The following is a 72,089-nucleotide window of genomic DNA, read 5'->3' on the forward strand; positions in this document are numbered from 1 at the left end:
AAAATTTATTTTAAACAGCGTTTGACATGCTTCTAAGTACGGTAATGGAATATTTTGAATTTTTTTGTCACGAAATGCACTCGCGCGTTACCTTTCGGTTAGTGACCTGAACGCACGAACAAAACGGAGGTATTTGGATATAACTATGGATTATTTGGAACCAAAACAACATTTGTTGTTGAAGTAGAAGTCCTGGGAGTGCATTCTGATGAAGAACAGCAAAGGTAATCCAATTTTTCTTATAATAATTCTGAGTTTAGGTGACCCCGAAGTTGGCGGATGTCAAAATACGAAGCTGTGAAGGGAACGGCACCTCCATACCTTCAGGCTCTGATCAGGCCCTACACCCAAACAAGGGCACTGCGTTCATCCACCTCTGGCCTGCTGGCCCCCCTACCTCTGAGGAAGCACAGTTCCCGCTCAGCCCAGTCAAAACTGTTCGCTGCTCTGGCACCCCAATGGTGGAACAAGCTCCCTCACGACGCCAGGACAGCGGAGTCAATCACCACCTTCCGGAGACACCTGAAACCCCACCTCTTTAAGGAATACCTAGGATAGGATAAAGTAATCCTTCTAATCCCCCCCCCTTAAAAGATTTAGATGCACTATTGTAAAGTGGTTGTTCCACTGGATATCATAAGGTGAATGCACCAATTTGTAAGTCGCTCTGGATAAGAGCGTCTGCTAAATGACTTAAATGTAAATGTAAAATAGCTAGCCGTGATGGCCGAGCTATGTACTCAGAATATTGCAAATTGTGCTTTTGCCAAAAAGCTATTTTAAAATCGGACATAGCGATTGCATAAAGGAGTTCTGTATCTATAATTCTTAAAATAATTGTTATGTTTTTTGTAAATGTTTATCGTGAGTAATTTAGTAAATTCACCGGAAGTATGCGGTGGGTATGCTAGTCCTGAACATCACATGCTAATGTAAAAAGCTGTTTTTTGATATAAATATGAACTTGATTGAACAAAACATGCATGTATTGTATAACATAATGTCCTAGGAGTGTCATCTGATGAAGATCATCAAAGGTTAGTGCTGCATTTAGCTGTGGTTTTGGTTTTTGTGACATATATGCTTGCTTTGAAAATTATATGCATATTCTAGTTTCTGGGCAGGAGTAATAACCAGATTAAATCGGGTACGTTTTTTATCCAGCCGTGAAAATACTGCCCCCTATCCTAAACAGGTTAATATGGCTAGGCCCCTTTTTTCTCCATTTCCGCCTGAATGACGTGCCCAAAGTTAACTGCCTGTAGCTCAGGCCCTGAAGCCAGGATATGCATATAATTGGTACCATTGGAAAGAAAACACAGTTTCTAGAAATGTTAAACGAATGTAGGGGAATATAACACAATAGATCCAAAGAAAAACAAACCAGATTCTTTTTTGAGAGACAATCCTCTTAGAAAGCCAAGTAAAAGGTCATATTGAAAACTATCTCACTGGATGCAATTCCTATGGCTTCCACAGGGTGTCAGCAGTCTATGTTCAAGGTTTCAGGCTTGTAACTTCAAAAACGAATAAGAAATATCAGTTTTAGTACAGGGACACAGTCTTGGAAATTCGTGTTTGCGCGCCATGAAGACCTGCTAAAATTGGTTTCCTATTGAACATACTTCTTTCCATAAGAAATATTATAGTTTGATTACATTTTAGGGTATCTGAGGAGTAAATAGAAACATATTTTGACTTGTTGAAACAAAGTTTAGGGATACATTTTTAGATTCCTTTCTCTGCATGTTGAACGAGTGATTTACTCAAATCGATGGCACCAACTAAACTGACTTTTTGGGATATAAAGAAGGATTTTATCTAACAAAACAACACTACATGTTACAGCTGGGACCCTTTGGATGACAAATCAGAGGAAGATTTTCAAAAAGTAAGTGAATATCTAATCGTTATTTGTGAATGTATGAAACCTGTGTCGGTGTAAAAATATTTTAATGTGGGGCATGGCATGTTTTCGCTGTAATAGCTACTGTAAATCAAACAGTGCAGTTAGATTAACAATAATTTAATCTTTCAGCTGATATAAGATACTTATATGTACCTAAATGTCCATAATATTTATGATTATTTATTTGAATTGGGCGCCCTCCAGTTTCACCGGAAGTTGTCCCGCTAATTTCTTAGGGATGCCTATCCCTAAGAAATTAATCGGGTGTGACTTTTATGGACGGATCCGGGTACCTTTACACTTTATAGAACTGAAGAATTTCACTAACTGCTCTCCCAAGGCAAGGGACTCTGGAAACATTTCAAATGGAGAGATAGGGATACCCCATCCTCTCCTAAAAGAGAAAATTAACATTTCATTCGTTTTCACTATGGTGAATCTCAATCAACCACAAAAAGGTTTTAATTACAGACAAACAAAACATGAAAACTTCTGTTCACAGGGATGCCACTGTCCCCCCTCCATTCTTTAATCGTTTGTTTTAATCCACCCCAACATTTACTGTAAAGTATATACTATTACCAATCTCCGTTGGATATTCACTATTTGCATCACACTCATTAATGTCTACTATTTTAAGATTAATGTGCACTGAATCGAGACACATCTACTTTTTTGGGCCATTGTAATCGAAGCAGTGATATGCAAAACCATATCTGTCACCTGCACTGTTCTCAGACTCAGCGGCTTTCCTCTCGCACCGAGTCTAACGATTTACTCCAGTACATGACTGGTCTCTCTTTTCCCCCATGACCATTCCGTTTCAGGTCGTCACACCAGGGACCTGTTATGTGAGCTGTGACAGGGCCTGCAGAGGAGATTTAACAGACCTAAACCAATACATCTGGATGTCCATATTAGAGGTCGACCGATTAATCGGAATGGCCGATTAATTAGGGCCGATTTCAAGTTTTCGTAACAATCGGTAATGGGTATTTTTGGCCACCGATTTGCCTATTTATTTATTTATTTATTTATTTATTAAACCTTTATTTAACTAGGCAAGTCAGTTAAAGAACACATTCTTATTTTCAATGACGGCCTAGGAACGGTGGGTTAACTGCCTTGTTCAGGGACAGAACGACAGATTTTTACCTTGTCAGCTTGGGGATGCAACCTTACGTTAACTAGCTCAACGCACTAACCACCTGCTTTACGTTGCCACGGTAAGTTGCTAGCTAGCATTAAACTTATCTTATAAAAAAACAATCAATCAATCATAAACACTAGTTAACTACACATGGTTGATGATATTACTAGTTTATCTAGACTGTCCTGCTTTGCATATAATTGATGTGGTGCGCATTCGCGAAAAAGGACTGTCTTTGCTCCGACGTGTACCTAACCATAAACATCCATGTCTTTCTTAAAATCAATACACAAGTATATATTTTTAAACCTGCATGTTTAGTTAATATTGCCTGCTAACATGAATTTCTTTTAACTAGGGAAAATGTGTCACTTCTCTTGCAAACAGAGTCAGGGTATATGCAGCAGTTTGGGCCGCCTGGCTTGTTGCGAACTGTGAAGACTATTTCTTCCTAACAAAGACAGCAGACTTCGCCAAACGGGGATGATTTAACAAAAGCGCATTTGCGAAAAAAAGCACAATCGTTGCACGACTGTACCTAACCATAAACATCAATGCCTTTCTTAAAATCAATACACAGAAGTATATATTTTTAAACCTGCATATTTAGCTTAAAGAAATCCAGGTTAGCAGGCAATATTAACCAGGTGAAATTGTGTCAGTTCTCTTGCGTTCGTTGCACGCAGAATCAGGGTATACAGAATCTGGCTCGTTGCGAACTAATTTGCCAGAATTTTACGGAACTTTGAAATAACATTGTAGGTTGTGCGATGTAACAGGAATATTTAGATTTATGGATGCCACCCGTTTAGATAAAATACGGAACGGTTCCGTATGTCACTGAAAGAATAATGTTTTCGAGATGATATTTTCCGGATTTGACCATATTAATGACCTAAGGTTTATTATATTATAGTTAAGTCTATGATTTGATATTTGATAAAGCAGTCTGACTGAGCGGTGGTAGGCAGCAGCAGGCTCATAATAGTCAAAGGTATATGGTTTAGAGAGAAATAGTCGACGCGTCATAATTCCTGTAATAACTTGTGGCTGAACATGAATGGGGTTCCTTCGTTATTTTACCGTTCATGTCTTCCATAGAGAATGTCTTGATCTACTTCAAATAAGGTCTGTGTTTTGTGCCGCCTCTGCGTTTTGATACCCGTGTAAATCTCACTAGGTAACGTTTGTCAACATATATTCATAAATCCACTCTACAAAAAAATGTATCTTCGCTTATATTGATCAGAGTTATATCCTATGGATATCTACACAGTTATAAAATTGGCAAGGTGGTGTAAGCCTAAACCAAACACAGACCTTATTTTAAGTTAATCGCAAAATATCCTATGGAATAAATGAAGGAACCGCTTTTCAGATTTTGCTAGAAGGTGTCATGGGAATTATGACTCGCACTTTGGTAGTCAATTCTTACCATGCCCATTATTAAAATAGGATTTCCTGCATATAGAAATAACTTTTTGTAGTTTTTGTTTTCAGCATTCATCACAGGTAACTTAAACTCTATTTTTATTATTCAAACAGTTGAAGGTATTTGTCTCCTAAGCAGACTCTTCAGTATCGTTGTCACTTCAGAGCTGTGTGTGTGTGTGTGTGTGTGTGTGTGTGTGTGTGTGTGTGTGTGTGTGTGTGTGTGTGTGTGTATATATACATATAAAAAAATCATAACAATAATCGGCCGATTAATCGGCAGCGGCTTTTTTTGGGGCCTCCAATAATCGGTATCGGCGTTTAAAAATCATAATCGGTCGACCACTAGTCCATATCCATTGGCAACCTACAGTCGCCCATGGCCTGCGAGTCTTCCACGCCCTTCTCTCGTCCACCACGGTCTACTATCCCCAAACCTATGTAACTCGGCCATGCCCCTCTCACGCCTGCTGAGAGACATCGGAGGTTGCGTGAAAACCTGTGCTTGTATTGTGGAGAGAGTAACCACCTACTCAATAGCTGTCCGATTTACCAACCATGAAGGGGTGACCACAACACCTCCACTTCTGCCCGGGTAAGCACCTCTATGTTTTTGAATATTACCAAAAGGCAGTTTGGTAAGTGGACTCGGGGGCCACAGGTAATTTAATTGATGAACAATTGGCACAACAGAGTCAAACTAATTCCTGTTAATCCTCCCTTTAGGAATAATGCGTTGGATGGATAACCTCTCGGAACTGGTCTTGTGACTCGCATGATCGAAAGTGTCACCCTTCAGATTGGCCTCCTTCATTCTGAGGTCATTCAGTTAATGGTGTTGTCTTCACCTAAAGATCCCCTCATCCTCAGTCACCCCTGGCTAAGCTTTCACGACCCTGCTATCTCCTGGCGGCAAGGGGAACTGCTGTCATGGTCTCCCACCTGTTTTAAGAACTGCTACAATCTACCCTGTCGAGCCACCTCCATAGAAGGATCAGAGTCTGCCATTCCAACCCACATCCCACCTGTATATGCCCAGTTTCAGAGTGTCTTCAGCAAGAAAAAGGCGTCCATTCTGCCCCCCTCATTGCCCGGAGGACAGCGCGATCGACCTCCATCCTGGGGCATCGCTCCCTAAGGGTCAGATCTACCCCTTGTCCATCCCAGCATGAGGCTATGGACACCTACAGTTGAAGTTGGAAGTTTACATACAACTTAGCCAACTACATTTCAACTCAGTTTTTCACAATTCCTGACATTTAATCCTAGTAAAAATTCCCTGTCTTAAGTCAGTTAGAAACACCACTTTATTTTAAGAATGTGAAATGTCAGAATAATAGTAGAGAGAATGATTTATTTCAGCTTTTATTTCTTTCATCACATTCCCAGTGGGTCAGAGGTTTACATACACTCAATTAGTATTTGGTAGCATTGCCTTTAAATTGTTTAACTTGGGTCAAACGTTTTGGGTAGCCTTCCACAAGCTTCCCACAATAAATTGGGTGAATTTTGGCCCATTCCTCCTGACAGAGCTGGTGTAACTGAGTCACGTTTTTAGGCCTCCTTGCTCACACACTTTTTTTCAGTTCTGCCCACAAATTTTCTACGGGATTGAGGTCAGGGCTTTGTGATGGCCACTCCAATACCTTGACTTTGTTGTCCTTAAGCCATTTTGCCACAACTTTGGCAATATGCTTGGGGTCATTGTCCATTTCGAAGACCTATTTGTGACCAAGCTTTAACTTCCTGACTGATGTCTTGAGATGTTGCCTCAATATATCCACATAATTTTCCTCTCTCGTGATGCCATCTATTTTGTGAAGTGCACCAGTCCCTCATGCAACAAAGCACCCCACAACATGATGCTGCCACCCCCATGCTTCAAAGTTGGGATGGTGTTCTTTGGCTTGCAAGCCTCCCCCTTTTTCCTCCAAACATAACAATGGTCATTATGGCCAAACAGTTCTATTTCTGTTCCATCAGACCAGAGGACATTCCTCAAAAAAGTACGATCTTTGTCCCCATGTGCAGTTGCAAACCGTAATCTGGCTTTTTTTATGGCAGTTTTGGAGCAGTGGATTCTTCTTTGCTGAGCGGCCTTTCAGGTTATGTCGATATAGGACTCGTTTTACTGTTGATATAGATACTTTTGTACCTGTTTCCTCCAGCATCTTCACAAGGTCCTTTGCTGTTGTTCTGGGATTGATTTGCACTTTTCGCACCAAAGTACGTTAATCTCTAGGAGACAGAACGCGGCTCCTTCCTGAGCGGTATGACAGTTGCGTGGTCCCATGGTGTTTATACTTGCGTACTGTTTGTACAGATGCACGTGGTACCTTCAGGGGTTTGGAAATTTCTCCCAAGGATGAACCAGACTTGTGGAGGTCTACAAATGTATTTTCTGTCACGTCCTGACCAGTATAGGGGTTATTGGTTATGGTAGTTTGGTCAGGATGTGGCAGAGGGTATTTGTTTTATATGGTTCGGGGGGTTATGTGTATGTAGACGGGTATTGTATTTATGTGTTCCCGGGGTGGTGTATGTTCTTGTTTTGGGTATCTAGGTTTTCTAGGTTTTGTATTTCTTTGTTGGCCTGGTGTGGCTCTCAATCAGGAACAGCTGTACATCATTGTTCCTGATTGGGAGTCATACTTAGGGAGCTTGTTTTCACCTGTCTCTTTGTGGGTAGTTGTATTTTGCACTGCTGTTATTATTAGCCTGTGAAACTGTCGGTCTGTCGTTCTTTGTTTATTGTTTTCGTGTTCACTTTAATATAAATAAAATAATGATGAGCACGCAACCCGCTGCGCCTTGGTCCCCTTCTCTCTTCAACAACGGCCGTTACATTTTCTGAGGTCTTGGCTGATTTCTTTTGATTTTCCCATGATGTCAAGCAAAGAGGCACTCACTTTGAAGGTAGGCCTTCAAATACATCCACAGGTACAGCTCCAATTGACTCAAATTGTCAATTAGCCTATCAGAAGCTTCTAAAGCCATGACATCATTTTCTGGAATTTTCCAAGCTGTTTAAAGGCACAGTCAACTTAGTGTATGTAAACCTCTGACCCACTGGAATTGTGATACAGTGAATTATAAGTGAAATAATCTGTCTGTAAACAATTGTTGGAAAAATGACTTGTGTCATGCACAAAGTAACCGACTTGCCAAAACTATAGTTTGTTAACCTGTTGGGGATAGGGATATTTCAAGATATGTCTTGTCCAGTATTTGCACGGCCGGATAAAAAAACGTACCCGATTTAATCTGGTTACTACTCCTGCCCAGTAACTAGAATATGCATATAATTGTTTGATTTGGATAGAAAACACCCTAAAGTTTCTAAAACTGTTTGAATGGTGTCTGTGAGTACTCATATGGCAGGCCAAAACCTGAGAAGATTCCAAACAGGAAGTGCCCTCTCTGACCATTTCTTGGCCTTCTTTGTCACCTCTATCCAAAACAGAGGATCTCTGCTGTAACGTGACACTTTCTAAGGCTCCCATAGGCTCTCAGAAGGCGCCAGAACGTTGAATGATGACTCTGCAGTTACTGGCTGAAAAACAGTAGCGCATTTGGTAAGTGGTCAATCTGAGAACAATGAGACGGGCGCACGCATGCACCTGAAGAGTCCATTTTACATTTTGAGTCTTTGAACGAAAACAACGACTCCCGGTCGGAATATTATCGCTATTTTACGAGAGAAATCACATAAAAATTGATTTTAAACAGCGTTTGACATGCTTCGAAGTACGGTAATGGAATATTTAGAATTTTTTTGTCACAATATGCGCCGGCGCGTCACCCTTCGGATAGTGTCTTGAACGCACGAACAAAACGCCGCTATGGATTATTTGGAACCAAACCAACATTTGTTGTTGAAGTAGAAGTCCTGGGAGTGCATTCTGATGAAGAACAGCAAAGGTAATCCAATTTTTCTTATAGTAAATCTGAGTTTGGTGAGTACCAAACTTGGTGGGTGTCAAAATAGCTAGCCATGATGGCCGGGCTATCTACTCAGAATATTGCAAAATGTGCTTTCACCGAAAAGCTATTTTAAAATCGGACACCGCGATTGCATAAAGGAGTTCTGTATCTATAATTCTTAAAATAATTGTTGTGTTTTTTGTGAACGTTTATCGTGAGTAATTTAGTAAATTCACCGGAAGTGTTCGGTGGGAATGCTAGTTCTGAACATCACATGCTAATGTAAAAAGCTGGTTTTTGATATAAATATGAACTTGATTGAACAAAACATGCATGTATTGTATAACATAATGTCCTAGGAGTGTCATCTGATGATGATCATCAAAGGACGCAAACGTCCCACCTAGCCCAGAGAGGTTAACAAGACATTTGTGAATTGGTTGAAAAACAAGTTTTAATGACTACACCCTAAGTGTATGTCAACTTCGTACTTTAACTGTATATTTCAAGATAGAATCCAACAGTTTATTCAACAAGTCCGTTTGGTGGAAACACCACTGATGGAAAAAATTAAAATTTTCTCTATGCAGACTTTCAAATATTCGCATGAATGTCGCCAATTGGATGGAAACCTAGCTATAGAATGAATGCAATGTCAATTCAATCTCTCACATGCATTGACGAAAACTAAGTTTAGAAACAGTTAAATTCAACAGGAGATGGTGAAGTAGAAATGCGAAGTGCATTAGAATGCCTTGACCAATTACATTTCCTTATGCTCAGAATGGTTAAAATAATAGCAATGAATTGTGTAGGACATTGGACTGGGTATGATGTTGAATGTTTCATTATGTTGCTTCAAATGTTCTATTTTATATGCTTTCAAGATTGAGCCATTCTGACGGGACATGTAGATGGCCGTGTCACACATCTTTTACAATGTCCTACACAGTTTGGAAGATGAAGGCTTGACCCGTCAAACAGCCTTCACCTATTCTGTGCGCACTATGTATTCCTCCCGTGCCTCCAAGCAGACATAGACACATTTACCAATGGATGGGATAATCATTACCTGCGCAATGAGCTAAATTTGACCCCCAACCAGCTATGGGAAATGGGACAAGCACAGAATCCTGTCACCTTCCCTGGCAATGTGGAGGTATAGATTTAAAGGAGCCACTATGAAAATGTAATTATTATCTGAAAAAAGGTGGTTGTAAAGTAACATGATTTTCCATGTTTAGGATTTAAACAACTTGGACGGGAACGATGCCTGTCTCCCAGAGAAGCATGGCCAGGAAATTGTGCACCCAACCTCACAATTTTGAGACAATGGACAAGATATTCATGCTTCTGTTTTGAACTATGTGCTGCTACTTACAGAATGATCCTTATGGCTGAATGATACTTATACCTCCGCTTGATACTGTCGCAAGGAATATCTGTCTTGTCCAGTAATTTTAAATTGCTACAATGCTATGAAATGTGGTCACAGCAAAATTAGACCAATTGGCTGATTTTGATTGGATCTAATTTCTCACAACATTAATAACCAAAGATTAAGGCAGAGACTATTTAATTGTATAAAAAAAATAAAAATAATTAACCAAGCAGCTGCAGGGGAGATCTTTCTCTGATTTCACAGGGAAGAACTCGAAGTGTAAATGGTTACATGTCCCTTATATAGTGGGAGGTGATAATACAATCATATTGTTTATACAACAGTTATTTTATACAAGAAACAGTTCCAGAACACAATGTTAAGGTGCAGACATACCAGGAGTCTATGAAAGGCATAACATCACAGTCCAACAAAGAACATATCCCTTGAGAAGTTCCAACAGATTCTGCCACCACACTATGAACCACAGAATCAGTGTTCATTTAAATGAGTAGGATGTAGTTTAAAATAGAAGAGTTTGAATACAAAAGAGCTGCAGTCATCATTCATTACATTTCTTTCTCAAAATGTGTTTTTATATATGAGAAAAAGTTATCATTTTGACAGAAAATAAACACTCAATGTCATGTGACACAATATGTAACGTAGAAACAAAACAAAAGTGATACAATTAAGCACATGGAGTACTGAGTAGGATTCTGTGTTCACATGCAAAAGTGATTACTTTTGATAAAAACGCTTTATCTGCCTTCCCAATGAAAACTAGTTTGAAAACCCCCCCCAAAATTGGAAAAGAGATTGTGAAGGAAAATGTTATGTTTGTGGAGAAGCCCACTTTAAACCAAGCGTACCTCGATTACCGAGAGGGCTAAGGTTTGAGTAGAGACCATGCATTCCTCGGTTGTTGAATTCCTAACCAAACCACATGGAACATTGGCTACACTGGTGGAAATGGTCAAACTCTGAGACTATCGATACCGACAGAACAAGAGCAAATCTTCGATACTAATTACTAGTCTGCAGCTAGAATTTATGTTGACGAAGACCGACAACCGCTGAAGACCGACAACCGCCGAAACATCTATTCTATAAGAACATTTCTGAATGTTACTCTGAAGTAACCATTCTAACCAAAGACTCCAGGGATGCAGAGAGAATCTCGAATGAACTTTCCAACAGAAAGACGGACGATTCCAACAGAGATCATGACGACACACTGAGCGTATTATCAACTGTGTAGTGTCTTTTGTCTTTCCCGGCCTTCTCAGCCACACCCACTTCCCCTTTTGTCCACCAAGCCGCCATATCGGTTTAGCCACTAGGGAACATTCCCTATCATTTCCTTGTAACCATACCTACTGTTTGTTTGTTTGTTATGCATTTCTGTGATTATTTAGTTAGTTAGTAAATAAATGATCAAGACAATTGATGTATGGATGATTCATAGCAAAGACTGAGTTTGTGCACATAACCAACAATTTACGATGTTTGGAATGAGACTAACGTGAGGTAAAGAATAATTCATTAATTAGAAGACTAATTGATCAGATATTAATATATCTGAAAAGTTATATTAGGTCAATTATAACTGTAATCTGAAAATTTTCCTTGGTGCCTCGACTTCCTAGTTAATTACATTTACATGATTAGTTTAATCACGTAATAATAATTACAGAGCACTGATTTGATAAAATAACAGTCTTCACTTTAATGATGCCAAAGACACGACCTTACTTCCTAAATGAGATAAGGGCACATAACAAAATTTCTCCTTTACTTTCCTGTCAAGCGGTGGGTGTAGCTGGTGCATGGAAGTCAGGCGCAGGAGAGCAGAGATGAGTGGACAAAGCACTTTACTGAGGCAATATTTAGAACAGAACGCAACCACGTCACAAAAACAAATGCCCAAAGAACAAGTGAGGCAGCACAAAGTAGAACAACCAAGTACAAAGTACCGGCTGCCACAAAGCATGGGTACAAAACAAAACCCGGCGCAAACCTGCCGGAAGCGTGCCAACCTTGACAATAAACAAAACCCCACACAGACATGGAGGGAACAGAGGGCTAAATACACATAGTAATTATGAGGAGATGTAAACCAGGTGTGCAGGAAAACAAGACAAAACAAATGGAAAATGAAAGGTGGAGCGGCGATGGCTAGAAGACCGGTGACGTCGACCGCCGAACGTCGCCCGAACAAGGAGAGGAACCAACTTCGACGGAAGTCGTGTCATTTCCAAACTCTCCAAAATGAACTGGAGGTTTCCTAACTTTTTGAGAGTGTCGCAATTCCCCTCTAGGTGAACCTTTGTTGGTTTCCTTAACAAGTGCATTGTCCGTTGGTGGCCGTGGAGTACCTGTGTCCTGTGGTAACTCCTCGCCTGCTGGACTGAGCTCTGTGTTGCAGAGCTCTGAGTCACTGGCTCTGCATAGTCCTGTTCCTGTCTGCTGTCCTCGTCTCTGTTGTCTGTCACTGGCTCTGCATAATCTGTTTCCTGTCTGCTGAACAGCTGATCAATGTACCTACGTCCTCCTCTACCATCCCCACTAGCACAGTGTACGACACGGGCCCTGTGATTTCTTGAACCAGCCCTGGTATCCATTTTAGGTCTATACCCAAAGTTCTTGGTATACACTGAGTCTCCGACTACAAAACTGCGAGCTTTTGCATGTTTGTCATGGTAAGTTTTCGGTCCTGTTTGCTTAGCCTGCACCTTACTCTTTAGGTCTGGGTGTAAAAAGTCTAACGGGCACCTCAACTTCCTCCCCATCATCATCTCAGCCGGTGAAAGTCTTTGCTCTTGACATGTGGTGCATGACTTTACCTTCCTTTCAATGTCAGAGTCCATATTAGTCCACCACATGTCGCTCCTGGCCAAGCCTTTCATTCTGGTCATACCAGGATGACTCTGATGTAGCTGCTCCGTCATTGCTGTATGTCCTCTCTCTGGAACGATGACACGGGCTCCCCACAGCACACAGCCGTCCTGGACATTGAGCTCGTTCTGTCTCTGTTTGTATGGAGCAAATTCTGGTCCCACATTGTGATCTGGCCACCTCCTCAGTGTGTACTCACGGACCCTCGACAGCACTGAATCTTTCGCTGTCCAGCTCTGGATTTGCTGGGAGGTCATCAGAGGGCTGTTCTCCTGGTCCAACATCAGCACTCGTTCCTCTGGAGGCGGACTGCTTGGCTCTGGGAGAGGGAGGCGGCTGAGAGCATCTGCATTACCATTGTCCTTGCCTGCTCTGCTCTGTAAGTAATAACATACTCATATGCTCGTAGTGTTACTGCCCATCTCACCATCTGTGGCACTGCTTTCATTTCATTCAACAGACTGATAAGAGACTTATGGTCTGTACAGATTTCAAACATTCTCCCATATAGATACTTATGAAACATCTGCACCCGAATATGATAGGTAACCCCTCCTTATCAAGTTGTGAATAGTTCTTCTCTGCTGGTGAGAGAGTGCATGATACAAACCCTATTGGCTCCCCCCCCCAATCTGGCATGCGATGAGACAATACCGCCCCTACCCCGTAGGGCGAGGCATCCCAGGAAAGTATCAGTTATTTTCCTTCATCATAATGCACTAACACTCTGCTTGACTGCAACAGTTCTTTTGACAGTTTGAAGGCCTTTTGTTGTTCTGATCCTCAACACCATGGCTCGTCCTTCCTCAGCAGCTTGTGCATAGGAGCCAATAGTGTCGCCAGATTCGGTAGGACACTCATATAGTAGTTTAATAGGCCCAGATATGATTTCAGTTCTGTGACTGTAGTAGGCATTGGTGCATCCTGCACTGCCTTTACTTTCGCTGGCACTGGATGCTGTCCAGTAGCATCCACTCTGTGTCCTAAAAATGTCACTTCCTTCTCCATGAAGCTGCACTTACTCCGTTTCAAGCGTAGCCCAGCCTCCTCCAGTCACTGTAACACTCTGTCCAGTGTTTGGATGTGGTCCTGATCATTTCTTCCTGTCAGGAGAATATCATTGAGATACACTGGGTAATCCCCTGTAGACTCTCCTCCCTAGTGCACTGGAAGATAGCGGGACTGGAGCTGATGCGGAAAGGTAACCTGGCATAGGTGAACAGTCCCTTGTGCGTGTTCACTGTGAAATATTTATTTGAATCTTCATCTAGCACAATCTGCTGGTAAGCATGACTCATGTCTAGTTTGCAGAATTTTTCTCCTCCAGCTAAGGACGTGAACATGTCCTCCATTTTAGGAATGGGGTACTGTTCTAGTGATGACACTGTTTACAGTTACTTTATAGTCACCACATAATCTCACTGGTTTTAACACTGGGACTAACAGTGCTGCCCAGTCTGGTTCCATGATTTTGTTGTCCTGGCAACGAGCTAACTCAGCCTCTATCTTGCAAACGGTACTGACCTTGTTTTGAAGAAACGGGGTGTGGCATCACTTGACACATATATCTTTGCTGTGAATCCTTTCAACGTGCCCAACTCATCATTGAACACTTCCTCATGTTTCTTTAACACTTCCTGTAGAGGTCGGCCCCCTTCGCTCAGGCAGTTCAAATCCTTCATGTTCTTGTTGGCTGCTTCAATGGCCTGCGCTTTACTTAGCGCTGTGTCAAATGTCAAAAACTCCTCAGATAAAAGGCTCCGCTGTATCTTATCATCATCTGCCCCACATACTAATCTGTCACGTAGCATCACCATGAGTGTGCCTCCATAGTTACAGTCCTGTGCTAGCTTCCTTAGCTCTGCCACATATTCAATAACAATTTCCTCTGGTTTCCTATGTCTTGAGTTGAATTTCCAACTTTGTACTATTTCACTCGGTTTAGGATTGAAATGTGTTTTCAGTAGACTCACCAAGTCCTCAAATAATTTCTCTCCTGGCTTTGCCGGGCTCAGTAAATTCCTCATCAAGATGTAGGCTTGCGTGCCTACACAGCTCAGTAGAATGGCCCATTTCTGTACCGCGTCGGTGATCTTATTTGCAACAAAAAAGGTTGAGAATTTCGCAATATTCTACCCACAACTGTGTCTTGTTGTCAAATGGTGCCGATCCTACTGTGCCTGCCATCCTGTCCGTCGTATAGTCACTGCTGCCAAAGAGAGGGCGAAGTATTTGCTAGTTTCCCCACGTCAATAGCTCTCACTTACTTAGCTTAGCCTTTCCTAGCTAACCAGCATGCTAATATTCACTCACGGTAGTTTCACCATTCATAACTCATAAAACTCAGTAGTCTCACCGAAAACTTCAGATTTTTCCTCGTCGCCAAATGTAGTATCTTGAATAGACCAACATATAATTGGAGGACACAGGATGTAATCTTTACTTGTCATTTATTAGGAACTGATTTACCACCACTATCTATCATGGAAACCAATACTCAACTAACTATCTCGATTGGTAACCGTTATGTGAACAATCTAGGACTGGTGATAGCGCCACCTATTGGTTAGATGGGCCAGCATGATTTATCACTCTATAACAACGTTAACGTTAGCTAAGTTAGCCAAGTTCTTCTTTGCAAATTGATGAGATAGCGGTAGCTTTTTAAAACTTCTAGAATATTGTAATATATTGTTAATTACTAGCTAGCAAGAAAACAAATTAAACACGCATTTTCTTGCTGTATTTAAAAATCCGGTAGCCAACTGTGTCTGTGGCGCAACAAAAAGTTCATAGTTAGAGGTATCCATTAGTCTCAAGACAAGGGTTTAGCTGTCCTAAAGATAAGTACATTTCCAAGAAGAAATCCTAAAACATTATTTTCAAGAATCTCCTTTCTTCTTAACTTTTTTCTTAGGAAGAAACATAGGGAAAAAATTAAGAACATTTCCAATAACTTTATTGAGGAATAGCAACTTTGCTTAACTTTCTTCATAAGTCTATAGTTAAGGAAAAAAATGGCAGTTAAGAAGAAATTTCCTCTTAAGAAGGTTTTGTGAATCCGGCCCCAGACCCTTACTGTGAGCTGGCCAGGAGGAGACACATCATCCACGAACATTTGAGGGACACGGCAACTGAATTTCAGTAAGTCAGTTTAAATGAATTTGTATACAAATTTAACTAAATAATACAACTAAACATAAAAAGGTACCACTAGTCTTAAGTCAAGTAATAGCACGAGGTATTATTGAGCATGAATGTTACGCGGAGTGGAACAGGGGAACCCAAGAGCAGACTCAGACTGGGATAAAGTAACCAAGGTATTTATTGAAACACAAGGGGGCAATAGAGTGCAGGTCAGGGGAAGCTCGGGTGTGTTACTGGAAACCAGGTGTGGAGGCTGAGGCTGGAGCGAGAGGGGTTGAGACAGGGTAAGCAGGTCCGGAGGGGAATCCAAGGGAGTAGTAGAGTGGGGAATCCAGGACAGAGCAGCAGGATGACGAGACGTGGGACTGGAGACAGAGACCAGAGTCAGAGCGGGCAGAACTGTAGCGGAGATAAAAACAGCGTCAGGCAAAGAAAACAGGCACAACAGGATCTGAATAGTAACAAACGGCTAGAAAAGTAGACTGACTGAGCAGAGATTACGATCTGGCAGTGTGGAAGTGGCAGGGCTGAGTATTTGTAGAGGTCTTGATTATGGAACAGGTTGCAGCTGGTGGGGATCTGCTCTGACTCCAGCACACTTGTCTCCGCCCACACAATCACGCACACACACACAGAGAGAGAGAGTACTGGGGGAGTGGCGGCAGTTCAAGGAGACACAGGATGAGCAGTAGAGGGGGTTGCAGGAGCAGATGTGACAATGAAATGGTATTCTATATGTATGCGGCAAGACTATACAGTCTATAGCATTTATGACTATATAAACTATTGAGACTATAGATGCTGAGGGACCATGGATGCTGAAGGGACTATGGATGCTATAGAGACTATATATACTATGGAGGCTCTAGTCTTATAGGGAAGATTAGAATGAGGGCAAGTAATGGTACCATGGGAAAGCCCCGCTGACAGCTGTCTGTAGGCATATATTTGAAGTGTCTATGTGGTCTGCAGCCACTACTAATAGCACGAGGTGTTTGTCACGGTTGTCGTAGGGTAAAGTGGACCAAGACGCAGTGGGGAAATGTGCACTCATCTTCTTTATATTAAATGGACAAGAAGGTGAACCAAAACAACACGTACACAAAAAAAAACACATCGACTAATAACAGGCCGGTAAGGCACAAAGCTATACACAGCACAATCTCCCACAAATACTAAAACAAACACATACCTATTTATAGAACCCTCAATCAGAGGCAAGGAGAAAACACCTGCCTCCACTAGACTAAACATAGAAATACATTAACATATAACAGTACCCAAAACCCCGGAATAATAAATGAAACACACCACTAAACACACAACCACCCCGAACCACATAAAACAAATAACCCCTATTACTGGTCAGGACGTGACAGTGTTATTGAGCATGTGGTGTTATTTTATAAGTATAGGAAGATACATATGGTGTATAGGAAGTAACAACAAAAGAATTGTTGAAGAATTGTTGCACTCGGAGTAATAAGGGAGATTAGTGACTGTATTTGGGAATAGTACTAAGTTAATGTGGATGTGAGAGTTGTGTGAATGTGGATAGGACTTAAGCTGATCAAAATTTGGATAATTAAAGGCTTGAAATTTGGATATTAAGCTGATTGAAATTTGGATAATAAGTGGTAAACTGAGTTCAGCAAAGGATTGAAATTTGGGATAATAAGAGGATAGAAATTGGGCTAATAATCTGATTGAAATGGGATAATAAGAGGATTGAAATGTATATAATAAGAGATATTATTACTATTAAGTAGTGAATGAATGAGAGCTGTCAGGGGACTAGCTCCGGTGTGAAAGAGGTGCGTGTCTGAATGAATACCCCAACCAGTTTATCGATCGATATACACTGCATTCGGAAAGTATTCAGAACCCTTCCCTATTTCCACATTTTGTTACGTTACAGCCTTATTCTAAAATTGATCAACTTAATTTTTTTCTCATCAATCTACACACAATACCCCATAATGATGAAGCAAAAACAGGTTTTTAGACATTTTTGCAAATGTATTAAAAATAAAAAACAGAAATGCCATATTTACATAAGTATTCAGACCCTTTGCTATGAGACTCGAAATTGAGCTCAGGTTTATCCTGTTTCATTGATCATCCTTGAGATCTTTCTACAACTTGATTGGAGTCCACCTGTGGTAAATTCAACTGATTTGACATGATTTGGAAAGGCACACACTTGTCTATATAAGTGCCACAGTTGACAGTGCATGTCAGAGCAAAAACCAAGCCATGAGGTAGAAGGAATTGTTCGCCGAGATCCGAGACAGTATTGTGTCGAGGCACCGATCTGGTGAAGGGTACCAAAACAATTCTGCAGCATTGAAGGTCCCCAAGAACCCAGTGGCCTCCATCACTCTTAAATGGAAGAAGTTTGGAACCACCAAGACTTCTCTTAGAGCTGGCCGCCCAGCCAAACTGAGCAATTGGGGGAAAAGGGCCTTGGTCAGGGAGATGACCAAGAACCCGATGGTCACTTTAACAGAGCTCCAGAGTTCTTCTGTGGAGATGGTAGAACCTTCCAGAAGGATAACCATCTCTGTAGCACTCCACCAATCAGGCCTTTAGTGTAGAGTGGCCAGACGGAAGCCACTCCTCAGTAGAATGCACATGATAGCCCGCTTGGAGTTCCCCAAAAAACAAGATTATCTGGTGAATGCCAAGTATCACATCTGGAGGAAACCTGGTACCATCCCTACGATGAAGCATGGTGGTGGCATCATGCTGTGGGGATGTTTTTCAGCGGCAGGGACTGGGAAACTTGTCTGGATCGAGTAAAAGATAAACGGAGCGAAGTACAGAGAGATCCTTGATGGTAACCTGTTCCAGAGCGCTCAGGACCTCAGACTGGGGCGAAGGTTCACCCTCCAACAAGACAACGACCCTAAGCACACAGCCAAGACAATGCAGGAGTTGTTTCGGGACAAGTCTCTGAATATCCTTGAGTGACTCAGCCGGAGCCCGGACTTGAACACCGATTGAACATCTCTAGAGAGATCTTAAAATAGCTGTGCAGCGATGCTCCCCATCTAACTTGACAGAGCTTGAGAGGATCTGCAGAGAGGAATGAGAGAAACTCCCCAAATACAGTTATGCCAAGCTTGTAGCGTCATACCTAAGAAGACTTGAGGCTGTAATTGCTTCAAGAAAGTACTGAGTAAAGGGTCTGAATACTTATGTAAATGTGATATTTGTGGTTTTTATTTTAATAACCTGTTGGGGACCCCTTCCCGTTCTTATCCCGTTAACGGGATTGATTTTGACAACAGCCAGTGGAAAATCAGAGAGCCAAATTCAAAACAGCTAAAATCTCATAATTCCATTTTCTCAAACAATCAACTATTTTACACCTTTTTAAAGATAAACTTCTCGTAAATCCAACCACATTGTCCGATTTCAAAAAGGCTTAAGGCGAAAGCAAAACATTAGATTATGTTAGGAGAGTACATAGACACAAATAATCACACAGCCATTTTCCAAGCAAAAACCCAAAACACAGCTAAATGATGCACTAACCTTTGACGATCTTCATCAGATGACACTCCTAGGACATTATGTTACACAATACATGTATGTTTTGCTCGATAAGGTTCACTATCCAAATCCACAACGCGCATGCTTACTTAGTCCAGACGAAAAGTCAAAAAAGTTATACTACAGTTTGTAGAAACATGTCAAACAATGCATAGAATCAATCTTTAGGTTGCTTTTATCATATATCTTGACTAAAATTCCAACCGGACCTATACGTTCTCTTTAGCAGTGAATATGAACTCAGCTCGCTCCCAAGTCATTGCGCGTGACTGAGCCCATGCCTTATAATGGGACACCTACTTTCTAGGGCTATAATTCCCATCAAATTCACCATAGAATCCTCAAACACCGTTCTAAAGACTGCTGACATCTAGTGGAAGCTTTAGGAAGTGCAAAATGAACCCTAACTCACAGCATACAGTCAAGGCAATCACTTGAAAAAACGACTTCCTGCTTGGAATTGTCTCAGGTTTTTGCCTGCCATATGAGTTCTGTTATACTCACAGACACCATTCAAACAGTTTTAGAAACTTCAGAGTGTTTTCTATCCAAATCTACTAATAATATGCATATTCTAGTTTCTGGGCCAGAGTAGTAACCTGTTGAAATTGGGTATGTTTTTCATCTGGCTGTGAAAATACTGCCCCCTAGCCTTAAATACAATTGCAAAAAATTCGAAAAATCAGTTTTTGCTTTGTCATTATGGGGTATTGTGTGTAGATAGATGAGGGGAAAAAACTATTTAATCCATTTTAGAATTAGGCTGGGGTCTGAATACTTTCCAAATGCACTGTATTTGTGGAGGAATGTAACTGTTTTTCTGGGTGATTTGTGATGTTTTATTTGTGCTTGCCCTGACTGTGTTTTCGTATTTTAATGTGTGTATTTATAGTACATATACTGCTAAAAAAAAATAAAGGGAACACTTAAACAACACATCCTAGATCTGAATGAAAGAAATAATCTTATTAAATACTTTTTTCTTTACATAGTTGAATGTGCTGACAACAAAATCACACAAAAATAATCAATGGAAATCCAATTTATCAACCCATGGAGGTCTGGATTTGGAGTCACACTCAAAATTAAAGTGGAAAACCGCACTACAGACTGATCCAACTTTGATGTAATGTCCTTAAAACAAGTCAAAATGAGGCTCAGTAGTGTGTGTGGCCTCCACGTGCCTGTATGACCTCCCTACAATGCCTGGGCATGCTCCTGATGAGGTGGCGGATGGTCTCCTGAGGGATCTCCTCCCAGACCTGGACTAAAGCATCCGCCAACTCCTGGGCAGTCTGTGGTGCAACGTGGCGTTGGTGGATGGAGCGAGACATGATGTCCCAGATGTGCTCAATTGGATTCAGGTCTGGGGAACGGGCGGGCCAGTCCATAGCATCAATGCCTTCCTCTTGCAGGAACTGCTGACACACTCCAGCCACATGAGGTATAGCATTGTCTTGCATTAGGAGGAACCCAGGGCCAACCGCACCAGCATATGGTCTCACAAGGGGTCTGAGGATCTCATCTCGGTACGTAATGGCAGTCAGGCTACCTCTGGCGAGCACATGGAGGGCTGTGCGGCCCCCCAAAGAAATGCCACCCTACACCATGACTGACCCACCGCCAAACCGGTCATGCTGGAGGATGTTGCAGGCAGCAGAACGTTCTCCACGGCGTCTCCAGACTCTGTCACGTCTGTCATGTGCTCAGTGTGAACCTGCTTTCATCTGTGAAGAGCACAGGGCGCCAGTGGCGAATTTGCCAATCTTGGTGTTCTCTGGCAAATGCCAAACGTTCTGCACGGTGTTGAGCTGTAAGCACAACCCCCACCTGTGGACGTCGGGCCCTCATACCACCCTCACGGAGTCTGTTTCTGACCTTTTGAGCAGACACATGCGCATTTGTGGCCTGCTGGAGGTCATTTTGCAGGGCTCTGGCAGTGCTTCTCCTGCTCCTCCTTGCACAAAGGCGGAGGTAGCGGTCCTGCTGCTGGGTTATTGCCCTCCTCCATGTCTCCTGATGTACTGGCCTGTCTCCTGGTAGCGCCTCCATGCTCTGGACACTACGCTGACAGACACAGCAAACCTTCTTGCCACAGCTCGCATTGATGTGCCATCCTGGATGAGCTGCACTACCTGAGCCACTTGTGTGGGTTGTAGACTCCGTCTCATGCTACCACTAGAGTGAAAGCACCGCCAGCATTCAAAAGTGACCAAAACATCAGCTAGGAAGCATAGGAACTGAGAAGTGGTCTGTGGTCCCCACCTGCAGAACCACTCCTTTATTGGGGGTGTCTTGCTAATTGCCTATAATTTCCACCTGTTGTCTATTCCATTTGCACAACAGCATGTGAAATTTATTGTCAATCAGTGTTGCTTCCTAAGTGGACAGTTTTATTTCACAGAAGTGTGATTGACATATATATATATATATAGTATTATACAGGGCTCAATATGTCTCCCCTGTTAAAATAAAGGGTAAATAAAAATGGCTAAGAGGCTAAGAACAAATTTCAATTCAATTTGGCGAATTGCAATATGATGCTCCCAATGACTTTATGTTTAAGGTACATATTTCTCAAGGCAATATGCATTGATTTGGCCAATGCTTTGTTATTTTACCGCTGTCCTGGAGTGGCCTAGCCAGTTTCCAGACCTTAATCCCATAGAAAATCTGTGGAGGGAGCTGAAGGTTCGAGTTGCCAAACGTCAGCCTCGAAACCTTAATGACTTGGAGAAGATCTGGAAAGAGGAGTGGGACAAAATCCCTCCTGAGATGTGTGCAAACCTGGTGGCCAACTACAAGAAACGTCTGACCTCTGTGATTGCCAACAAGGGTTTTGCCACCAAGTACTAAGTCATGTTTTGCAGAGGGGTCAAATACTTATTTCCCTCATTAAAATGTAAATCATTTTATAACATTTTTTACATGCGTTTTTCTGGATTTTTTTGTTGTTATTCTGTCTCTCACTGTTCAAATAAACCTACCATTAAAATTATAGACTGAACATTTCTTTGTCAGTGGACAAACGTACAAAATCAGCAGGGGATCAAATATTTTTCCCTCACTGTATGCAGAGCAAATAAAAATAATGTTTGAATTGGGACTTGTGAACTGCACTGCAGCTCTGCAGTAACATTTATTTGTAACTGCATTTGATTTATTGACTGCTATAATAGTTGTCTTCTTTGCATGTCCCAGGTCTGGAACTTAAAGACCACAGAATGCACCCACATATTCAAATTGCTGGTCAACAATGTGATTATACTTTACAAGAACCCTGAACACTGTGGTGTCCAACTGCTTCAACACTGTGGTCATCATGAACATGCAGGGTCAGGTGAGAACAGCATGGTGATCCTAAATCCTCTGATTATCTTTTTATTGGGGATACATTTATTTGGTTTTGCACTTGTAATATAACATTCTTTAGGCATTATTTACCCAAAAGTCAGTGTAAGTGTTCAAAAGAACATCAGTGTACATGTGTGTGTGAGAGGGAAAGAGGGGCGTAGTCTGCTATGCGGAGGCTTCTAGCAGCAGACATAACTTGGTGATGGGCCTGCAAAGTGTGGTGGTCTGGGTTCTCACCTGCACTTGCCTAACCAGCCCTCTGGAGTCTGGGGTGGTTTGTGTGACTTGCCCCATGACCCACGAGTCATCAATGATAAGAACTAGGTCCCCAGGGACAAAGATTTTTATTTTTCAGGAAGATACTCTTTGGTCCACCTCTTCCAGAACAAGTATGACATATTTTGCAACTGCTGCCATCTCTTTCTGGCATAACAATCATCCGGCTTAAGCACTTCCCGGGGGAATAGATGGTTTGGTGTTTAGAAGATAGGCTCAAAATCATTAGGGTCACTATATGTTTTAGTGATAGGCCTGTCATTGATGATTGATTCGGGTTGGCACCCCCTTTGGGTTGTGCCGTGGCGGAGATCTTTGTGGGCTATACTCGACCTTGTCTCAGGATGGTAAGTTGGTGGTTGAAGTTTTCCCTCTAGTGGTGTGGGGGCTGTGCTTTGGCAAAGTGGGTGGGGTTATATCCTGCCTGTTTTGCCCTGTCCGGGGGTATCGTCGGATGGGGCCATAGTGTCACCTGACCCCTCCTGTCTCAGCCTCCAGTATTTATGCTACAGTAGTTTATGTGTCGGGGGGCTAGGGTCAGTCTGTTATATCTGGAGTATTTATCCTGTCTTATCCGGTGTCCTGTGTGAATTTAACATTTACATTTTAGTCATTTAGAAGACGCTCTTATCCAGAGCGACTTACAGTAGTGAATGCATACATTTCAATTCCATACATTTTTTTTCTCTGTACTGGTCCCCGTGGGAATCGAACCCACAACCCTGGCGTTGCAAACACCATGCTCTACCAACTGAGCCACACGGGACTAATTCTCTCTCTCTCTCTCTCTCTCTCTCTCTCTCTCTCTCTCTCTCTCTCTCTCTCTCTCTCTCTCTCTCTCTCTCTCTCTCTCTCTCTCTCTCTCTCTCTCTCTCTCTCTCTCTCTCTCTCTCTCTCTCTCTCTCTCTCTCTCTCTCTCTCTCTCTCTCTCTCTCTCTCTCTCTCTCTCTCTCTCTCTCTCTCTCTCTCTCTCTCTCTCTCTCTCTCTCTCTCTCTCTCTCTCTCTCTCTCTCTCTCTCTCTCTCTCTCTCTCTCTCTCTCTCTCTCTCTCTCTCTCTCTCTCTCTCTCTCTCTCTCTCTCTCTCTGAGCCCTAGAACCATGCCTCAGGACTACCTGGGCTGATGACTCCTTACTGTCCACCTGGCCGTGCTGCTGCTCCAGTCTCAACTGCTCTGCCTGTGGCTATGGAACCTTGACCTGTTCACCGGACGTGCTACCTGTCCCAGACCTGCTGTTTTCAATTCTCTAGAGACAGAAGGAGTGGTAGAGATACTCTGAATGATCGGCTATGAAAAGCCAACTGACATTTACTCTTGAGGTGCTGACTTGTTGCACCCTCGACAACCACTGTGATTATTATTATTTGACCCTGCTGGTCATCTATAAACATTTGAACATGTTGGCCATGTTCTGTTATAATCTCCACCCGGCACAGCCAGAAGAGGACTGGCCACCCCTCATAACCTGGTTCCTCTCTAGGTTTCTTCCTAGGTTCTGGCCTTTCTAGGGAGTTTTTCCTGGGCCAATTGTGCGTCGCCTCATGGGTCTCTCCGGTCGCGGCCAGCTGCGACATATCCCGGGATCGAACCTGGATCTGTAGAGATGCCTTGAGAATGCTGCGCCACTCAGGAGGTCCCCCCTTCTGATAATGAGCTGTGTCACATGATTGCTTTTTGGCAGGATCGCTGGGTGCTTAGAGTGTGTTGGCATAGCTGACCTACTCAATCTGCCACCTACTCTCATAACACCATCTTGGAACACTGGAAACAGTTTGAAGATGTCTGTTCCTTTTTACCATTATTCAGAGCTACCATTTCATCTGAAAAAATTCTCTGACAAAAACAAACTATTTGCATTTCTGCATCCATCAGCTCTTCCACAGTGACCTTTTGATCAGTGTTCTTTTGTAGCCATTCAACTCCTTCTCCATCAGATTATTGTTTTCCTCATCTTTTTTTCCCGACCTTAGATTCTTTATTTTCTCACACACTTGCTTTAGTGCACGTTTAACCTTTAGGATCCACAAATACAACATTCACCATCATATCTCTCTTCACCTCCGGATCATCAACGACTAGAGTTTGATCTGGCATGTGTGGCCAATCCGACTCTAGCTGCATTAGGAAATCTGGTCCTGAAAATGCATCTCCTGACTTCGTAGTCTGACACCTGGTTCAGATCCATCAACCAACTACACCGTCTTAGAGACAGAACTTCAGGGACGCTATCGTCCCATCCAAGTTTCATCCTGCACAGCTCTTGCAAAATCTGTCTTGCAGGAAGAATGAGAGATGCAAGAATACAGAGTGGGTCGTAAACAGAGATCACCATAGAAAGAATGCCTCTTCTGGTAAGTGGTCTGTCCTGAATGGATATTTTGAACTTTAGTGAGTCTGGTTCCATGCACCATTGTACTCCAAGGGCTCTTTCTACTGGTAGTATGTCCTGATCCAAGTCCAGATCCTCTATCTCCTTTGCTCTCTCTTCTTCAAGAATATGGGCAATAACAACTCGACTGTTGCTGATCCATTTGTTCAGTCTAAAGCCTCCTTTAGCACACAAGGACATGAGGTCTGGAGCAGTCCTTAATTTGTAAATCAGGAGTTGCTGGAACAAACAGTGAGTATGAGAGGGGGGGTGACCTGGGGAGTTCTGAGATAACGGAATGCATGAAAAAAACAATACTTTATAATAAAGCATTGCATTCATATCATTGCATTTGCGTAGTGCCAAAGAGCAGTAGAGTAGATGCACTTACAGAAGTTGCACACATGGGGTACATTTTTAGTAGCATAACGTTCAGAAAATGTTGGCCTTTTATAAATGCATTTCATGCAATTCTATGTCATTTTACATGACTGGAGACTTTGGAAGAAACTTTGTCAATTCCACACAAATTATTGAAATGGCAGGCTACTTTGACACTGACAAACTGAGAATCAGAGATTGATAAACACGACCTTGTCTTGAATCCATCAATAGCCTAGGCCTAGGTGTGGAGACATATTGTAGGCTACAATATGAGGAAGAAATTATAGTCCTAAAAATGCCAGTTCCACTGACTCACCCATATTTGGAAGTTTATGAAATATTTTGGTAGCCTACAGCATAGAGACTAAATAAATGTTAAGTACAACGCTTGAGAGATGAGAGTTCATGCTCATGTCTATTGGAGCAGAGAGGGAGAGAGATCATAGAAAGTGAATCTCATTCTAGTTATGTGAGAGATACTGGCGCACTTCTCACGCAGCCACCTGCCACGCATTGGTCTCAAACATATACTATGCCCACATACTCTAACTTAACTGTGGGGCTTACAAGTCTGAATTTCTTATAGCCTAATTTTGAAGACATAAATGTACAGCAACATTTTTAGGCAACACTGCAGAACCCGTCGCCATGCATATGCACACATAGCTGTGGGGCTTACAAGACTCGAATTTCATATACTTTTCAAGACATCAATGTTGCAGTAGAACAAACATCACAATAATTTGATTTGATTTCAGAATATACTTCAAATAATATAAATCAATGTAGGCTGCAGCAGAACACATATAACATATAGTCCTCCTGCCTATGTGATAATAAGAAGCGCATATTCAGATTAACGTCACAGTACAGAACAAGTTTGTAAAGGAAAAAGATGTTCCTACCTTAATTTTCCAAAACCTCCCAGAACACAGCCATTTTCTCGTGCGTCTTCTCCTCCATATTTCTTGTTTTGCTCCTGGTGTCTGTGACACATCTGTGTCCTTTAGCAATCCATGACCTCACATAGAGGACTGGGTTGAATTTGGTCAGGGGTGGGCCAATAAGGTTCAGAAAGTGTAGCCATGATATGGTGGAGGTATGCAGAGAGGTGAAGGTTGAGGTGAAGATCAGATTCATTTGAGAAAATCCCTGCTCGCATTCTGCACTGGAGATGGGGATGGTGCTGACCGTCATTAACAGCTCTAAGTTCATCTGGAATGTCTCCTTTATCATTACCATTAGTGTCCCTGTACTGCCTGTAGGCCCGTATGAGTATGACCATACGTGGACTGTCAATGCCAAACCGCTGGTAGAGAGATTCTACCTGTTTCTCCATACAGGGCTCCTGCGTTCTCCGGCCAGTATGGCAGGCAAAGCACCTTCAGCTTCTCTATGAACTGGCTGTATCCTGTACTGTCCACTGCCCGTCCTTCTTGAGAGAACATTCTAGCCTCCATGTTCCTCGCCAAGCTCTTGAAAAATTCCCTCTGATTAAGGACTCTCGCTTGGTCTTCCACCATTCAGTTTGACGCCTTGGAAAGAGTTCTCCTGAATCCCTCTCTAGCTGAGTTGTGTGTGTCGGCCTGGCTGCTCTGCCATTGCACTGAATTCCCTCGCTTCCCTGGTGACTGCCCTGTGTGCAGTAATAATTGTTCAGTCTCTCTTTTGGAGCTCGAATGACAATTCAGATAGTTCTTGAAGTGCATCACACATAAGGCCTAGTGAAATTCTTTGGTTTTCTTGCTGGGGAATGTGTCACAGGAAAGCTGAAGATAAACTCTTCAGAGTAAGCTTAGCTCTTTTGCGATGTAGCATGTTAACTAGCTAAGCCAGGTTCTCTGTGATTGTGGTGTGGCACAAGCTGCTCCCAATACCCTTTAGTTTTCCTCTCCCTGTCTCCTTTTTCCATCATTACGTCTGATGGTAATGAGGCTCAGGGTGACAGACAAAGTTTTTGCTGCCCCTATTTGCTTAACTCTTGTCCTATCAGTGGTGAAGTAAAGTAAGCTCTTATAAGACTGAGAACGTCGGCTCAGTTCTATTTCCACAGTTTAATTATTATTATTTTGCTCAGAAAACTTGGGGGCCATCTGTCTGTTTATAAGTGTCCTTGTACACTTAAATACAGGACGAAATACATAACATAATATTAAGCAAGGTTACTCAACTGGCCGCCAGTTGAGTAACCTTGCTTAATATTATGTTATGTATTTCGTCCTGTATTTAAGTGTACAAGGACACTTATAAACAGACAGATGTGGTATGACTGCTATATATGTAAACTAATGAATAGAGATACAAGTACCTTGAAAAGTTGTGCCATCAGTGCTCACTACTACTCACCCCTGTTCAATTCGGTGTATTTGGGCATCAGTAACTTTAATTTGTACTTTCTTGATATTTCACAGCACTTTTGAGGTAGCCTGCAAGTAAGCATTTCATTGCATAGTTTACACCCTGTTGTAGCCTGTGTATACAATGAATACATTTTCCTATAATGGCTCTAAGGCCTTTGGAAATTAAGTTGTTACATGCTTCAACTACACCAAAAAGCTCACCAGTAACACTTGAGAAACATCCTTGCATTTAATTATAAATATGACCATAGACAAACATGGGGAATTATTGGATCAGTTGAATTAGGACCAGACAAGACTTAACGTACTGAATAATTATTTTCTCTTCCATATTCACAATCTTGTTCTTCCAGTCCCAACAGTTGTCATAGATAGTAAGGCCTAGATTAAATCTGGACCGTGCAAGATCCGCATTATAATGCGATTGACATGTAAAGGTCATGCCCGACTGATGACGGTGCATTTGGAAAGTATTCAGACCCTTTACCTTTTTCCAGTTACAGCCTTATTCAAAAATGGATTAAATACATTTCTCAATCTACACACAACACCCCATAATGACAAAGGAAAAGAAGAGTTTTCAGAAATGTTTGCAAATGTATTGAAAACAAAAAATACCTTAAGTATTCAGACCCTTTGCTATGAAACTCGAAATTGAGCTCAGGTGCCTCGTTTCCATTGATCATCCTTGATGTTTCTACAACCTGGAGTCCACCTGTGGTAAATTCAATTGATTGGATCTGATTTGGAAAGGCACACACCTGTCTATGTAAAAGGTCCCACAGTTGACAGTGTATGTCAGAACAAAAACCAAGCCATGAGGTCAAAATAATTATCTGTAGACCTACGAGACAGGATTGTGTCGAGGCACAGATCTGGGGAAGGGTACCAAAAATGTCTGCAGCATTGAATATCCTGAATAACATAGTGGCCTCCATTCTTAAATGGAGGAAGTTTCGAACCACCAAGACTCTTCCTAGAGCTGGCCGCCTGGCCAAACTGAGCAATCGGGGGAGATGGGCCTTGGTAAGGGAGGTGATCAAGAATCCAATGGTCACTCTGACAGAGCTCCAGAGTTTGAGAAGGACAACCATCTCTGCAGCACTCCACCAATCAGGCCTTTATGGTAGCGGCAAGACGGAAGCCACTCCTCAGTAAAAGGCACACGCCAGCCCATAAGGAGTTTGCCAAAAGGCACCTAAAGGACTGACCATGAGAAACAAGGTTGAAACCAAGATTGAACTCTTTCGCATGAATGCTAAGCGTCACATCTGGAACCATCCCTACGGTGAAGCATGGTAGTAACAGCATCATGTTGTGGGGATGTTTTTCAGCGGCAGGGACTGGGAGACTAGTCAGGATCGAGGGAAAGATGAACGGAGCAAAGTACTGAGAGATCCTTGATGAAAACCTGCTCAAGAGCGCTCAGGACCTCAGACTAGGATGAAGGTTCACCTTCCAACAGGACGACCCTAAGCACACAGCCAAGACAATGCAGGAGTGACATTGGGACAAGTCTCTGAATGCCCTTGAGTGGCCCAGCCAGAGCCCGGACTTGAACCTAACTTCTCTGGAGAGACCTGAAATGACCCGCGCAGAAACGCTCTCCAGCCAACCAGACAGAGCTTGAGAGGATCTGCAATGAGGAATGGGAGAAACTCTCCAAACACAGGTGTGCCAAGCTTGTAGCGTCATACCCAAGAAGGCTCAAGGCTGTAATCGCTGCCAAAGGTGCTTCAGTACTGAGTAAAAGGGTCTGAATACTTATGCAAATGTGATATTTCCAAATGTTTTGTCTAAACCTGTTTTTGCTTTGTCATTATGGGCTATTGTGTGTAGATTGATGAATAAAAAATATATATATATTTCAAAATAAGGCTGTAACGTAACAAAATGTGGAAAAAAACTCAAAAAGGGTCTGAATACTTTCCAAATGCACTGTATGCAGCGTTTACTGTGATGTTTCTCCAAACGCTGGAACATTGCGCCCTTTGGCTTCACAACAAGCACACCATTCACTGAGGTAAAAGTTATGAGACTTCAAGAGTTTAATAATTTCAATTTGGCAGTAGAAGACTAGCCATTAAGTTTATTTTAATCCCAAAACAATTACGACAGTCACAGCACATAGATACCAGTAGCAGAACTTCTTGAGGTCTATTGAAAGTTTATTTACAGTTTGACTAATTCCCATGAAGAATGGAGGAATTAAACAGACACCTCTTGATATTAAAAATGGGGTAAATAACCTTTTCATCAGTTGAACATAGCGAAGTATACCATACTACAGCAGATAGGATTCAATTGAATCCTACAGATGAACTATCACAAAAGGTCAATATGCATTTTATGAAATGTAGATAACATGCATCATTACATCATTATTAAAAATGAATTAAACAAAAATGTTGGTGTAATAATTGGCAAGTATCTTCCAACTACGCTGATGTGGTATACAAAAACATTAAATTATTCAAAAATGGAACAATATGGAAATAGGCCTATATGGTTCATCGCTGTGAGGATTCAATTAGGCAACATGAATTATAGCTTCCAACTATTTTCTTTCTCGTGACCTTTGGACACCACAAAATCACCAACGGTACTAACCGTGACACCAAAGCAGACAGAGGGTGCTCAAAACCTGCTAATTTACAAATCAAACACCATAAAAATCTAACTTTATATATATATATAAAAAAAAAGAAAAAAAAAAGTCAGTGACAGCATCCATAGCGCTTCCAAAAACTCAGAATCTTCATTTCTGGTCCTCTAAGGAACTTAACCAGAAATCAATTTCCTCCACTCAGGCACACGATCCAACAAAGACAGCCGAGTCACCTTGGAACGTAGATCCAGGTATCCAGCCTAAAGGACCGCTTCGGCACCACAGTTAGCATTGTAAGTTAAGAGAATAAAATGTAAGATGCGGTTTGTGCACGTTTCCAGAGGGGGCTGGACCATGGAGTTTTGGGGTTGGAGTGATGTGACGGGGTCTTACGAGGTCTGGCACTGGACCCCGCCAGCGGACGGGTAGTCATCCTCTTCCATGTAATGGTATTGGCTGCGTCTTACTCTGGCCGGGTCGCAGTCCTCCAGGTCGGCGTATATGTAGAGGTCGTCGTCCATGCTCTCGGGCTGCTCTGCCTCCCTCTTGGCAGGAAGGTAGTGCTCTAGCTCCTTCAGCTTGTGCTTGGGGAGGAAGTTGGCCTCGGGGAATACCACCTTTGGCAAAAAGAAAATGGGTATCATTTCTAGGCCGTAACTTTTTCTTTAAAAAGTCATGAAATTAAGAACCAACTGAAACAGTAAAGCAAACACGTTACGAGTTACACAGTGCAGACTTTAGTGTCAATTACATAATCACAATAAAAGTGCTACTACAAAATGGCCACTGGTCATAAGGTTGTTATGGTTGACTTTAAGTCTCCAGTGGTTTAATAAAGCAGCAGTAGTTAATCAATCAATTTAATACATTTTAACTGAGGGAATGAATGAGACCATTTACTTTTTTTATATATTTTTTTTTAGCTTAAGGCACCTGGTATTCCCAGATGGTCTCCCATCTCCGTACTAACCAGACCCTGTTTTCTCCCTAAATTAGGTCCCTCTGCTTATCCCTCAATGGGCTTGGGAGAAGTGAAGGTCGAGTCATGCGTCCTCCGAAATATGTCCCACCTGTCCACCTACTTATCACACCGTTTGCTTGACCCAAATGTCAGCCACACCAATGTGTCGGAGGAAACACTGTTCGACTGACGACCGACCAGAGTCAGCTTGCAGGCGCAAGGAGTCGCTAGGACACGATGAGCCAAGGCAAGCCCCACCGTCCAAACCCTCCCCCGGACGGCGCTGGGCCAATTGTGCGCCGTCCTGTGGGGGTCACGGCCGAATTAGGACACTATTTCCCAATATATATATATACACACACACACACCACAAAAATATGAACCCAACAAGCAACAATTTCAAAGATTTTACTGAGTTACATTTCATAAGGAAATCAGTCCATAGATTTCACATGACTAAATACAGATACCTTAAAAAAAATAAGTTTAAGTAGGGGCGTGGATTAGAATCAGTCAGTATCTGGTGTGACCACCACTTGCCTCATGCCGCATGACATCTTCGCATACAGTTGATCAGGCTATTGATTGTGGCCAGTGGAATGCAGTCCCACTCCTCTTCAATGGCTGTGTGAAGTTGCTGGATGTTGGCGGGAACTGGAACGCGCTGTCGTAAACGTTGATCCGGCGCATTCAAATGTGCTCAATGTGTGACATGTCCGGTGAGTATGCAGGCCATGGAAGAACGGACATTTTCAGCTTCCAGGAATTGTGTACAAATTCTTGCAACATGGGGCCATGCATTAACGTGCTGAAACATGAGGTGATGGCGGCAGATGAATGGCGGACAATGGGCCTCAGGATCTCGTCACAGTATCTCTGTGCATTCAAATTGTGAGCGATAAAATGCAATTGTGTTCGTTGTATGTAGCTTATGACTTCCCATACCATAACCCTACCGCCACCATGTGGCACTATGTTCACAACATTGACATCAGCAAACCGCTTACCCACACAACACAAACACACTGTGCCATCTGCCCAGTACAGTTGAAACCGGGATTCATCTGTGAAGAGCACATATCTCCAGCGTGCCAGTGGTGATTGATGGTGAACATTTGCCCACTGAAGTCAGTTACGAGACATCGGTGAGGATGACGAGCACATAAAGGATGAGCTTCCCCGAGACGGCTTCTGACAGTGTGTGCAGAAATTCTTCAGCTGTGCAAACCCAGTTTCATCAGCTGTCCGGGTGGCTGGTATCAGATGATCCCGCATGTGAAGAAGCCAGATGAGGTGGTCCTGGGCTGGCGTGGTTACACCTGGTCTGCGGTTGTGAGGCCAGTCGGAAGTACTGCCACACTCTACGACGACGTTGGAGGTGGCTTATGGTAGAGAAAATAACTTTCAATTCTCTGGCAACAGCTTTGGTGGACATTCCTGCAGTCACCATGCCAATCTGTGGCATTGTGTTGTGACAAAACTGCATATTTTAGTGGCCTTATATTGTCCCCAGAACAAGGTGCACCTGTGTAATGATCAGGCTTCTTGATATGTCACACCTGTCAGGATGGATGGATTATCATGGCAAAGGAGAAATGCTCACTAACAGGAATGTAAACAAATTTGTGCACATGTGAGAGAATCAAGCTTTTGTGCATTAGGAACATTTCTGAGAACTTTTATTTCAGCTCATGAAACATGGGACCAACACTTTATATGTTATGTTTATATTTTTCAGAATAAATACAAAGATAGATATTGAACTACAGTATCAAGTCCTGAATGGTGGAACACATTGAAAGGTGTGTGTTTTACAGAACATACCGAAAAGAGGATAATGAGGCGTCCCTTTTCAAACGGCTGGCGGTGCATGGGCATCCCCTCATTCAGGACACACTTCTTGTCGCCAGGTTTGATCAATTCCCCTGTGAAGGTAAATATTTTAAGAAGCTATCAACTAGTGCTGTCATGATACCAACATTTTACTAAGCCAAGTATCATAGACGGCTATGAATATAGATGAGAACTCTTGGTAGAAAGTGTGGTCTACCGCCTATCATGAGGTACCCTACCTCAGGAAAGTAATACCTCTCGAGACTTCTTTAATACTAAGACCACGTGCACCAGCTGTTATTGACAAATATACACAACCTCACCCCTCGTCTTACCAGACGTAGCTGCTCGGTCCTGCCGATGCACGGAAAACCCAGCCAGCTCTACATTATCCGTGTTGTCGTTCAGCCACAACTCGGTGAAACATAAGATTTTACAGTTAATGTCCCGTTGATAGGATGGTCTCGACCGTAGATCATCAAGTTTGTTTTCCAGCGATTGTACGTTGGCAATGACGATTTACTCACTCGCCTACGAATCCTTATGAGGCACCCCAACCTTCTCCCTCTGTATCTCTGCCTTTTCACGCAAATGACAGGGATTTGGGCCTGGTCTGCGGAGAGCAGTATATCCTTTGTGTCGACCTCTTCGTCCAGTACAAGGTGAGTATTCGCTGTGCTGATGTCCAGAAGATATTTTCAGTCATAAGAGGCGGTAGCAGCAACTTTATGTACAAAACAAGTTACAAAAATGCAGGAAAAAAACGAAATAGCACAGTTGGTTAGGAGCCCATAAAAATGGCAGCCATCCCCTCCGGCACCATTACAATGTCATTGTGGGGAAAACACTGCATGAAATCTTTACGCTTCAGTTAACTATCTCTCCCTCCAGATCTCTCTCTCAAACACACACCTTTCCCCCAAAACACATACGCACACTACTCCCAACTTTAAAAACATTAGGCAACAAACAGAATTTAAGATGTAGGTCCCCTAAACAGGGGACTTTACGTGGTTCTGGTACCGACAGACATTTTCGTTGAAATCGATCGGTGGACACCATAGATCGAAATGGCAAGCATTAAGTGTTCTTACGGACACAGGAAGGGGTATGTCTGTTGCCTGTGTGAATCAGGATGTGAAATCTGACACCACTTGAACCTGGGACGTCCCTCCTATGATTTAATTCGCTCTTCAGACTGTCCATCAACTCATGGCTGAACCCTACGTCAGTGTTTAACGTTGTTAGTGGCTAACACCCTATGCCTAAAATCGTAACACAGCAGGAGAATGGTTTCATTGCTGTAGCACATTCAGAGCGATTTATAGCCAGTAATCTAAAATAATTGCGTGACCGGGAGATTAAACAAAAAACAGACGGACAAGATTAATATGAGATGAAAGGCGAGTTCCTAGCCAGATGTTCACAGCAATGAGGGTGGACATTTTGATCAAGAAAGACCTTTCCATATTTTCTACATTCTAACACTACATATACAAATGTGTATTTTTTATTTATTTAACTAGGCAAGTCAGTTAACCTCACCAGGGTAGGCAGCATTCAGAATTTTGGATCAAAAGCGTGCCCAAAGTAAACTGCCTGCTACTCAGGTCCAGAAGATAGGATATGCATATAATTGGTAGATTTGGATAGAAAACAAAAGTTTTCAAAACTGTTAAAATAATGTCTGAGTGTAACAGAACTGATATGGCAGGCGAAAACCTGAGGAAAATCCATCCAGGAAGTGCTATTATTTTGAAATGACCATACATATACTTATGACCCAGTTCACGATCCCTATTGCTTCCACTACAGGTGGCCAGTCTTTAGGCATTGTTTAAGGTTTTTACTCTGAAAAATGAGGGAGAAACACCACTTTCAATGAGAGGACAGTGGAAATTTCCAGACATGAGTCCTGCGCGTGACCGGGAGCATGCCTTTCTTGTTTTTCCTTTTCTATTGACGAAGCTATTGTCCGGTTGAAATATGATTGATTATTTATGACAAAAACAACCTGAGGATTGATTATAAACATCATTTGACATGTTTCTACAAACTTTTATGGTACTTTTGATTTTTCGTCTGTTGTGACCACGCTTTGTTCCAATGGATTACTGAACAAAACACACCAACAAAACTGAGGTTTTTGAATATATAGAGGGACTTTATCGAACAAAACAAACATTTGTGGAGTCTTGGGAGTGCAACCATATGAAGACTTTAATCGCTATTTCTGACTTTTGTTACTCGTCTACTTGGCTGGCTACTGTTTGTAATGATTTGTCTGCTGGGCGCTGTTCTCAGATAATCACATGGTTTGCTTTTGTAGTAAAGTCTTTTTGAAATCTGACACCGTGGTTGGATTAACTTAAGGTATAGGGGGCAGTATTTTCATTTTTGGATGAAAAGCGTGCCCAGAGTAAACTGCCTAATACTCGGGCCCAGAGTCAAATATTTGCATATTATTAGTAGATTTGTATAGAAAACACTGAAGTTTCTAAAACTGTTTGAATGATGTCTGAGTATAACAGAACTCATATGGCAGGCAAAAACCTGAGAAAAATCCAACCAGGAAGTGGGAAATCTGATGTTTGTAGTCTTTTCAAGTCATTGCCTAACAGTGACTTAGGGTTCATTTTGCACTTCCTAAGGCTTCCACTAGATGTCAAAAGTGTTTAGAACCTTGTTGCAGGCTTTTGCAGTAAACAGAGAGCGAACAAGAAGGCCGGGAAGTTGGTGACTCAGAAAATTACATGAGTTTTGTGGCGCGCGTTTACGTGATGAGGTAGCTGTGTTCCATAACATTTTTCAAGACATTGGAATCGTCCGGTTGGAATATTATTGAAGTTTTATGTTAAAAAGGCCCTAAAGATTGATGCTATACAACGTTTGACATGTTTCTACAAACGTAAATATAACTTTTTTTGACTTGGTCGTGAAATTTTCGGCGCACTTCCTACATTTGGAGTAGCTTACTGAATGCGCAAACAACAAGGAGGTATTTGGACATAAATTATGGACTTTATCGAACAAAACAACATTTATTGTGGACCTGGGATTCCTGAGTGCATTCTGATGAAGAGCAAAGGTACGTGAATATTTATAATGCCATTTATGATTTTAGATGACTCCAAAATGGCAGGTATCTGTATTGCTGGTTTGGTTTTCTGAGCGCAGTACTCAGATTATTGCAAAGTGTGCTTTCACCATGAAGCTTTTTTAAAATCTGACACAGCGGTTGCATTAACCTCTATGGGCTAGGTGGGACGCTAGCGTGCCACCCGTGGTGCACTCCATCAACAGCAGGTGCATTTCAAGAGCGGCAAATTTGAATCCAAATAAATGTCAAAATTCAAATTTTTCAAAAATACAACTATGTTACACCATTTGAAAGATAAACATCTCCTTAATCTAACCACGTTTTACGATTTCAAAAAGGTTTTACGGCGAAAGCATAAATTTAGAGTATGTTAGGACAGTACATTTACAAGAGTTGTGTGTAATGTTTTGTCAAGTCAAAGACAGGGTCACCAAAACCATAAAACCAGCTAAAATGATGCACTAACCTTTTACAATCTCCATCAGATGACACTCCTAGGACATTATGTTAGACAATGCATGCATTTTTAGTTCTATCAAGTTCATATTTATATCCAAAAACAGCGTTTTACTATGGCATTGATGTTGAGGAAATCGTTTCCCTCCAATAACCGGCAGTCAAGTCAGCGTCACAAATTAAATCATTAAAATTAGAAAACATTGGTAAAATATTATATTGTCATTTAAAGAATTATAGATTTACATCTCTTGAACGCAATCAACTTGCCAGATTTAAAAATAACCTTACTGGGAAATCACACTTTGCAATAATCTGAGCACTGCGCCCAGAAAAATACGCGTTGCGATACAGACTAGACGTCATGTTGGGGAGATCTAAAATCGAAAATACTATGTAAATAATCCATTACCTTTGATTCTCTTCATCAGATGTCACTTCCAGGTATCACAGGTCCATAACGAATGTAGTTTTGTTCAAAAAAGCTCATCATTTATGTCCAAAAATCTCCGTCTTGTTAGCACATGATCTAAGCCAGCCGGACTTCTCGTCATGAACGAGGGGAAAAAATATATTTCCGTTCGTTCAAACATGTCAAACGTTGTATAGCATAAATCATTAGGGCCTTTTTAACCAGAACATGAATAATATTCAAGGTGGACGAATGCATACTCTTTTATAACGTATTGGAACGAGGGTACCCAACATGAACTCGCGCGCCAGGTGTCTAATGGGACATCATCGTTCCATGGCTCTTGTTCGGTCAGATCTCCCTCCAGAAGACTCAAAACACTTTGTAAAGGCTGGTGACATCTAGTGGAAGCAATAGGAAGTGCCAAAATATTCCTCAGCCCCTGTGTTTTTCAATGGGATAGGTTTAAAGTCGATACAACACATCAGGTATCCACTTCCTGTCAGAAAATGTCTCAGGGTTTTGCCTGCCAAATGAGTTCTGTTATACTCACAGACACCATTCAAACAGTTTTAGAAACTTTAGAGTGTTTTCTATCCATATATAATAAGTATATGCATATTCTAGTTACTGGGTAGGATTAGTAACCAGATTAAATCGGGTACATTTTTTTTTATCCAGACGTGCAAATGCTGCCCCCTAGCCCAAAACATACATGTAACATGAAGTCCTATGAGTGCCATCTGATGAAGATCATTAGTTAGTGATTAATTTTCTCTCTATTTCTTTTTTGTGAATCCTCACTTTGGCTTGGAAAATGGCTGTGTTTTTTTTGTGACTAGGTGTTGACCTAACATAATCATGAAAGGTGCTTTCGCCGTAAAGCCTTTTTGAAATCGGACACTGTGGTTGGATTAACCTCTCTGGGGTAGCTGGGACACACTATTCAACAGCCAGTGAAATAGCAGGGCGGCAAATTCAAAACAACACAAATCTCATAATTCAAATTTCTCAAACATACAACTATTATACACCATTTTAAAGATAAAATTCTCCTTAATCCAACCACAGTGTCCGATTTCAAAAAGGCTTTACGGCGAAAGCATAATATTAGATTGTTAGGACAGCACGTAAACAAGAAAACCCACACAGCCATTTTCCAAGCAAGGAAAGGCATCACAAAAAACAGAAATACAGCTAAAATGAATCACTAACCTTTGATCTTCATCAGATGGCACTAATAGGACTTCATGTTACACAATACATGCATGTTTTGCTCGATAAAGCTCATATTTATATCCAAAAACCCCATTTTACATTGGCGTGTAATGTTCAGAAATGTTTTGCCTCCCAAAACTTCCGGTGAATGAGCACATCAATTTACAGAGTTTTGAGTATGCAGCATTACTAGTTATTGTTTATGGCCCTCATGATAAAGAATTACTTTTGGGGATTACGTATATTACATTTACTTACATTGGAGGTTAATGGAGCACCATTAAGGCTTAAATTAGGCCTATATGAATCCTACCTTTGAAGCACATCTCATGAGTAGCAAAGCATTTTCCATTCTTCCTGTGACAAGCAAATTTGCTTAGACCTACAGTGGTTCCTCCTTTAAAAGTTGTCATACTGCGGCACACCTTGGGGCTGCAGTTTACTGCTAGTTTGACCACCAGAGGGCATCATTGAGAAACATTTGATAGTCTTCTGTATTGGCACCAACAGAGAATTTAAAACCTTTTTTGTAATAACATTGTACACTGCTTTTTTCTTTACATAGTTGAATGTGCTGACAAAATCACACAAAAATAATCAATGGAAATCCAATTTATCAACCCATGGAGGTCTGGATTTGGAATCACACTCAAAATTAAAGTGGAAAACCACACTACAGGCTGATCCAACTTTGATGTAATGTCCTTAAAACAAGTCAAAATGAGGCTCAGTAGTGTGTGTGGCCTCCACGTGCCTGTATGACCTCCCTACAACGCCTGGGCATGCCCCTGATGAGGTGGCGGATGGTCTCCTGAGGGATCTCCTCCCAGACCTGGACTAAAGCATCCGCCAACTCCTGGACAGTCTGTGGTGCAATGTGGCGTTGGTGGATGGAGCGAGACATGATGTCCCAGATGTGCTCAATTGGATTCAGGTCTGGGGAACGGGCGGGCCAGTCCATAGCATCAATGCCTTCCTCTTGCAGGAACTGGAACACACTCCAGCCACATGAGGTCTAGCATTGTCTTGCATTAGGAGGAACCCAGAGCCAACTGCACCAGCATATGGTCTCACAAGGGGTCTGAGGATCTCATCTCGGTACCTAATGGCAGTCAGGCTACCTCTGGCGAGCACATGGAGGGCTGTGCGGCCCCCCAAAGAAATGCCACCCTACACCATGACTGACCCACCGCCAAACCGGTCATGCTGGAGGATGTTGCAGGCAGCAGAACGTTCTCCACGGCGTCTCCAGACTCTGTCACGTGCTCAGTGTGAACCTGCTTTCATCTGTGAAGAGCACAGGGAGCCAGTGGCGAATTTGCCAATCTTGGTGTTCTCTGGCAAATGCCAACCGTCCTGCACGGTGTTGGGCTGTAAGCACAACCCCCACCTGTGGACGTCGGGCCCTCATACCACCCTCACGGAGTCTGTTTCTGACCGTTTGAGCAGACACATGCGCATTTGTGGCCTGCTGGAGGTCATTTTGCAGGGCTCTGGCAGTGCTTCTCCTGCTCCTCCTTGCACAAAGGCGGAGGTAGCGGTCCTGCTGCTGGGTTGTTGCCCTCCTACGGCCTCCTCCACATCTCCTGATGTACTGGCCTGTCTCCTGGTAGCTCCCCCATGCTCTGGACACTACGCTGACAGACACAGCAAACCTTCTTGCCACAGCTCGCATTGATGTGCCATCCTGGATGAGCTGCACTACCTAAGCCACTTGTGTGGGTTGTAGACTCCGTCTCATGCTACCACTAGAGTGAAAGCACCGCCAGCATTCAAAAGTGACCAAAACATCAGCCAGGAAGCGTAGGAACTGAGAAGTGGTCTGTGGTCCCCACCTGCAGAACCACTCCTTTATTGGGGGTGTCTTGCTAATTGCCTATAATTTCCACTTGTTGTCTATTCCATTTGCACAACAGCACGTGAAATTTGTCAATCAGTGTTGCTTCCTAAGTGGACAGTTTGATTTCACAGAAGTGTGATTGACTTGGAGTTACATTGTGTTGTTTAAGTGTTCCCTTTATTTTTTTGAGCAGTGTATATTGATGAAGAAATTTGACTTAATTTGATTAATATTATGGCGTTTCTATTCAGAAAAAAACGAAAGACTCAGGGTTTCCGTTAGGATGGAATGGAAAATATTGTGCTATACAACAGGAGGAAGGAGCAGGCTGTCCTTGTAAATAAGAATTTGTTAACTGATTTGCCTAGTTAAATAAAAGGTTTACACTAAGAGCATAACATTTCTGCACCCTAAAATCTCTAATTATTGTCTAACCAATACCCAAACGGAGATTAAATGAAAATAAAAATCTCATTGATTTATCAAGACCAGTCCCCATGCTTGCCTGCTAAAATAGTTCTAGGCTTTAGCTTCTAACTTCAATATGCTCTTCAAATAAGACGTACACAATTTAACAGCACATTACTCAACACTAGTGAAACTCATTTCAGGCTTACAGCATATCGGAAAATATTATTTTCAATGACGTGACTCTCCGCCAATAATTACATTTAGAGGATTGGAGGACTAAATTAATATCCAAGGGGCATTTTCCGTTAGATATTCTCACAGATCCTACGGAGCTTTTATATCATTCTAAATTAATAAATAATAATTGCTTTGTTTAAAAAGTAACAATATTTTGGAGATTCTGTTTTCATTTAACCTAGAGTGAGCGAGAAAAAGGCAATTCTTGAACATGGGGTGAGACATTCTCACTAATTTGTAAATAAAGCCAGGACATCACTTGCTTATATTCATGAAGATGATGCGCAATCGGCAAAGGCAAACTAATCTGCTGGCATCATGGCACGCTATCAACATCGCTCTAATTACAGTCAGACAGTTGAAGAAACTTGCGTGGACTTATGGAAAGGCTCGGTAAGAAATGTTTAATATATTTAAATCGGGTACGATTTTTATCCGGCCGTGCAAATACTGCCCCCTAGCCCCAACAGGTTAACTTAATACAATACATCAATAAAATTAATTTAGTCTCAAATAAATAATGAAACATGTTTAAATAATGCAAAAACAAAGTGTTGGAGAATAAAGTAAAAGTGCAATATGTGCCATGTAAAAAAGCTAACGTTTAACCTGTTGGGGGTAGGGGGCAGTATTTACACGGCCGGATAAAAAACGTACCCGATTTAATCTGGTTATTACTACTGCCCAGAAACTAGAATATGCATATAATTATTGGCTTTGGATAGAAAACACCCTAAAGTTTCTAAAACTGTTTGAATGGTGTCTGTGAGTATAACAGAACTCATATGGCAGGCAAAAACCTGAGAAGATTCTGTACAGGAAGTGCCCTCTCTGACCATTCCTTGTTCTTCTTGGCTCTGTTTATTGAAAACTGAGGATCTTTGCTGTAACGTGACACTTCCTACGGCTCCCATAGGCTCTCAGAACCCGGGAAAAAGCTGAATGATATCGAGGCAGCCCCTGGCTGAAACACATTATCGCCTTTGGCAAGTGGCCGATCAGAGGACAATGGGCTTAGGCGCGTGCATGAGTCGACCCCATGCTTTATTTTCTTTCGTCTTTTTACCTAAACGCAGATTCCCGGTCGGAATATTATCGCTTTTTTTAACGAGAAAAATGGCACAAAAATTGATTTTAAACAGCGGTTGACATGCTTCGAAGTACGGTAATGGAATATTTAGAAATGTTTTGTCACGAAATGCGTCGTGCTCGTCACCCTTCTTTACCATTCGGATAGTGTCTTGAACGCACGAACAAAACAGAGGATATTTGGATATAACTATGGATTATTTTGAACCAAACCAACATTTGTTATTGAAGTAGAAGTCCTGGGAGTGCATTCTGATGAAGAACACCAAAGGTAATAACATTTTTCTTATAGTAAATCGGACTTTGGTGAGTGTTAAACTTGGTGGGTGTCTAAATAGCTAGCCCCGTGATGCCGGGCTATCTACTGAGAATATTGCAAAATGTGCTTTCACCGAAAAGCTATTTTAAAATCGGACATATCGAGTGCATAGAGGAGTTCTGTATCTATAATTCTTAAAATAATTGTTATGCTTTTTGTGAACGTTTATCGTGAGTAATTTAGTAAATGTTTAGTAAATTCACCGGAAGTTTGCGGGGGGTATGCTAGTTCTGAACGTCACATGCTAATGTAAAAAGCTGGTTTTTGATATAAATATGAACTTGATTGTTATACAATACATGCATGTTTTGTTCAATGTTCTAGGGTTGTCATCTGATGAAGATCAAAGGTTAGTGCTGCATTTAGCTGTCTTCTGGGTTTATGTGACATTATATGCTAGCTTGAAAAATGGGTGTCTGATTATTTCTGGCTGGGTACTCTGCTGACATAATCTAATGTTTTGCTTTCGTTGTAAAGCCTTTTTGAAATCGGACAGTGTGGTTAGATTAACGAGAGTCTTGTCTTTAAAATGGTGTAAAATAGTCATATGTTTGAGAAATTGAAGTAATTGCATTTCTAAGGTATTTGAATAACGCGCCACAGGATTCCACTGGCTGTTACGTAGGTGGGACGATTTCGTCCCGCCGACCCTAGAGAGGTTAAGTTCCTTGCTCAGAACATGAGAACATATGAAAGCTGGTGGTTCCTTTTAACCTGTCTGGGAACGTGGGACGCTTGCGTCCCACCCTAGACAACAGCCAGTGGAATCGCGTCGCGCGAAATACAAAACCTCAAATGCTATAACTTCAATTTCTCAAACATATGACTATTTTACACCATTTTATAGATACACCTCTCCTGAATGGAACCACGTTGTCCGATTTCAAAAAGGCTTTACAGCAAAAGCAAAACATTAGATTATGTTAGGAGAGTACCCTGCCAAAAAAAAATCTCACTGCCATTTTCAAAGCAACTAGCATGCATCACAAATACCCAAAACACAGCTAAATGCAGCACTAACCTTTGACAATCTTCATCAGATGACACTCCTAGGACATCATGTTACACAATACATGCATTTTTTGTTCGATAAAGTTCATATTTATATATAAAAACAGCATTTTACATCGGCGCGTGACGTTCCGAAAATATTTTCCCTCAAATGCTTCCGGTGAAACAGCGCTACAATTTACAAAATTACTATTCGAAAACATTGTTAAAATGTAATATTGTCATTCAAAGAATTATAGATTAACATCTCGTGAATGCAACCGCATTGCCAGATTTAAAAATATCTTTACTGGGAAATCACACTTTGCAATAATCGACGTGGTATGCTCAGAAAAATAGGCTAGGCGATACATGTTAGCGCCATCTTGGAAACATCTAAAATCAAATATACTATTGTAAATATTCCCTTACCTTTGATTATCTTCATCAGAAGGCACTTCCAGGAATTGTTTGAAAAACGTAATAATTTATGTCCCAATAGTTCCTTCTTGTTAGCGCGTTCCGAAGGCTACTCATAATGTACTGAAGCGCGCGGGACTTGTCGTCACGAATGTGCAAAAAATATATATTTACGTTCGTTCAAACGTGTCAAACATTGTATAACATAAATCTTTAGGGCCTTTTTCAACCAGAGCTTCAATAATATTCAAGGCGGACGATTGCATTGTCTTACTAAACGTTTCGGAACAAAAGGGTTCCCATGGGCGCCCGCGTAATAGTAGTAATGGCCCTCCCCCTGTGACCAACTTCCCAAGCCTCTCTTTGGGTCAGTTTCTACCATAGAAGACTCAAACCACTTTGTAAAGACTGTTGACATCTAGTGGAAGCCTTAGGAAGTGCTAAATGATTAATAAGTCCCTGTGTGTTTCCATGGCAAAGGCTTTGAAGTGATTCCACACATCAGATTTCCACTTCCTGTTAGGATTTGTCTCAGGGTTTTGACTGCCATATGAGTTCTGTTATACTCACAGACACCATTCAAACAGTTTTAGAAACTTTAGTGTTTTCTATCCAAATCTACTATTTATATGCATATTCTAGTTACTGGGCAGGAGTAGTAACCAGATTAAATCGGGTACGTTTTCTATTGGTAGCATCATATGAAACGGTACTACGGTATTCTAAAATGATGGTATAATATCATGACGTTTTGGTACCGTTATAATACGATGGTATCAGTATACCGTGCAACACCACAATAAAAAATTTCTTTTTTAAATGCATTAAAAAAAATGTACAGTGTTGTACAAGGGTTCTGTTAAGTGAAATAATCTAGGAAGTGTACCTGGGTGGCAGGTGATGAGGAGGCTTCGGTTGTCCAGAGTTTGACAAGGCTTCTGGAAACCACACAGGGCCTCCACCAGCTGCAGCTCCATAGTCATGATCAGATTTTCCCCTTGCCTGTAGAATAGAGCACAGTTAATACCAACCAAAGCCAACCAGGCTGCGATCAATTGCATTTCAATTCAGGAACTGAAAAGTGATTGCCTCTCAAATGGGGATTTTTTTGTTGAAAATGAATTTCCATTCAGTTCAGAAATTGGCCAAATTTTCGTTTTGCTACATGCCTTAGATATATAGACCTTTTTCCAGTACACAGTAACATACAACTTTTATTACCTTTGGGTTCTCATACGTTTACAATGATATTTTGATTCTTGCCTGAACAGTTGCTAAGATTATATTTGGTTTTGATTTTCACTAAATAACTGATGCAGCAGTTGTTAGCTAGAATGCTAACGCTCATTGATATAGGCTGTACCAAAAACTAGCCAAAGAGCCATTTTACTGGTTGAAATGTTTAAGTATAATGCTGTTGATTTGCATTAAGTAGGACATTCATACGAGCCTTAAAACCCAATTATAATCCAAAAGTAGTGTGAAAAAGCACTCATAAGCAACATGTAAAGAGCAATTTTTTTTTGCTGGCCTTCTATAAGAACTTCCCCACCAACTTCCGTGCGTCGCCCTCAAAAGCAATGTTTGCAAACACAGAAAGGAGTCTATAGGCTAGTACAGAATACAGACCAATCCAATACTGAATAGAAAAGGTCTCATGTGGAACATTGGAACTGCCACATATGTGCACAAACACATTTGTTGGTCCAATCAGACAATGTGACATAGACATAGGGTAGAGGTAGGTAGTGAATAAGAACAGGCATGAGAGGTTTCATCTTTTACCTGGTGAAGACGGGATGGACTCTCTGATCCAGGACAATGATGATGTCACCAGGCTCTAGTCCTGGCTCCTGATCTCCCTCCCCGTGGAAAACTAGCTTCTGCCCATCCTTCATACCTGCAACAATTTAGGATTCATTTAACTCAACTGGTCCATATTAAACTGCATTAAGAAAAGACTGATCAGAATTCTGGTAACGGCGTTCACACGCAACCATGCCTTAGGGAACATTTAGGGCATTTTCACATATCCCTAGATTATTTGGATCCTAGAGCATTCGGTAACCAGATCCACACTATCCTGGTCGAGAGATAATGCAGTAGTACTAGTCACATGAAATTTAGTTACAGAAATTATATCCAGAATCTGTTAATTTCCATTCTTGTCAAAGCAAACCTTATTTTCTAGAATTCAAGAAAACGCTCCAGGGTACCAAATTCATAAACTCTGTCTTTCAAAGATAATTGGTAAAAATCCAAATAACTTCAGATCTTCATTGTAAAGTGTTTAAACACTGTTTCCCATGCTTGTTCAATGAACCATAAACATGCACCTGTGGAACAGTCGTTAAGACTAACAGCTTACAGATGGTAGGCAATTAAGGTCACAGTTATGAAAAGTAAGGATACTAGAGGCCTTTCTACTGACTCTGAAAAACACCAAAAGAAAGACATCCAGGGTCCCTGCTCAGCTGCCTTAGGCATGCTGCAAGGAGGCATAAGGACTGCAGATGTGGCCAGGGCAATAAATCGCAATGTCCATACTGTGAGACGCCTAAAACAGAGCTACAGGGAGACAGGACAGACAGCTGATCATCCTTGCAGTGGCAGACCACGTGTAACAACACCTGCACAGGATCCGTACCTCACACCTGCGGGACAGGTACAGGATGGCAACAACAACTGCCCAAGTTACACCAGGAACGCACAATCCCTCCAGTTATCAGACTGTCCGCAATAGGCTGAGAGAGGCTGGACTGAGGGCTTGTAGGCCTGTTGTAAGGCAGGTCCTCACCAGACAAGGACCTGCCTCACCGCACAAACCCACCGTCGCTGGACCAGACAAGACTGGCAAAAAGTGCTCTTCACTGACGAGTCACGGTTTTGTCTCACCAGGGGTGATGGTCGGATTCGCGTCTATCGTCGAAAGAATGAGCGTTACACCGAGGCCTGTACTCTGGAGTGGGATCGATTTGGAGGTGGAGGGTCCGTCATGGACTGGGGCGGTGTGTCACAGCATCATCGACTGAGCTAGTTGTCATTGCAGGCAATCTCAACACTGTGCGTTACAGGGAAGACATCCTCCTCCCTCATGTGGTACCCTTCCTGCAGGCGCATCCTGACATGACCCTCCAGCATGACAGTTCCACCAGCCATACTGCTCGTTCCGTGCGCGATTTCCTGCAAAACAGGAATGTCAGTGTTCTGCCATGGCCAGCAAAGAGCCTGGATCTCAATCCCATTAAGCACATCTGGGACCTGTTGGATCGGAGAGCGAGGGCTAGGGCCATTCCCCCCAGAAATGTCCGGGAACTTGCAGGTGCCTTGGTGGAAGAGTGGGGTAACATCTCACAGCAAGAACTGCCAAATCTGGTGCAGTCCATGAGGAGGAGATGCACTGCAGTACTTAATGCAGCTAGTGGCTACACCAGATACTGGCTGTTACTTTTGATTTTGACCCCCCCTTTGTTCAGGGACACATTATTCCATTTCTGTTAGTCACATGTCTGTGGAACTTGTTCAGTTTGTGTCTCAGTTGTTGAATCTTAACCTGTTGGGGGTAGGGGGCAGTATTTGCACGGCCGGATAAAAAAAACGTACCCGATTTAATCTGGTTATTACTACTGCCCAGAAACTAGAATATGCATATAATTATTGGCTTTGGATAGAAAACACTCTAAAGTTTCTAAAACTGTTTGAATGGTGTCTGAGTATAACAGAACTCATATGGCAGGCAAAAACCTGAGAAGATTCCTTACAGGAAGTGGCCCGTCTGACAATTTCTTGGGCTTCTTGACACTCTTTATTGAAAACTTAGGATCTCTGCTGTAACGTGACACTTCCTACGGCTCCCATAGGCTCTCAGAAGGCAGGAAAAAGCTGAATGATGTCTTTGCAGCCCCTGGCTGAAAAACATTAGCGCCTTTGGTAAGTGGTCTATCAGAGGACAATGAGACTGAGGCGTGTGCACGAGGCGACCCCCATGTTTTTATTTTCTCTCTCTTTGAACTAAAACAGGGTTTCCCGGTCGGAATATTATCGCTTTTTTACGAGAAAAATGGCATAAACATTTATTTTAAACAGCGGTTGACATGCTTCGAAGTACGGTAATGGAATATTTAGAATTTTTTTGTCACGAAACGCACCCTTCTTTACCCTTCGGATAGTGTCTTGAACGCACGAACAAAACAGAGGATATTTGAACATAACTATGGATTATTTTGAACCAAACCAACATTTGTTATTGAAGTAGAAGTCCTGGGAGTGCATTCTGACGAAGAACAGCAAAGGTAATCACATTTTTCTTATAGTAAATCTGACTTTGGTGAGGGCTAAACTTGGTGGGTGTCTAAATAGCTAGCCCGTGATGGCTGGGCTATCTACTCAGAATATTGCAAAATGTGCTTTCACCGAAAAGCTATTTTAAAATCGGACATAGCGAGTGCATAGAGGAGTTCTGTATCTATAATTCATAAAATAATTATGTTTTTTGTGAACGTTTATCGTGAGTAATTTAGTAAATTCACCGGAAGTTTGCGGGGGGTATGCTAGTTCTGAACGTCACATGCTAATGTAAAAAGCTGTTTTTTGATATAAATATGAACTTGATTGAACAAAACATGCATGCATTGTATAACATAATGTCTTAGGATTGTCATCTGATGAAGATCATCAAAGGTTAGTGCTGCATTTAGCTGTGGTTTGGGTTTATGTGACATTATATGCTAGCTTGAAAAATGGGTGTCTGATTATTTCTGGCTGGGTACTCTGCTGACATAATCTAATGTTTTGCTTTCGTTGTAAAGCCTTTTTGAAATCGGACAGTGTGGTTAGATTAACGAGAGTCTTGTCTTTAAAATGGTGCGTCCCACCTACCCTAGAGGTTAAGGTCATACAAATATTTACACATTAACAGGCTGACTACACCGCTCGCGTGCGTTGCAAAATAAATTTAGAAATCTATATTAATAAATTATTGCACGCACGCCAACAAGCGTCTGGTTGCCAAGGACCAAAATAGAAGTCAGTTCTATATGTGACGCAGATCGTGCTGCAAGTCCTGCCTCTCCCATCTCCTCATTGGTTTATAGAAGCAGGTACCCACGTGCCATCTCCTCATTGGTTATACCCACGTGGGTGACTGAAAAACGAACGAGGTCGGTGGCGGTAATGCACCTAATTTATGAAAGTTGCCAATCGCAATATAAAGTCAAGAGAAGTAAAAGCCTGGAAGGAAGAGAGATGACTAGAAACGATTTGGTTGACCATTTTGTGTGTGTGGATTAATTGGCGGAGGACCCTGTGCATTTCAGGTAAAATAACTCAATGTTTATATCCCAGGACAAATTAGCTAGCTAACTAGGACAAATTAGCTAGCAAGTGCAAGCTAACTAGCTAAATTGCCATAAAATGTTTAAAGCTTTTCGACCTGTCCCCAAATTAATATAATTGGTTCAGATTGTTTTGATATTTTAACCTGCGCGTCGTGATCGCGTTTGCGTGTGGGGGGACAAAATACATTTATGCACGATGGTGCACATGCGCAGCGAGTTTGGGTTCCGTGTAAGTATGCTGAAAATAAATGCAGTTGACAGTGAGAAGACCTCTCTTTTTTGCTGAGTTTCTGTGAAAAAGCCCTGTGAGTTGGACCAAACCAACTTTCCCTGACTGTTGCCTTGGACAACCAGCGCCAAAAGAGTAGGGTATAAACCAACCACAGAACTCACAGTACACACACACTACCATTTGCTTCAGTATAGAAACTTGTAAGTTTTGAAAATCAATGTTTGTATTACTTGTAATCCTTCCTGCAATGTCACAGAAGCATTTTTTTTTTTCTTTTACTTCTATATTTTTAACTAGAGATCATAGGAAGGCACCATTTTCACACAACTACCAAAAGAATTCAATGTTTTTTTAAAGAGCCGCCAGAACAGCTTCAACGCACCTTGGCATAGATTCTACAAGTGTCTGGAACTCTTTTGGAGAGCTAGAGTTCCAGACCATTCTTCCATAATTTGGTGTTTTGTTAATGGTGGCGGCAACGCCGTCTCAGGCACCGCTCCAGAATCTCCAAATGCTCCATTGTATTGAGATCTGATGATTGACACATTTTCAATCCCCCTATGCTCCTTTGAGACCCATCTTTTAAAAAGTCAGATCTTTGCTAGCCATGGCAGGCAAAATATTGTGCAAATGGGAATTTTTATACTGACCCTAAGCATGATGGGATGTTTTAATTTCAATACACAATCCCTCATTTACTCTTGTGTTTCCCTTTATTCTGGCAGTTACCTGTTGGTAGACACTGATATGGTGCTGGAGAAAAATGGTTGAAAAGGTTGAAAAGTGGCAGAACTGCCATTTTAGCTGTGTGTGTGTACGTACAGTGCATTCGGAAAGTATTCAGACCTCGACTCTACCCATTTTGTTACGTTACAGCCTTATTCTAAAATGTATTACATTGAGGAAACAAAACTACACTATCCCATAATGACAAAGCAAAAACAGGTTTAGAAATCTTTGTATATGTATTAAAAAATAAAAATAACATTTACATACAGTTGAAGTTTGCATACACCTTAGCCAAATACATTTAAACTGAGTTCACAATTCCTGACATTTAAAATCCTAGTAAAAATTCCGTTTTAGGTCAGTTAGGATCACCACTTTATTTTAAGAATGTGAAATGTCAGTTTTTTTCAGCTTTTAATTCTTTCATCACATTCCCAGTGGGTCAGAAGTTGACACACTCAATTAGTATTTGGTAGCATTGCCTTTAAATTATTTAACTTGGGTCAAATGTTTTTGGCCCATTCCTCCTGACAGAGCTGGTGTAACTCAGTCAGGTTTGTAGGCTTCCTTGCTCGCACACGCTTTTTCAGTTCTGCCCACAAATGTTCTATAGGATTGAGATCAAGGCCTTGAGATGGCCACTCCAATACCTTGACTTTGTTGTCCTTAAGCCATTTTGCCACAACTTTAGAAGTATGCTTGGGGTCATTGTCCATTTGGAAGACCCATTTGCAACCAAGCTTTAACTTCCTGATTGTCTTGATGTTGCTTCAATATATCCTAGATTTCCATCCTCATGATGCCATCTATTTTGTGAAGTGCACCAGTCCCTTCTGCAGCAAAGCACCCCTACAACATGATGCTGCCACCCCCGTGCTTCACAGTTGGGATGGTGTTCTTCGGCTTGCAAGCCTCCCCCTTTTTCCTCCAAACATAACGATGGTAATTATGGCTAAACAGTTCCATTTTTGTTTCATCAGACCAGAGGACATTTCTCCAAAAAGTATGATCTTTGTCCCCATGTACAGTTGCAAACCGTAGTCTGGCTTTTTTATGGCGGTTTTGGAGCAGTGGCTTCTTCCTTGCTGAGCGGCCTTTCAGGTTATGTCGATATAGGACTCATTTTACTGTGGATATAGATACTTTCCTCCAGCATCTTCACAAGGTCCTTTGCGGTTGTTCTGGGATTGATTTGCACTTTTCGCACCAAAACACATTAATCTCTAGGAGACAGAATGCGTCTCCTTCCTGAGTGGTATGACAGCTGCGTGGTCCAATGGTGTTTATACATGCGTACTATTGTTTGTACAGATGAACGTGGTACCTTCAGGCGTTTGGAAATTGCTCCCAAGGATGAACCAGACTTGGAGGTCCACAATTTTTTGGCTGATTTATTTTGATTTTCCCATGAGGTCAAGCAAAGTTGAAAGTTAGGCCTTGAAATACATCTACACCTCCAATTGACGCAAATGATGTCATTTAGCCTATCAAAAGCTTCTAAAGGCATGACAATTTTCTGGAATTTTCCAAGCTGTTTAAAGGCAGTGTCAACTTAGTGTATGTAAACTTCTGACCCATTGGAATTGTGATACAGTGAATTATAAAGTGAAATTAATCTGTCTGTTAACAATTATTGGAAAAACTATAGTTTGTTAAGACATGTGGAGTGGTTGAAAAAATATTTTTAATGACTCCAACTTATGTGTATGTAAACTTCCGACTTCAACTGTAATTAATCAGACCTTTAACACAGTACTTTGTTGAAGCACCTTTGGCAGCGATTACAGCCTTGTGTCTTCTTGGGTATGACGTTACAAGTTAGGAAGTGTCTTGGTGGATCCAAACTTCATCCATTTAAAAATGACGGAGGCCACTGTGTTCTTGGGGACCTTCAATGCTGCAGACATTTGTTGGTACCCTTCCCCAGATCAGTGCCTCGACACAATCCTGTCTCAGAGTTCTACAGACAATTCCGTCGACCTCATGGCTTGGTTTTTGCTCTGACATGCACTGTCAACTGTAGGAACTTATATAGACAGGTGTGTGCCTTTCCAAATCATGTCCAATCAATCAAATTTACCAGAGATGGACTCCAATCAAGTTGTCGAAACATCAAGGATGATCAACGGAAACAGGGTGTACCCGAGTTCAAAGTCTCATAGCAAAGATTCTGAATAGTTAGGTAAATAAAGTATTTTTATTTTTAATACATTTGGGAAAAAAATAAAAAAATGTGTATCTGCTTTGTCATTATGTGGTATTGTGTGTAGATTTAGGAAAATGTTTAATTTAATCCATTTTAGAATAAGGCTGTAACGTAACAAAATGTGGACAGTCAAGGGGTCTGAACACTTTCCGAATGACTGCATGCACGCACACTCACACAGTGGACAAAACAGTCTACATTTCCGTAACAGACTGACCAGGTGAAAGTTATGATCCCTTATTGATGTCAGATGTTAAATCCACATCAAATCAGTATAGAGGACAGGTTTAAGAAGGATTTTTAAGCATTGAGACATGTATTGTGTGTGCCATTCAGAGGTTGAAAAGGCAAGAAAAAAGATTTAAGTGGTTTTGAACGGGGTATGCCAGGCACACCAGTTTGATTGTGTCAAGAACTGCAACACTGCTGGGTTTTTCATGTGTATCAAGAATGAGCCACCACCTAAAGGACATCCAGCCAACTTGACAACTGTGGGAAGCATTGGAGTCAACATGGTCCAGCATCCCCTAAGGTTGGCCCTTAGACACCTTGTAGAGTCCATGTCCCGACAAATTGAGGCTGTTCTGAGGGCAAAGGGGGTGCAACTCACTATTAGGAAGGTGTTCCTAATGTTTGGTACACAAGTTGATATGTAGCCGGCTTTTTGTCAATTGACTGCCATTCTACACAATAGGCTCAAACGGAGCTGTAGTGGGCTGGCCTAGTTACGGATCCACCACAGATCCTGGAAATGTTTTGGAAAGGACAATGTGAAAAGGACATATTTGAGCCAGCACACTGTTTTGGTTGGCCCTGTAATAATGTGAATCAGGCACTGATATGTCACTCACTATGCCATCTTATATCACAATACTCTTCATTCCTGGTCCCAGAAGACTGCAGTGTGTTGCGTGCCTTAGTCTCTGCCCAGCTCTAGAAATACTGATCCAACTAATCAAGATTGTGACTACATGAATCAGATGTATTAGCCGTGTAGCTCTCCAGGACCAGAAGTGAAGAAAATGTAGGTTATATCACATAACAGACATCCAAAACTCTGGTTAAATGGACAAACATCTAAAACCTCCTATATCCTCAAAATGGAGAAAGAAAATCTTCACACTTTTACCTGTTAAATTGGCAGTCACTCTGCTAGCATTCCCATCCACAGGCAGCTTGGTCTGTCAGGTAACGGTGTCAACAGGGCCCAGGGACATGGCGCATCCCGTGTCAACATGCTTAACCCACCCCCAACCCCCCACGTCATTACACAAACATAGTGAACAATTTAGGCAGAGTCTATGCTCTTGAAAATTTGTACTCCACACAAATCAAACGAGTCAAACTGTTGGACCTCATAGCAAAAAAATAACATTCAGGGTAGAACATTTTAATTTATTGTATATATTAACTATGAATAAATTAATATCAATTGTGAGCTGTGGAAAGACTTCAATTGATGGACAACTAATCAACCGCCTCACCTTTGTCAATGTGGACCTCTAGGATCTTCTTCTGCCGCAGAATCTTCCGTCCACTGCAGGCCTTGCAGCGGTCCTTGTGGCTGATACGCTGGCCCTGGCCCTGGCAACCCCCGCACACGGTGGACACCTGCTGCACCATGCCTGGCCCCAGCTGGTGGAGGCGCACCTGCATGCCCGTGCCGCGACAGGACATGCACATCTCCACCGCACCCTTCCTTCCCCCGCGACCTACCCCAAACCATAGCCATGTCAGTCCACATCACCCCAGTCGTTTGCAGCAGTAACTCATTACATCACCGTTAAACAGAACGCCACATGCTGCATTTGACAGGGCGGTAAATGCTAGTCAAGAGATAGCGATTCGGTGGCTTAATGATCCGCTGTATAAATGTACTTGGAGTAAGCAAGAACATCTATGTACGCATTTTATAGTCAGAGCAACAAAAATGGAACCAAACAATACAGTTTGGGCATTGTACGATATCTCAAAAATGTTTTACCCTAGCCGAGGGTAAATTGTTCATAATGTGATACGGTTTTAAAAAAAACAAAAATTACATCCAATCCATGCATGAACACACAGGGCTATTCAACCTGATGACTTTAGGGTTACCACACTGGTCATTTTCATCCGTCCCTTTTAATAAGGGACTGATCAAGACCAATGTTAACCAACAATGTAACATGTGTAGTAATGTAGCACCTTCACATCGCTCGCAAATAACATTCTTCTGGACAGCAAGTTTCCTCGTGGCGCCATTGAAGAGGTCTTCCAAAGAGACTGTGAGCTGATGAACCACATTCTTTCCTAGGTTGAGAGCACATTGGGGCAAAGCATTAGCTATAGAGAAGTTAAGAAGAACCACAGAAAACCAAAGGCCAGATGTTGAAGTCTTCTGTGGAAGGTAATATTTGTCTCTGTACTTCATTTTGTTTTACCTCTCCTCTCCCGGTGCAGTCGGCCACCTCCTCCAAAGAACATGTCAAAGATGTCCATGGGGGATCCAAAACCCCCGCCACCTCCGCTGCCCCCTCCTTTTATTGCCTTCTCCCCTCCCCGGTCATACACCTCTCTCTTCTGGGAGTCTGACAGCACCTCATATGCCTGAGATATCTGCTTAAACTGGGAAGAAAAAAACTGAATGAAAGGGGGATAGTCAGTTGTACAACTGAAATGTGTCTTCCGCATTTAACCCAACCCATCTGAATCAGAGAGGTGCGGGGGGCTGCCTTAATCGACATCGTCGGCGGCCAGGAAACAGTGGGTTAACTGACTTGCTCAGGGGCAGAATGACAGATTTTTACCTTGTCAGCTCGGGGATTCAATCCAGCAACCTTTCGGTTACTGGCCCAACGCGATCAATTCTCAGAGTGCAAAAACAACTACTTGTAGAAATCTCAACTAGCACTCAAATATTAAACTTACTAGAATTTTCTGACAGAACTGTAGAAACAATTGATGTATTTTCCATATTCATCTCTTAAAAATAACCTGGCATAACCGGCATCAATGTGCTGGATTAGCATACATCGCTCCCCCTGAACTTGCCTCTGACTGGGCTTGAACCAGAGTCCTCTACCTTGCCAACACACGTGACCACCCGCTCGATAATGTGAAAAAACATTTGAGCTATACAAAAGGAACCAATTGTATAGATCCATCTACGAAATTTCAAGCTAGCTGGGGAATGAGCTTACTGTACCTCTTAACTCCAGTACACTGGCATAAATAACCTATCTCCACTCAACCACTGGTCATAAATCAGAACCTATTCATAGGAGTTTTACATTGTTTATAACATACACAGCTCAGAAAGATAAAGGTGGTACAACAAAAATAAACTCTGACCATCATGGACGCAAAGTGGTTTCCTGAATACTTCCACTCACTTTCTCCCCCTCAGTAGGGTTCTTGTCAGGGTGGTATTTCAAGGCCAGCTTACGATAAGCCTTTTTCAGCTCATCTGGTGTGGCATTGGGCTTAACACCCAACATGTCATAAAAGCCGGTTTCCTTCACCATTGTTGTTGGTTACAGTCTGCAGAAGAAAGAAAATGCTGTTCACACAAGTGTCAGTTTCTCGTCCTATATGACATATAGTGCGGAGCGATGTGCTTTGAGGTCGGTTCAGTAATAGTTTCATTATACAAAAAATAAAAACATTGATAGATTTTTTTTTTTGGGGGGGGGGCGCTATACCGTCTTACAAAAATCATTATTTTAGTAGTTCTTCAAAATAAATATAGCATACTTTACGACTGCTGAACACCAACTATCAAATCTTAGATTATGTATTTTCAGGTAGAGATACCACACGAAGCAACTGCTCTATCCCTCTCCGTCTCTGACAGGACAAGTAGGCGCCCAATGGCCTGTTGGGAACAGTTCGCGCTTGATCTGATCTAAAAGAAACTGAGCATTGCACTCAGAAAAAAAATGAATGAAATGGAAATCAAATAATTGAACCGAAGTTGGTCAATAGTTGTTAATCGCTCAGCACTAATGACATTCTATTTGCATTTGAAACAACTTATTGGTATGACAAGTTACCCACCACTGCAACTTCATGATATAAATATCCCAATCAGATAGCATTAGAAACAACAAAGTTGGTGAATAGCAACATATTTTCAACATGAGGGGTTAGGTCTTAACATCTGACTTTCTGAACCCAGAAGCTCAACATCGTGAGACTTCTGAGAACACATGCTAAACAGACCAGAGGGGTGTCCTACTACAAAGCAAGCTATATCTACGTATTAGTTAAAGTATCTTTCATGTTAGGTTTAAAGGGCTCTGGAAGCCAAAACAACCAAATAAACGTGAATCGATTCTCAATTGCGTTACGGTTCTAGAAATATAAATCCCTGTACTTTCATATCAACCTCACAAATGCTAAATACACAATTACTGTAAACTGTTTTAACCGGGTTTAACAGTTGCAGAGGATAGTATTCTGACACATTTGTGGCGTTTGTCTTCAGTTTACACTGAAGGTGTAGGTGTTCACTCAGACGCAGATAGCTAACATTAATTAGCACAGATAACGTTAGTCCACTGTCTTCTGTCTGTAAACAAGCGCTGTAACATGGATATATATGGGCTTGTGGGAACCCTATAGAATGGTGTGTATCAATTTAACATTTTACTATTAGCGTTATTTTTCTGATATGAAATATAAAGTCCTCATGGTTCCACGTTAACGTTACGGTCTTTGCCAATACTAGAAGCGCTAGCTAACGTCGAACGTCAGCTACGTCTTTAACGCTGGCTAGCTAACGTTACATTATTACTAAACGCTTAAAGGACAACAGAGACCCATCTAGCTAGTTACCCGTATCCAACATGACAACGTTAAGTTAGCTAGCCAGCTAGGTAACTTACCCAGGTTTGGTAGCTAGCTAGGCTAACGTTAGCTGGCCAGCTATCCACGACCTAGCTAACTGATAGTAGTAGCTTAGCTAGTAGTTTATTACTATACCAATTAGGAACATTACTTTTTTTGCAGAATGAAAACACCATTAAATTGTGGTTAGCTACCTGTTACAATAGACGGCCGTTGAGAGAAAGGACCTTGTTTAACTTATAACAACCCCTCGTCCTGGCGATGAACTTCCAGAACCTTCTACTACTTGCACCGCCTACTTTAACAGTGCTTTCAAGACAACTCGGAAAAAACGAGGTCAAACCATGACGTCGGTGATTTTCAGGTCGGGAAGTCGGGGCTATAGAAAGATGCCCGAGTTTCCGACTTGGGATTCCGAGTTTGATGGATGCTCAAACGATTTTTTTTAGTCAGAACTCGATTTTTTTCTCCAGAGTTCCCAGTTGCCTGGAACGCACTGAAGTCAGAGATTTCCCAATTCAGAATTCGAGTTGTTTTGAACGTGGCATTATTGACAGTGGCGTGTATTCATGGTTGCCAAGGGAAGCCATGCCTCCCCCAAGAATGACCAAGAAAAAAAATATACAATTATATTTATCTTTTGTCTCTCCGGGTTTCATAATTTTCCTTACATTCACAAGAGCACCTCTGTATGTGTAGGCCATCTATCTGATGCTGTCTGGTCCAAAAGACTATGACATTGTTGCCACCCCTAGCATTGCATGTAATGGAAGCCAGCAAACATTTGGCCTTTCTTTTTTTTTAAAACAGGTAATAGCCAATCAGTCTCGAGCTGAACTGAACGAGCTCAAATGTGAATGGTCCTGGCACACCAAAAAAAAAGTGTTCAAGGGGGAAGCCATTTCGGATTTGTCCTCACTCCAATCAAATTGCATTGAGAGCATACTTCATTGACAGAAACAACTTGACTTGTTGCATCTTGTGTTGTTGTCCTCAGGTGGATGGCTAGCTAAAGTTGTCCCTTTCCTAAATTAGCCATGGATGAAGTTGGAAAAACAATACATCATGTAACTAGTTGCATAAACAGGCATCTTGGTGCATTTGGCATGTCAACACTTCTTACAAAAACAAGTAGTGATGAAGTCAATCTCTATTTTATTAGGACCCCCATTCAGATACTCTTCCTAAGGTCCACACAAAACATGAAACATGACATAATACAGAACATTTATAAACAAGAACAGCTTGAGGACAGAACTACATAATTTTTTTTAATGGCACACATACTGAAGCCTACAAATCAATACGTACAAACAAAATATCTAGGTCAAATAGGGGAGAGGCGTTGTGCCTTGAGATGTTACGTCATTTATTTTTTTTAACCAGGTTTGCTGTTCATTTGAGGAATATGAGATAGAAGGCAGTTCCATGCAATAATGGCTCTATATAATACTGTACGCTTTCTTGAATTTGTTCTGGATTTGGGAACTCTGAAAAAAACCCTGGTGGCATGTCTGGTGGGGTAAGTGTGCATGTCAAAGCTGTGTGTAAGTTGACTATGCAAACAATTTGGAATTTTCAACACATTCATTTTTCTTATAAAAATATGTGATGCAGTCAGTCTCTCCTCAACTCTTAGCCAAGAGAGACTAGCATTCATAGTATTTAAAATATCCCTCTGATTACAATGAAGAGCAACATGTGCTGCTCTGTTCTGGGCCAGCTGCAGCTTAACTAGGTTTTTCTTTGCAGCACTTGACCACATGGCTGGGCAATAATCAAGAGAAGACAAAACTAGAGCCTACATGACTTGCTTTTTGGAGTGTGGTGTCAAAAATCAGAGCATCTCTTTATTATGGACATTTATTACGGACAGACCTCTCCCCATCTGTACAACCATTGAATCTATATGTTTTGACCATAACAGTTTAGAATCAAGTAATTTAGTCTCCTCAACTTGTTCAACACCACACCATGCATTACCAGATCCAGGTGAGGTCTAGAACTTAGGGAATGATTTGTACCAAATACAATGCTCTTAGTTTTAGACATGTTCAGGGTCAGTTTATTACTGGCCACCCATTCCAAAACTCTCTGCAACTCCTTGCATGGCCACGCAGTCATGGCTGAACACAGAGTACAGGAGGGGGCTGAGCACGCACCCCTGTGGGGCCCCCGTGTTGAAGTTCAGCGTGACGGAGGTGTGTGTTGTTGCCTACCTTCACCACTTGGGGTAATCCCGTCAGGAAGTCCAGAAACCAGTTGCACAGGGAGGGGTTCAGACCCAGGGCACTGAGCTTAGTGATGAGCTTGGAGGGCACTATGCTGTTGAAGGCTGAGCTGTAGTCGATGTACAGCATTCTTACATAGGTATTTATCTTGTTTAGGTGGGATAGGGCAGTGTGCAGTGCAATGGCTGTGGATTATGTCGTCCGTGGATCTGTTGGGGCGATATACAAATTGTAATGTGTCTAGGGTGTCAGGTAAGATGGAGGTAATATGATCCTTAACTAACCTCTTAAAGCACTTCATGATGACAGAAGTGAGTGCTATGGGGCTAGCATTCATAGTATTCATAGTATAGAGACTAGCATTCATAGTATTTAAAATATCCCTCTGATTACAATGAAGAGCAACATGTGCTGCTCTGTTCTGGGCCAGCTGCAGCTTAACTAGGTTTTTCTTTGCAGCACTTGACCACATGGCTGGGCAATAATCAAGAGAAGACAAAACTAGAGCCTACATGATTTATACCGATACAGAAATATAAACGCTACCTGCAACCATTTCAAATATTTGACTGAGTTACAGTTCATATAAGCAAATCAGTCAATTAAAATACATTCATTAGGCCCTAAATCTATGGAGTTCACATGAGTGGAAATACAGATATAAATCTATAGGTCACAGATACTGTACCTTAAAAAAAACAGGGGTGTGGATCAGAAAACCAGTCAGTATCTGGTGTGACCACCACATGCAGAGTGACACATCTCCATCGCATAGAGTTGATCAGACTGTTGATTGTGGCCTGTGGAATGTTGTCCCACTACTCTTCAATGGCTGTATGAAGTTGCTGGATGTTGGCGGAAACTGGAACACTCTGTTGTACATGTCGATCCAGAGCATCCCAAACATGCTCAATGGGGGACATGTCTGGTGCGTATGAAGGCCATGGTAGAACTGGGACATTTTCTGCTTGCAGGAATTGTGTACAGATCCTTGCAACATGGGGCAATGCAACATGTAACATGCATTATCATGCTGACACATGAGGTGATGGCGGCGGAGGAATGGCACGACAATGGGCCTCAGGATCTTGTCCCGGTATCTCTGTGCATTCAAATTGCCATCGATAAAATGCAATTCTGTTCATTGTCCGTAGCTTATGCCTGCCCATACCATAACCCCACCGCCACCATGGGGCAATCTGTTCACAAGGTTGACAACAGCAAACCTCTCACCCAGACAACACCATGCATGTGGTCTGCAGTTGTGAGGAGTTGTGAGGTGCAGTTGTGAGGTGCGCATAATGATGAGTGCCAGGTGTGCGTAATGATGAATCCCAGGACCTGTGGTGTCAGTTCTGATGGTATGGAGTAGCACAGGATGAGGGTCAAGGATCAGTAACACATCTGTAAAAGGTATTCTTAATGTCTCCTCTGGTCTATACCGAATTAGGTAAATCCGCTTTTAGTTTCAATGCACCTCATTGCTGGAACCAACTGCAAAATACACTGCAATTGGACGCTCTGATGCCACTTGGGCAATTTAAAATGGTGCTATGTTTAGGTCTCAATTATAATTGTATTTGTTTTACCTTTATTTAAACAGGAAGTCACCATTTAGACCAGAAGTCACCATTTAGACCAGGGTCTCTTTTGCAAGGGACCCCTGCACATACAATTCATAGACAAATCAAAAATACAGCACAATCAAGAAAAACAGCCACATTCCTTAGCAAACAGATACTGCAAATGCCTTAGATGAAATAAAGACAATAACACAATATTTTTGTTCTCAGAGTTTATTATGATTTTAGTGGCAAAGCAGAATTAAACAAATCCAAATATGAGGTAAACTCCAATGGATATATCCTCTGGCGTGTTTTGTATTTGTATTTATTATGGATCCCCATTACTCTTCCTGGGGTCCAGAAAAATTAAGGCAGTTTATACAATTTTAAAACATTACAATACATTACAACACAGATTTCACAATACACTGTGTGCCCTCAGGCACCTACTCCACCACTACCACATATATACAGTATTAAATCCATGTGTATGTATAGTGCGTATGTTATCATATATATGTGTGAGTGAGTGAGTGAGTGAGTGTGTGTGTGTGTGTGTGTGCGCCAATGTTTGTGTTGCTTCACAGTCCCCTCTGTGCATTCCACAAGGTGGTTTTTTAATATATTTTTTAAATCTAATTTTACTGCTTACTTGATGTGGAATAGAGTTCCATGTAGTCATGGCTCTATGTAGTACTGTGCACCTCCCATAGTCTGTTCTGGACTTGGGGACTGTGAAGAGACCTCTTGTGGCATGTCTTGTGGGGTATGCATGGGTGTCCGAGCTGTGTGCCAGTAGTTTAAACAAACAGCTTGGTACATTCAGCTTGTCAACACTTCTTACAAAAACAAGTAGTGATAAAGTCAATCTCTCATCCACTTTGAGCCATGAGAGATTGACATGCATATTATTAATATTAGCTCTCTGCAGACATACCCAAAAGTAGGCAGTTCAGTCATCTGCACCCAATACAGCTAGCCTTCAACACATTCTTATAGCCTACATATTCTTACCTGTTTGTTTATTGATATCCATTGAATTGTGTCTATTATATTGTGTTTTAGAAAGATTTGTACAAATATGAAAAGATAGATGGTATCAGCATAAAACAATATCAATTTAGATAATACAAGGGACAAACCTTACCTTAAATTGAGGATATCTTTACATTTTTCAGTTAATTGCCTGCACCTGCTGTCCTTTCAAATTCAAATCCAAATGTTTCAGTTGGGCAGTTAGGTTCCTGCAAGAACTAAGGTTTTTTAATTAAAAAAAAAACTTTATTTAACTAGGAAAGTCAGTTCCTTGATGAACCCCACTTCCTATGGGGTTCATGGAATAACCTTTTGGGGACCATTTTCAGTGCCAAGAACCCTAAGGTTCTTTGAAGAACTTTTAGGATCTTAGAAGAACCCTTGTTGAACCCTAATTTTTTGAGTGTATATGCATATAGCAGCATCTACACTTAAACCACTAGATTCTGTTGTGCCTTTAGGTTTATTAGTGGTAATGGTTATATAACTCACCGTGCCTGTAGATTGCTTCTAATGAAAATGTGGTGAAGGTGAGTTGGACTGATTTGATTGACTTAAAATCAATGTCCTGCCTGGGCAATTCCATGCAAGATTGCCCAAATATATTTATAGCCTTTCACCTTGGAGTTGTGTGCACATTTTTGTTGTGATGTGTCAACCCGCCCAGCTATTAAAGTGACAGGGTTGATTGTAACAGGGTTGATGATTTAATCTTAAAAGGCAACTGCACTTCCTGATAATGCCTCGGTTTAGATTTGGTTCATTAAGAAATGCCAGCGGCTATTACTGAATTCAGATGTGAATTTGTTTCGGGGTGTAGTTTGATGTGGGAGTTTTTTATTTTTGTATTTTTTTTTCACCTTTATTTAACCAGGTAGGCTAGTTGAGAACAAGTTCTCATTTACAACTGCGACCTGGCCAAGATAAAGCAAAGCAGTGCGACAGAAACAACAACACAGAGTTACATGGAATAAACAAGCAGTCAATAGGAAAAAAAGAAAGTCTATATACAGTGTGTGCAAATGGCATGAGGAGGTATGGCAATAAATAGGCCATAGTAGCAAAGTAATTACAATTTAGCAGATTAACACTGGAGTGATAGATGAGCAGATGATGATGAGCAGATGATGGTGTGTAAGTAGTGATACTGGTGTGCAAAAGAGCAGCAAAGTAAATAAAGAAAATATGGGGATGAGGTAGGTAGATTGGGTGGGCTATTTACAGATGGACTATGTACAGCTGCAGCGATCGGTTAGCTGCTCAGATAGCTGATGTTTAAAGTTAGTGAGGGAAATGTAAGTCTCCAGATTCAGCGATTTTTGCAATTTGTTCCAGTCACTGGCTGCAGAGAACTGGAAGGAAAGGCGGCCGAAGGAGGTGTTGGCTTTGGGGATGACCAGTGAGTTATACCTGCTGGAGCGCGAGTCTCGTGGTCATGGCTAGAAAGGACCCAGTTTTTGTCAAATGTACCTCAAAAGTTTAAATTTATTGCATTTTAGCTAACCCTATCCTTTTTCCTAACTTTAACTTAATTATCTTAACCTGCTGCTTAAATTCTCCTAACCTGCTATGAAAATTCAATTCTGACATTAATTTGACAAAAGCTAGATCTATTCTAGCCTTGACCTTGCCTCGTATGTGTTCACAGGCGGGAAGAGTTAGCAAAACTATTTAGCCAATTGGCTTCAGCCAGCTGGTGTGCCACCGTGGCAAAATTTCCGGGGCTAGTTAAGGACCGTCAATAAATTACACTGTAAATGAAACAATATTTTCATGTTGCACACATTTTAGGTCTCATTAAATATGTTCAATATTTGTTTATACATTTATACAATTTACAGTTGGTTTGAGACTTTTAAGTCATTTAAATTTGGAGCCATTGGAATTTGATATCAAATCAAATACATTTTTATTGGTCACATACACATGGTTAGGAGATGTTATTGCGAGTGCACCGAAATGCTTGCGCTTCTAGTTTCCGACAGTGCAGCAACATCTAACATGTAGTCTAACAATTCCACAACAACTACCGAATACACACAAATCTAAGTATGGAATGGAATAAGTCTTCCCTGTTGCTCAGTTGGTAGAGCATGGTGTTTGCAACGCAAGCATGGTGTGTGCAACGGCAGGGTTGTGGGTTCAATTCCCACGGGGGGCCAGTACAAACATTTTTTTTTTTTAAATGCTTGAAATGAAATGTATGCATTCACTACTGTAAGTCGCTCTGCATAAGAGCGTCTGCTAAATGACTAAAATGTAAAATGAATAAGAGTATATGAATGTATGGATGAGCAATGACAGAGCGGCATAGGAAAGATGCACTAGATGGTATAAAATACAGTATATACATATGAGATGAGTAATGCAAGATATGTAAACATTATTAAGTGAAATAATCTCTCTGTAAACAATTGTTGGAAAAATTACATTTACATTTACGTCATTTAGCAGACGCTCTTATCCAGAGCGACTTACAAATTGGTGCATTCACCTTATGATATCCAGTGGAACAACCACTTTACAATAGTACATCTATATCTTTTTTTGGGGGGGGGGGGTTAGAAGAATTACTTCATCCTATCCCAGGTATTCCTTAAAGAGGTGGGGTTTCAGGTGTCTCCGGAAGGTGGTGATTGACTCCGCTGCCCTGGTGTCATGAGGGAGCTTGTTCCACCATTGGGGTGCCAGAGCAGCGAACAGTTTTGACTGGGCTGAGCGGGAACTGTGCTTCCGCAGAGGTAGGGGGACCAGCAGGCCAGAGGTGGATGAACGCAGTGTCCTTGTTTGGGTGTAGGGATTGATCAGAGCGCAGATTACTTGTGTCATGCACAAAGTAGATGTCCTAACCGACTTACCAAAACTATAGTTTGTTAACAAGAAATTTGTGGAGTGGTTGAAAAATGAGTTTTAATGACTCCAACCTAATTGTATGTAAACTTCCGACTTCAACTGTATCCATAGAGTAACCATGGTAAGTCTAATGTTTAGACAAATGTGACCTGCTGCCTCATTTCGGTCTTATGTATCAAAATGTGAAATTGTGTTTTTTTTACATTGGATAAAAGTAGACACACAGGGCTAGAAAATGTTGTATGGAACAATGGGAAAATAATTCTGCTTTGAAAGTTGAGAAACTTGTAAACCCACTTTTGAGAAAATGGCCATTGAAGCCCTTCTTTGCCTACACCCATTCAACATCGTTCACACCCTCTTAAACCTTAGCCCCACCTGTCTCTTTAAGGATTCACATGAGACTGTGCGCTAAAGACCAAAAGTGGTAAAAGTAGTATTCTACAATAAGGGAAAATTCCTGGTAAAAATACACTATCTAGTCCTTGGCCTATATCCTAATCTGCCTTGGTGCAGGTCATGCTGTTCTTCACATTACCGTCTCTGGGTAACAAACACTATATCAAATAAAATGTGTCAAATGCACAGGATACAGAAGGTGTTAACGGTACCGTGAAATGATTACGTGCATTGTAGCAATGTCAAATCCAGATAAAAATATTTTATACATTTTATTAGATGACACTTACCTGACATACTTGTCGAAATTCATGGGACATGTGAAGGAAATGCTATAACCACCCCCCAGCCACATCTAGCTAAGTGGATAGGTCACCATTGTCTAGACATGTACAGTACACAACCATTCAAAAGTTTTAGAACACCTACTCATTCAATGTTATTTCTTTATTTTTTTACTATTTCTACATTGTATAATAATAGCGACGACATATGGAATCATGTAGTAACCAAAAAAGTGTTAAACACATTTTTTATATAAATTATTTTATATTTGAGATTGTTCAAATAGCCACACTTTGCCTTGATGATAGCTTTGCAAACTCTTGGCATTCTCTCAACCAGCTTCATGAGGTGGAATAACCTGGAATGTATTTCAATTTACAGGTGTGCCTTAAAAGTTAATTTATCAAGTGTCTTTCCTTCTTAACCTCTCTAGGGTCGGCGGGACGAAATCGTCCCACCTACTCAACAGCCAGTTGAATCCCGTGGCGCGTTATTCAAATACCTTAGAAATGCTATTACTTCAATTTCTCAAACATATGACTATTTTACACCATTTTAAAGACAAGACTCTCGTTAATCTAACCACACTGTCCGATTTCAAAAAGGCTTTACAACGAAAGCAAAACATTAGATTATGTCAGCAGAGTACCCAGCCAGAAATAATCAGACACCCATTTTTCAAGCTAGCATATAATGTCACATAAACCCAAACCACAGCTAAATGCAGCACTAACCTTTGATGATCTTCATCAGATGACAACCCTAGGACATTATGTTATACAATACATGCATGTTTTGTTCAATCAAGTTCATATTTATATCAAAAACCAGCTTTTTACATTAGCATGTGACGTTCAGAACTAGCAAACTTCCGGTGAATTTACTAAATTACTCACGATAAACATTCACAAAAAACATAACAATTATTTTAAGAATTATAGATACAGAACTCCTCTATGCACTCGCTATGTCCGATTTTAAAATAGCTTTTCGGTGAAAGCACATTTTGCAATATTCTCAGTAGATAGCCCGGCATCACAGGGCTAGCTATTTAGACACCCACCAAGTTTAGCACTCACCAAAATCAGATTTACTATAAGAAAAATGTTATTACCTTTGCTGTCTTCGTCAGAATGCACTCCCAGGACTTCTACTTCAATAACAAATGTTGGTTTGGTTCAAAATAATCCATAGTTATGTTCAAATATCCTCTGTTTTGTTCGTGCGTTCAAGACACTATTTCGTGACAAAAAAATTCTAAATATTCCATTACCGTACTTCGAAGCATGTCAACCGCTGTTTAAAATCAATTTTTATGCCATTTTTCTCGTAAAAAAGTGATAATATTCCGACCGGGAATCTGTGTTTAGGTTCAAAGACGAAAGAAAATAAAAACATGGGGTCGACTCGTGCACGACTCGTGCATTCAAACTGTTTTAGAAACTTCAGAGTGTTTTCTATCCAAAGCCAATAATTATATGCATATTCTAGTTTCTGGGCAGTAGTAATAACCAGATTAAATCGGGTACGTTTTTTATCCGGCCGTGTAAATACTGCCCCCTACCCCCAACAGGTTAACTTCTATGACCTCCTGTGGGACACAGCAAATATCAGTGTGGCAAATTCAAAAACAACTAAATATCATAATTCAACTTTCTCAAACATACAACTATGTTACACCATTTTAAAGATAAACTTCTCCTTGATGTAACCACATTGTCCGATTTCAAAAAGGCTTTACAGCGAAAGCAAAACATTAGATTATGTTAGGAGAGTACATAGACAAAAATAATCACACAGCCATTTTCCAAGCAAGGACATGTGTCAATAAAACCCAAAACACAGCTAAATGAAGCACTAACCTTTGACAATCTTCATCAGATGACACTCCTAGGACATTATGTTACATAATACATGTATGTTTTGTTCGATAAAGTTCATATTTATATCCAAAAACAGCATTTTACATTGGTGCGTGATGTTCAGAAAATGTATTCCCACCAAAACCTCCGGTGAATGTGCACATCAATTTACAAAAATACTCATCATAAACGTTGACAAAATATATAACAATTATTTAAAGAATTATAGATAGACTACTCCTGGATGCAACCGCTTTGTCTGATTTTAAAATAGCTTTACGGAGAAAGCACATTTTTCAATATTCTGAGTACATAACTCAGCCATCACAGCGAGCTATCCAGACACCCGCCAAGTTCGGGGCAACCTAAACTCAGAATTAGTATTAGAAATATTCTCTTACCTTTGCTGATCTTCGTCAGAATACACTCCCAGGACTGCTACTTCCACAAGAAATTTTGTTTTTGTTCGAAATAATACATATTTATGTCCAAATACCTCCGTTTTGTTCGTGCGTTCAGAGCACTATCCAAAGGCATAATGCGCGAGCGCGGTACCAGAGACGAAAAGTCGAAATGTTCCATTACCGTACTTAGAAGCATGTCAAATGCTGTTTAAAATCAATCTTTATGGTATTTTTTACGTAAAATTGCGATAATATTCCAACCGGACAATAGCGTATTCATTCTAGGAGAAAAAGAAGGAACGGCGCACTCGCGGAACCGAGCATATCCAATCCAATCTTTGTTGCCAGGCAGTCCACTCAGTAACTGAGCTCCTATTATCTGCCCAGTAACAGGGGAAGGCTGAAACAACTTTCTGAAGGCTTTTGACAGCCAATGGAAGCCTTAGGAAGTGCAATGTAACCCCACAGATACTGTAGTTTTGAAAGGGACTAGAAAGAAGAACTACAATTCTCAGATCCTCCACTTCCTGGTTGACTTTCTCTCAGGTTTTTGCCTGCCATATGAGTTCTGTTATACTCACAGACACCATTCAAACTGTTTTAGAAACTTCAGAGTGTTTTCTATCCAAATCCACTAATGATATGCATATTCTAGTTTCTGGGCCAGAATAGTAACCTGTTTAAAATGGGTACGTTTTTCATCCGGCCGTGAAAATACTGCCCCCTAGCCCAGACAGGTTAAAGGGTTTGAGCCAATCAGTTGTGTTGTGACAAGGTAGGGGGTATACAGAAGATAGCCCTATTTGGTAATAGACCAAGCCCATATTATGGCAATAACAGCTCAAATAAGCAAAGAAAAAGTACAGTCCATCATTACTTTAAGACATGAAGGTCAGTCAATACGGAACATTTCAAGAACTTTGAAAGTTTCTTCAAGTGCAGTCACAAAAACCATCAAGCGCTATGATGAAACTGACCCAGAGTTACCTCTGCTGCAGAGGATAAGTTCATTAGTTTGTTTTTTATTTACATTTTTTATTATTTATTGAATATTCGAAACATACAATATACTTGCAGTGAAGCTGCTCAATAACTACATCATACCAGTCATCCAACAGATTCCCATTCAGAGCGACACACAGAAGCATCCAGGGTCAATGCCCTGCTCAAGGGCATGTTGACCGATCTACCACCAGGTCAAAAAACATGAACCCGAACACTCCAAGATCCCACCACAGTTCCCCAATAGCTGTCCCTCAACCATTTGAGACCCCTCCCACAGTCCCCCCCAAGAAGAAAAAATTGAAATAAAAAATACAATTAATTCCATTCCCCACCCCCAAGAACCCCCCAATGCACCAACAAGCAAGAGAATGAACTAAAAAGAAAAAAGGAAAAGAAAGAAGAAAACAGCAAACAATGCAAATCATAAAAAATAAAACAAAATAATACATTTAAAACAAAGGACATCAAGGACAACTAAAATCATAACAGCAATGCCAACTGTATATGTTTGTGTGTTTGTCTGGCACTATTACATGTATGTGTGTGTTCTTGTATGTGTTTATTTGAATGAGAGTGTGTGTATATGCATGTGTACAAATACCTGCACGGCATCAGCCTCAGGCAAACCGGCATTAGTTGTAAAAACACTGCCACTTAGTGTCATTAAAATGTACATTTTATTATGTTTTATTTTATTTTTGTAAACATTTATCTTTGACCATCATTCTATCTCTCACACAGCAACTCCACTCCCACTTGTCTCCAATTCCACATACCAACCCTCAGCCCATCCCATCTGTCTCTGCTGGCCACCCACTTTGGGTTTCTACGCAACACATATCTTTCAACTATGCTGTGATGTTTAACGTACAATTTCAATCTATCTAATCGAATCCACAGATTGCGAGTTGAAGATAAATACTTTTACTAAGAGTATTAGTATATTAGTAATTGACTGACCCGGTCTCTCCAGATCTCCTAACAGTACTATTTCTAGGGTCAATTTTAGATCAATGCTATGCATTTTCAGCCATTCCTGAACCTGAGACCAGAAACAGGCTACCCGAGGGCAATACCAAAATATATGGTCTATTGATTCTGTATCCTCACAACAAAATCTGCAGAGCTGCGATGATTTTATGTCCCAAATATTTAACATTTTGTTGGTGGCAAGAATTCTATATAATAATTTTTGCTGAAAAGCACAAAGTCTTGAATCTTGCATTGTTTTAAATATCAACTCATACACCCTGTACCATGGAATCGGTACATCAAAAATCTCTTCCCAACTATTTTGCAATCTGTATGGCACAGTTGTCAACATCCTGGTCCTCAAATGAAACTGGTAAACTTTCCTATTTATGCTATTTTTATTCCTCTGCCAGTTTTGATCCTTTATATTGGGAAGATAGACCAGTTCCCTACCTCCTCCCGCTGCCACCCGCCTCCTCCATTTTTGGGGCAATGCTGTAATCAATTGGTTGTATTCTTGGATTGAGCAGACCTTTCCGTACAGTTCTGATAACTCCATGAAGGACATAACGCTACCATTCCAATTTACAATATCATTTAAGAACAAAATACCCTTTTCAAACATCTTTCCCATAAATTCAGGTATTTTATCAACCAGCACATTTGAGTTCAGCCGTAATATTTGTTGTAGTATTTGTTCTATCTTTTCAGGGGATGAAATTGAAGTTGTAGCCAGCTCTGCAATGCTTGTTTGAAAAAGAGAGATACTTTGAAAATTTATCGAAAATGAGTCATGGCAATCTGCACAAAGGCAAAAAGGCAATTTTAAACAATGGATGAGCTTTTCTTAGAACCATTTAGGGTTCAAATAAAACTTTTGAATGAGTGAAGCTTTTAGAAAGAGGTTTAGTGCTTTTATATTTAATAATCTCAACCCACCCAATTCATATCCATTATATAGATAGACACGTTTTATTTTGTCTGGTTTAGCGTCCCAGATAAAGCGACATATTTCTTGCTCATATGATTTGAAAAACAAATCATCAGGAGTAGGCAGTGCCATAAGTAAGTGCGTAAACTGAGATATGACTAATGAGTTAATCAAGGCAATTTTTCCATAAATAGACAGGTATTTACCTCTCCATGGTTGCAGGATCTTGTCTATTTTTACAAGTTTTCTATTGAAATTCATTGTGGAGCGCTTATTTATATATTTTGTGATATGAATACCGAGTATGTCTACTTCACCATCAGCCCATTTTATAGGTAAACTGCAGGGTAACGTAAAAGTTGTATTTTTTAAGGATCCAATACGTAATATTGTACACTTTTGTACACTAGGTTTTAGTCCAGAGAGTACAGAAAAGTTATCTAGATCTTTAATGAGACATTGCAGGGATCTAGCTTGCAGACTTAATATAAAACTTGAGTCATCGGCATACATGGACACCTTTGTTTTTAAGCCTTGGATTTCTAATCCTCTAATGTTGTTATTGGATCTGATTTTAATAGCTAGCATTTCGATGGCCATAACGAATAGATATGGTGACAGCGGACACCCTTGTTTAACTCCTCTTGACAATTCAAAACTCTCTGAGATGTAGCCGTTATTTACTATTTTACACCTGGGGTTGCTATACATTATTTTTACCCATTTTATAAGAGAATTACCGAAATTGAAAAAATCCAGGCATTTATAAATAAAATCCAGTCTTACTTTGTCAAATGCCTTTTCAAAAACCGCTATAAATACCATTCCTGGCTTCTTATATGTTTCATGATGTTATATTATTTCTAGTAGTTGTCGTATATTATCTCAAATGTATCGTCCATTTGTATTGGAGATTCAGGAAGAATTTTGTGCATTTTTCTCTATATTCCATCCAGTTTGCTTTACTTTTGTAATAGATTACATTAGATCCTTCTTGAATAAGTTCCTCAAGTTATTTTTGTTTTTCCTCTAACTTATTTTGTATCTCTGTAGTATTGTTTTTATTGCTATCTACCTGTACTATTAGTTCATGGATTTCCCTTGTTAGTCTTGTCTCTTTAGCCAGAAACTGCTTTTTTATTATTGATGAATATTGAATTGAATGACCCCTGAAGGTACA

The 72,089-nt window shown here is 41.2% G+C and overlaps 1 protein-coding gene across 2 annotated transcripts; it reads right to left on the reverse strand.

Annotated features, from left to right (window-relative positions):
• Positions 1-30,192: 30,192 nt before the first annotated feature.
• Positions 30,193-57,850, reverse strand: LOC106591825 (dnaJ homolog subfamily A member 1). 2 transcript variants are annotated; one of them, XM_045716796.1, is made up of 9 exons: positions 57,562-57,850; positions 55,912-56,059; positions 54,961-55,144; positions 54,725-54,829; positions 54,022-54,249; positions 45,820-45,934; positions 44,921-45,036; positions 33,534-33,634; positions 30,193-31,365 (listed from the first exon to the last, which is right to left on the reverse strand). In XM_045716796.1, exons 2-9 carry the CDS (start codon positions 56,041-56,043, stop codon positions 31,138-31,140), a joined length of 1,209 nt encoding a protein of 402 aa, XP_045572752.1. In that variant the 5' UTR covers positions 56,044-56,059; positions 57,562-57,850; the 3' UTR covers positions 30,193-31,137. The 2 variants fall into 2 exon arrangements, with proteins under 2 accessions (XP_045572752.1, XP_045572753.1); XM_045716797.1 differs by lacking the exon at positions 57,562-57,850 and adding an exon at positions 57,406-57,424.
• Positions 57,851-72,089: the final 14,239 nt, after the last annotated feature.

This window comes from Salmo salar, chromosome ssa04 (genome assembly GCF_905237065.1).
Source record: "Salmo salar chromosome ssa04, Ssal_v3.1, whole genome shotgun sequence".
Classification (NCBI taxonomy): domain Eukaryota; kingdom Metazoa; phylum Chordata; class Actinopteri; order Salmoniformes; family Salmonidae; genus Salmo; species Salmo salar.

Excerpts from the sequence above, each read along its gene's own strand:
- LOC106591825 (XM_045716796.1), bottom strand. The coding sequence starts at position 56,043 with ATGGTGAAGGAAACCGGCTTTTATGACATGTTGGGTGTTAAGCCCAAT. Across the intron at positions 45,935-54,021 it reads AGAGGTCCACATTGACAAAG|GTATGAAGGATGGGCAGAAG; the intron begins GTGAGGCGGTTG and ends AAATTGTTGCAG. Across the intron at positions 33,635-44,920 it reads CCTCATCACCTGCCACCCAG|GGGAATTGATCAAACCTGGC; the intron begins GTACACTTCCTA and ends TTACCTTCACAG.